Source organism: Quercus robur, chromosome 12 (assembly GCF_932294415.1).
Source record: "Quercus robur chromosome 12, dhQueRobu3.1, whole genome shotgun sequence".
NCBI classification, from domain to species: Eukaryota; Viridiplantae; Streptophyta; class Magnoliopsida; order Fagales; family Fagaceae; genus Quercus; species Quercus robur.
In genome coordinates this window covers 13,769,623-13,824,054 of record NC_065545.1, presented here as the reverse complement: position 1 = coordinate 13,824,054, position 54,432 = coordinate 13,769,623, and the positions used below count along the sequence as shown (strand labels likewise).

The following is a 54,432-nucleotide window of genomic DNA, read 5'->3' as shown; positions in this document are numbered from 1 at the left end:
ATGCCTCAGCAGATTCAGAAATCCTAACATGTGGGAACATAGGCAAAAGATCTAAGGGCTTCCTAGGTATATATCCATGCATATCCTCAAAAGGACTAGCGCTTATAGACTTATTGACAGAACTATTATATGCAAGTTGGGCTGTAGGAAAAATTGAATCCCAATTCCGATTGGCTTCACCCATTAGACACCGAAGGAGGTTGCCTAGACTACGATTAACCACCTCAGTTTGACCATCAGTTTGAGGATGAAATGCCATGGAAAATTTCAATTTGGTGCCTACTAAATGCAAAAAGTCTTCCAAAAATAACTCATGAAGCGAACATCCCTATCAGACACTATGGTTTTGGAAAGACCATAAAGTTTGACAATCTCATCAAAGTAAAGCTTTGCAATCTTAGAAGCATCAGAGGTCTTAGAACATGTTATGAAATGAGCCATCTTAGAGAAGCGATCAACAACTACTAGAATAGAATCATGCTTTCTAAAGGTGCGGGGCAAACCCAACACAAAGTCCATACTCACATCCTACCACAGGTGATCTAGCACAGGTAGAGGCATGTACAGGCTAGTGTTTTGCTTGCGATGTTTGGCTAGTTGACATGTATGACACTGACCAACTATCTTGGCAATACCCCTCTTAAGACTAGGCCAATAGAATTGATGTTCCACTTCCTTAATTGTTTTGTCTCAGCCAAAATGACCTGCAAGGCCTCACGCATGTATCTCCCGAACTAGGAAATCTCTCACTGAAAACTAAGGGATACATAACTTGTTGGCTTTGAACAAGTAACCATCTTGAAGGCTATAATCATCCCAGATTGGCCGTGGGGTATTACTTAGGCTAGTGTAGAGCTCCCCAAAATCTGGGCATGACTCATAGTCATCATTGAGTCATTCAAACCCAGTAACCTTAACGCTCATTATGGATAGCAAAGACACACTTCGACTTAGTGCATCAGCAACCTTATTCTCAACTCCCGCATTGTGTTTCACCACAAAGTAGTAGCATTGCAGAAATTCAACCCAACTACCGTGCCTAAAATTCAGCTTCTTTTGGGAATGGAGATAGCGCAAAGTTTTATGATCAGAGTAGATAACAAATTCTCGAGACAACAGGCAATGACGCCAATGCCAAAGAGCTCGAATAATGACATAAAATTCTTTGTCATATGTGGAGTACTTTTACTTAACATCATTCAATTTCTCACTAAAATAAGCAATTGGGTGGCGCTCTTGACTAAGTACTCTCCCTATACAAATACCTGAAGCATCACATTCCACTTCAAAAGGCTTGGTAAAATCAGGGAGATGCATGACAAGTGCCTCAATCATCTTTTGTTTTACCTCATTGAAAGCCTTAGCAACAGCTTTAGTCCAAACAAACTCCCATTGTTTCATGCAGTTAATGATGGGGGGACATAATTGTACTAAACCCCTTGATGAATCAGCGATAAAAGGAAGCGAGCCCATGAAAGCTTTGAATTTCATGGACATTTTTGGGCTCCAACCAATCCACAATCGCTTGAACCTTTTGGGGGTTGGCGGAAACTCCCTCAGAGGATACTATGAAACCTAGGAAGATGACTTTATCGGTGAAGAAAGAGCACTTCTTGAGGTTGCCATATAAACTCTAGTTCTTAAGGGTAGTACAAACTTGAGTTAGGTGGTCTAAGTGTTGCTCCCTAGACTTACTATAGATAAGGATGTCATCAAAGTACACAACCAAGAATTTCCCCATAAAAGGCTTGAGCACTTGAATCATCACTTTCATAAAGGTACTAGGAGCATTGGACAATCCAAAAGGCATGACCATCCACTCATATAAACCATCCTTCGTCTTGAAGGTAGTTTTCCACTCATCACTAGAACGAACTTTAATTTGATGATAGCCACTTTTCAAGTCTATCTTGGAGAAGATCATTGCTCCAGCCATCATATCCAACATGTCATCTAACCGAGGGATAGGAAAACGATATTTCATAGTGATCTTGTTGATGGCACGACTATCAACACACATCCTCCAAGTTCCATCTTTCTTTGGAGTTAAGAGTGTAGGGACTACACAAGGACTCATGCTTTCATGAACAAAACCCTTCCTAAGTAGTTCTTCTACTTGCCTTTGCAACTTGGCATAGTCTGCAGGGCTCAGCCTATAGTGAGGCAAGTTAGGTAGGGTCGTTCTGGGTACAAAATCTATGGCATGTTGTATGTCACGTATAGGCGGTAAATGATTGGGGAGTTCCTCAGGGAAAGCATCCTTAAATTTTAGGAGCATTGACTTCATTTCTTCAGGTTGCTCCTCATAGGTCTCTCCATGAAGTTCCCTGGCAACGAAGACAAACACAATGAATTCTTGAATAGCTACCCTTTCAAATGCCTTTGGGCTTATGATGTTCAAGCCTTTTGCATTTGGTGCTTCTTTCTTCTCACTCATGTTGATTGGCTTAGGTTTCAAAGGATTGAGCACAATCTTCTTTCCTTCAAACATAAATGAGCAAGAATTGGATTGCCTATAAAGGGTGACATCCAAATCATAAAGCCAAGGTCTACCTAAGATAATATGCCTTACATCCATGGGAATTACGTCACACCATATTTCAGCCTTGTAGGTGAGGAATTGAAGTAGGACAACACATCTTTCTTTTATGGCTATGGAGGAAGTATCCACCCATGAAGCTTTATATGGGTTAGGGTGTGGGGTCAATTTCAAGCTTAGGTAGGAAACAACGTTAGAGGACACTGCATTAATGCAACTCCCACTATTTATAATAACCTTGCAAGTTTTGTCTCCACACTTAGTGTAAGTTTGGAAGATGGCACTCCTTCGCCAATCATCAGTGTCTCTCTACTTTGCCAAAGCACACCTTACCACATTCATTCTAGGGACACCAAAGTCCTTGAAGTCATCAACCTGGGGAGAGATGGCTCTAATGCATGCGAGATAGCTAGGATCATCTTCCCATTTTGCATTAACATCTTGGGTTTCTTCAACATTTGGATCATACACCAGCTCTTCAACATCTTTTACCTTTTCATCATCCGCTTGAATGAAAAGGGTCCTAGAGGGACATCTAGCTGCGATATGTCCAACCCCATTGCATTTGAAGCATTGGAGGCGAGAGCCTAATCTTGAACGCTCATTGATCACACATTTTTCCCTTGTCCTCTTTTTATATTGGGATGCTATTGGGGTTGACCTTAAGGGGTAAGGCAAGTCTAGATTTGCTACCAAAAGGTTGAGGGTTGGTAGGAACACTCTAGAGCTTAGAACGTCGCCAAAAGATAGATTTGGATGCTAACTCACAATTCCTAGCAAGGTCATATGCTTCTCCTAAGGTAGTGACTCCTCGGGTGATAATCTCACTTAGTAGGTTAGCATTTAAACCTTTCTTGAACCTATTGAGTGTGACAACCTCTTCCTTGACTATTCAAATTCGCTTTTTGAATTTCTTGAATTTCTCTATATATTCAGCCACAGGAGCAGTGCCTTGTTTTAGGCAATCCCATTCCTTAAGGAGGGAGCTCCTATAAGCTGGAGGAAGATAATTCCTTGAGAGTGCATCCTTCATCTTAAGCCAATCAGTAATGGGGGGCTCATGTCGTCACCTAAAGGTATCCTCAGGTCCTCCCAAAAAAGGTCGGCTTTTCCAATTAACTTCATCCTAGCATACCTCACCTTCTTATTCTCAACCCAATGGTAATAGTCAAAGAATTTCTCCATTTGACGTAACCAATCAGTGAAAACCCATGGGTATAGGCAGCCATCAAAGGTGGGTGCTTCTATCATTTCCTGGGATATCCTATCATCATCAAACGGTTAATAGTCTCTCTTTGAGATGCTTCAACTCACTTTACCCTATCCAGTTAATTATGGACACTCTTTGCTAGGTCTTCTATGGTTTGCTTTAAGGAGGACTTAGGCTCGGAAGTGGATTGATGTTCAGGGTTTGACCTGATGTGACCACTACGTAGATGCATGCAACACTATATTTATGAATACAGTTGAGATTCCCACAAATGCAAGTAACCAATTCTCAATGTAAAATTAAGGTCAAGCAAGAGTGCATGCAGAGACTAGATCAATGAACCAAAGGAATAAATTGCAGTTAAGTAGTGACAATGTTCACAATATTGAGAGATAGCCCAAATAAAAGTCAAATTCCAATAAGCTCCACAATTAATAAAGAGAATCAAATATTTTAAAGAAATTGGGTTGTCCTTTTTTTTTTTTTTTTGGAATTTTAGAATGGGTATTGAAAGAAAGCACAAATAATAAAATAGCAAACTTGAGCACAAAATGGGTAGGCCAATGGGGTATGGTGGAATTTTTGGAATTTTATTTCTTTTCTTTCCTTTTGATTTTTTTTTTTTTTTTTGCAAAATAATAAAATACACTGCTGTGATGGACTTAAGAAACTACAAACTTTAAAATAAATTCAAATGACAGACTTTAAGAAACTCAAACTACACTTTAAAGAAAAAAAAAACCACAAAAACTAAAAGAGACAACGAAAGACAGTAGCGGCATGAAATGAAAAATTGCTCGGCGATGGACTTGTGGTGCTAGGGATCGACGACTGTGGCGGCGCGAAGACGAGGAAGACAGCAGTGGCATGAAACATGGAGGAGTGGCGGCTTCTTGTCTTAGGTCTTCGCATCAGTAGTAGTCAAGGGTGATAATAGGTTTCGGTGGTTGGTGGCTGATGCGTTTTGCGGCAGTGAGTGTTGATTTGTGGGTTTCGGTGACTGGTGGTTGGTGGGTCTTGCATGGGTAACTTTTTTTTTTTTTGGTTTGTGGGTTAAGGGTTTTGTGATCAGAGGCGGGCACGGATGGTGGTCACCGACTTGGGAGGCATCACCTGCTTCTCTGTTGGCTTAGGGATGAAAAACTCATGTGGGGCTTTGGGGTATATACAAATTACAGGGACTAGTTTGGGCTTGTTCAAGATCTCATGGGCAAAAACTTGAAAGGTATTGTCATATTTGGCTGGCTTTCTCTTTTGATGGTTTTGCTTTCAAGTGGTTGTCTACAGTTGTGTTGTATGGACCGAAAGTCTGCTCTGATACCAAAACTGATGTAGGACAACCACACAATTTAAATAGAACAATCAAACAACAATGGAATCAAGACTAAACCCTAGGAGTCAGTACCTAAGGGTTGCTTGGAGTTAACACCAAGCAAACTGGAGTTGGCACCAGTGTAAAAAGAAACACAATAATTTTATAATTCTCAAAATTGTCTTACAATAATAATAAAAAAGTGCTTAAATAGCTAACAATAAAATGCATAAAGAAACTTTGATTATTAAATGCTCGGGCTTGCTTAATCTCAAGCCCAATAACTAATAGGCTCCATCCATAAGGTCACAAGTTGGGCCGTCTTCTTTTTGCTTTTCCTCCATACATGCATATAATTGGGGCTTGTACCTTGTGTCCGCACCATATGTTCTATGTTGTATGTCCCTTGTAAATAAAAATTTTTTTGCGTTTGTATATATGATTAGCCATCTCTGTGAATGTACAAATTGCTAGCCTAATTGAACTAAACGACTTCTACTTTTAGCTGGTTAAATGACATGTAGCGTACTTCTAAACTAACTGTAGCATTAAAGAATTATTTGAAACACAGCAGTACTAAAATAAAGTGAACAAATTGAGACTCTAGTTGGAGCTAGAGAATGATTTTGCTGCTAAGAAGTGAAGCTTTGCCTTTAGTAAAGCATAAAGTGGGAAATGAGCAGACGTTTCTTTTTGCAGCATGATGATTGGTACCCAGATGGTCCTCTATTTTAGAAATATGGGGCTTTAGAGTAGCACATGATACTGCAACTGTTACTTCAGCAAAGTTGTTAAGTGCAATTTTAAATGGCCAATAAAATTGGCATCCTGCTAGGTTAGTGTCCTCTAGTTATGATTTAAGGAAAGCTAGCTGATGTTCTCATTATCATTAGTGGTGGTGAAGATCATGTGGAATGGAGGGCTGCTAGTAAAGCAATTTAATTGTGAGGACTTGGAGGATGATGAGGATATTAGGAGTTAATTGGTGTGTAAGCTTGTTTGGTTTCCTAAAGTAGTGCCTAAAAATGCTTTTGCGAGCTGGTTGGTAGTGAAGAAAAACAAGCTTACTACCAAAGATTGGCAAATTAAGGGTATGTAGGGTTATGTACCTCTGCGGGAATTGAATTAAGACTCGGGATCATTCATATTTTGAGTGTTCATTCTCTAACAGGATCTACAATCTACATTGTGATCCTCAGGAATGTTTGATCAATTGGTAAGTAGGAGATTGACACAAAAAGTTTGAATGACGAGTCAAAAAGGTGAAGGGGAAAGGATTTCAGCATGTCATGACTTATGACTCGTGTGAGGTAAGCAAGAGTAAATTATCATATTTGGATTGATTCAAATGTTAGAATTTATGATGGAAATATTTGAACTGAAGCTGAAGCTAAAGCTAAAATGATTCAAGTTATCGTGCAGATATAAACTGTTCAAAAACATAGGAAATTTTATTCAAAATAGCAATTTATGTAGCTTTGGTAAGACTCAATACTGTTTGTGATTGTTGATAAAGTGAGCTACTGTTTGCTGTTAGTTGCATTTTTGCTGCTTGTTTGTGTTGCAACTTTAGTTATTTTGTTGTATGCGGTTCTATTTTTGGTTTGGTGAATAAAGTTGCTCATTCCTAAATCAAGGGGGGGGGGGGGGGGGGGGGAGGAGGGGAAAGAAAGAAAGAGAGCAATTTAAATGTTCAAATAGTGTGTAAAACACCTTAAATGTTTAGACCCCCAAATTACAAATTACCAGTTCAAGCTTATTATCAAACAATGTATGTGCGGAATATGAAAATAAGCTAAACCAGAATTGAGAAAACAATCTAAACCAAATAAAATCACAACCACAGCAAAAATTAAATGGCAAAGATTAAGGGAAAAGAGATGCAAACACAAAAATAACACATCGATGTGTTATCGAAGAGGAAACCGAAGTCCTCGGCGTAAAACCTTTCTGCCACCCTCCAAGTGGTCAATAATCCACTAGAGAATGAAGTTGAGATACATGAACAGTAGAAGACCCTCCAAGCCTAATCTACCCAGTGTACCTAAACCCTCCAAGCTTCTTGTTCCAATGAGGTTACGCTAAACCTTTGTCTTCTCTAGCTTACCGGATTCCACTATAACCCATAACATCAACCAATATCAATTGGTCCCTTCCTAACTACTTCTCAAGCGTCAAAATAGCCTCCTCACATATATGGGTATGGTGAGAAAATGTTTTGGCTAAAGTAGCTCTCAAGGATGTAACAATGGAGAGGGTGAGAGTAGAGGAATTTGGAGAATCAAAGGAAGAAGATTGTGAATGAGTCAATCTTATTTTTCTCTAGGGTTTCTCTCTCAAAATTCTTTCTAGAAGCTCTCTACAACACGTGGGTATAAGGCCTATTTATACTGGTGTGCTTTTGGAATGCGAAAGGTTAGTTTTTCCCAAACAGAATGGTCTAGCGACTTGACCTTGCGACTTGACTGAGTCGCAAGTCTAAGTCGTGAGCTAACTGCCTAGCCAGACTGGAATTTTTATCCTGTAGTGCTCCAGTTGGCGTGACTCTTCAGCTCCTCTACATGCTTCACACGTGTGCCTCCTCTGGCAACTTGCCAGTCGCGAGCCAGTTGTGAGATCTAGTCACGAGGCCCTACTTGAATGCACACTCTTGAGCTTTTCTTCACGCTCTCTCACACACTACCCTTACATGATTCCCATCTAAATACAGGGTTTTTAAATGTTGAATTACAAGCAAATTTGGCACAGAATAAAGCTAACAAAATGGTTAATTAAATTCAACCTTACATAATTAAATAGGAACCAGCTTCATTCTTGCAAACTACACTTAACATGTATCTATGTCCCTTCACAATAGCCTCAAAGTTCATTCTTAACCATTGTGGGGGAAGTGACAACCTTTTTTTTTTATGTAGTCGGTTTCAGTTTCAGGTATTTCTCTAGCCATACTGCTTTACTTCTCTTTGCTTGCAATAGCTCTATGCTCCATCTTTATCAAAGCATATAACATCTTCTAGCCACAAGCAAGGCTCTAACACCCATTCTGTGTAAATTTTGTTGGGTCACCCTTGTGATGTCATAATTCATTGCGTGTTTAGCTGTTGTTCTGCTTATCTTCTTGGTGAATGAAAGAAACTTTGTCTTCTTTTGCTTTCAGGGAAATGAATTCAGGGAAAGTGAGAATATATGGGACAAGATTTTGAAGCAATATCATGGCGGATTACATTATTACTGTGGCATGATCTTAGTGCAAATCTTAGATGTTACATGAGAAATGTCTTCCAAAAGTTTGCCAATGAGAACTTTAAACTAAAGTACACCAGGTTAGGAAAGTTAGAGTCCTACTTACCAGAATTATTTATTCAATGAGAGATGTCTTCCAAAAGTTTATAGTAATCTAATGTGTTTGATTGGTTTTGCCCCTATAGTGCATTTCCTATGTACTTGGACTGTGTTTTTTTCTAATAAAATTTTTATGTTACCTATAAAAAAAATGTGTTTGACTAGGTTTTACAGATTTTTGTAGATTAGCTTTGATTTTGGGAACTTTTTTTTTTCTTTTTTCTTTTTCAAACCAATGCCATTTGGGTTCTAAAGATTGCTCCCTATATATCACTCTATTTTCTTAGAGGTAGTCACACTCAAAAGCTATTGATTAGAATGCAGGCTATTTAGAAGAGAATTTGTGATTTTGCTTATATGACAAAAAGCTTTCAATTCTGCTTTTGAATCTTTTATTGTTTTTTGCATGCAACTATTTAGAGTTATACGCATTGATTTTGTTTCTAATTTGTCATTTCATTGAAATAGTATCATCTCATGCTTATGTTGTTTGATGATGTGCAATTTTATAAGTTTTCAAAATCCAATCATCAATCTATATATTACTAAAAGCTGAAGCGTAGCATTTATTGTTGCTACGTTCCTGTTGAACTACATTAGCAACCACGTCATTCATTTATTTTTTATATTTTCTTTTCTCTATTTAAACTTTTCTTCCCCCTATTTTCAAAAAAAAAAAAATTCTTCTCCTTATTAGTTCACACACCTACTGTTACATTTCTTCCAACTTTTCCCTTTCTTTTTTGCCTCTTTATCTCCCCACTACTTTATTGTTATACTTCCTTATGCTTTTATATAATTTGCCTCTTCTTCTACTTTTACACCTACTGTTACACTTCTTCCAACCTTTCCCTTTCCTTTTTGCCATTTATCTCCCCACTACTTTACTATTATACTTCTTTCCTCTTTTTTATAATTTGCCTCTTCTTCTACCCATTTTATTTTGTATAAATTTGATATCATTTTCTAATTCAATCTATATTTTTCCCACACAAAACTGTGAGTCCTCTCTCTCTCTCTCTACTTTCTTTTGGTGAATTTTTATTCTTTCTTATAACTCTAATTAAGGTTGATGGTTTTTTTTATTTTTTATTTTAATATGTGTTTTGGTATTGAGTTTTTTTTAAATATCCCATCAGAAAGTCTTCTCTTTCCCTTTTATAGCTTTGGTTGAATTTTAGTTTGGGTTAATATTTAATTTTTTGGGAAACATGAATTTGAATATGCCTACCAATTGTTTGAGTAATAAATTATTATAAAGCCTATTATTTGTTCCTTTAGTTTCATTTTAATTTTGGTTAAGATAACATTGTAATTTTGTAATAATTTTTGATTATTATGATAATTTCCTTATTCCTTAAGAGATGAGAATATTGAATAATAAATTTGAAACTTATAAAGTTTAGTTGTATATTAAGCAAATATAATACACTACAATAGAAGTTAGAAGAATATGGTTCACCTTAAAAAATAATAATAATAAAATGATATATTTGTAGAGATAAAAAGATTAAAAAAAAAAAAAAATACTTGTAGAAATCTTTTTTCTCTTAATAGACAATGCTTGAAGTAATGGTTTTATATATATAAATATATATATATATATATATATATATATTACACCTCTTTACGTAATATTTATATTCCCACGCATCGCGTGGGTCTGCGGTTATTATATATATATATATATATATATATATAAAAGCAGAGACCTCAAGTGAGAGTGCATGAGATCCTATCACGTGGCGCTCTAATGTTGCATTTAGTCTTTTTTTACCTCTTTTCATTAAATTTTTTTTTTTTTTTTTTTTTTTAATTTTTTTATTGTTACCCTATAGATCATAGTAACTTATTTTTACTATTATATAAATTTAGCATTTTTTTACCTTTTTTTATTAATTTTTTTTTACTATTACCCAATAGATCATAATAATTTTTTTTTAATATTATATACAATATTAACTACTCTTGACAATTAGACCAAAAGTTATTTTCTACAAAATGGACAACCTTTTAAAATAGACCAACCCTTATGAAAAACCCTAGCCCAGTTATTACCTTACATATTATAAACCAAGTTTGATCCTTCCCATGTGTATATTAGAGCCAAAACTCTTATCCAGTTATGTTAGGTTCTAAAGACTTAGGTTTTTATGTATTTAGAACTCTAATATGTATTGTTGGCAAATCATGATAAAAAAAATGTGCTTAGAAGTGTTTTAATCTTGCTCAAAGTTGTATATTTTATGTAAAGTTGGAATCAAGCTAATGCAGAAAGTATTGTGCATTTGGGCCTGGCTCGATTGATCAAAACTTACGCTCGATCGATCGAATCTCGGGCAAAATGTATTTTTTTGCAGATTTCCAACTCAGCCCTAGTTATTTAAAACATTTAAGGTTTTCTAATTTGTCCCAAATATAAAAGGCAAACCCTAACTACGTTTTAGTGTTGCTCATATTGCTGTTTGTGTAAATCTCTTGTGAGATCTAGAGGAGTTTTCCTTTACACAAACTTAGGGTTTTCAAGGAGGAGATTTTATCTACACCTTGATGATCAATTTGGTTTCTGCCATTGAAGCTTAAAGAAAACACAAGCGGGTGTGCTTGTATCTGGTGGTGAATCCAAGAAAGAAGGAGTCCGTGGATTCAGAGCTTGCACGTGGTTGTGTCAGTAAGTTCTACTGGTTGGTAGCAATAAGAAGTCGAGTGTGGGGGCTTGTAAGTCTTATTGTATGAACTTCGATTCTTTCAAGATAGTGGATTCAAGTTTACCTTGAGGATAGTTAGGTCAAATCCTTCCCAGATTTTTACCGGTTTGGTTTTTTGGGTGATTATATCTTTGTGTTATTTATCTTTCCACTACTTTGCATGATATGATCTCTATGATTGTGATAACCTAGATTTGTTAAATTGGACTAAGTAACAACTTGGCTAATTACCTAGGTTAATTCAGTTGTGTTTTAAGGGGTCTAAAAACCATCAAGTTATAAACTCTTTTCTACCTCCCCCGCATATAGATGATACTTCTAGAAAATCTCATTCTCATGAAATCATGTCTTCATTTTTCCCCAATTTCAATTCAATGTTCTATGCAATTTATGCAGACAAATTCTCTTTGTCATCAGTGGAGATCTCATGTTAAAGAGTATGAGGTTGTGCCATGTGGCGCATTTATTGAAGTTCTCTTTATTTAGGATTCTAAATCAACAAAGTTTGCATTTATATCAAAGTATTAGTTCATTAAATTAGCTATTAAAGTAAATACTTTTATTAATTATCTATAGTTGTTTATTAATTATTTATATCAAATGAATTTATATGATTATTTTTATAAACCCTATATAAGAGATAATTTTTTTTCTTTTGAAAGCAAACTCAACTTCATTTGATTAAAAATAGATAGAGAATCCAAATACAAAGCCTCTAAGGCAGGTGGTGGTGAATCTTCTAATCAAACAATATCCTCATCTATATGCCTAGCATAGCAACCTAATGAGTGAGCAACTCTATTTGCACTTCATTGAATACTCTTTATTTCCACATGTCGTAGACCGCCAGCCATACATCGAATGTCATCAAACGAATTGCCCAGCAAAGACAAGTTAATCTGTGATGAGTTGATAATTTTTAGTTGGAATAATAATAATAAACTTATAATATGACATTCTTACTCATGTTTAATTGTTTTGATAGCAATTGACACAAAAGCCATAAAAAATTAAATATTTGTAAATTCACTAAAATAAATCTTAGTCCTTTAAATTTCCTAACTATTTTCAGTCACATGTAATAGAATAAATATATTTATTTTGTTATAGCATAATGAAATTCTAATATAATTTTTCTACGATTTATATGAGAAACAATAACTGAAGGATATACGCATTTTTTTAGTAGGCATGAAACATGCTTATCTGTAACCACTATATCATGCTATTTTCAATTTGTGAACACATATATAGTGTGATTTCTATTTTGTCTATAAAATAATAAAGATAACAATTTTTTACAAGGAATTTAAAAAAAAAAAAATTATACATCAATAGATGGGGATATGAATCATGAATGTCTCTATTGGAAATTGAGGTGCCAACAAATTAAGTTACAAGATTCTTGACAAAATTATTGAAATATTGGAGAAAACTAATAATAAATTGCACTGCATATCGTGTGGGAATTTAGCTAGGAGCATTAGCAATACTGGAGCTAAAAAGCTATATAACCATTTTAACTCCACTAAAACACAAAAAATGCTCTCACAGCAGTGGATGTAAAGCTAAAATTTTTTAGCTTCAAGCTTCTGTACGAAGCTATTTTTGGCTTCATACGGAAGGTGAAGCTAAAAGTAAGAAATATTATTTTAATTCCTACCTCTATTAAAATAATACTTTTTTATTCTTTTTCTTTTTGCTCATTCTACCTGTTGTGCTCTCCTCTCATTCTGACCCTCACTCCTCAGATCATCATACTCTTAAACTCTCTCAAACTCTCACCTCTCTGTCTCACCACCGCGGCCTAACTCGAGCATGTTAACCCAGATCCTTCGACCCAAATTGCCAAAACTCCTTCCCTTCTCGAACGACTTAAGTCTCTATCAGTTCTGTAACGGTCCAACTCGGTCACTCTAGAACCCGAAACTGACAAAAACGAATCGGAATACGAAATTTCGGATCCGGGTCATGACCATTTGGTGAAGAAGAGCAAGTCCGACAAGGTTGGTGGCATCGTGGTTTGTTGCCGATCTTCATCTTCACGCGGATCTTCATCTTCATCGCTGATCCGTTCTGGTTTTGGTGGTGGTTTGGTTTTTTTTTTTTCTTGCTGTGGGTTGTGGTTGTCACATAGAGGTTGTTGCCAGTGGAGTGGTGGTGGAGGTGGATGTGGATGTGGCTGGCAAAAAGGTTTTTATGGTGGTTGTTCTTGGTTGGTAATGGCTGTGGATGGTGCCATTGCTCGGTTTGTGGAGTTTTTTTTGTGGGATGTATTATTTTATTATAGCAGATATATTATTTTATTATGATATTTATATTATTTTATTGTGTTGAAAACTAAAATAGATCCACTGTTGCTGGATGTTTAGTAAAATGAGTAGGTAAAATAGATAAAGTAACTTTTTGTGGTGCCAAATAACTAAATTTTTAGCTCCACTACTGCTAATGCTCTAAAATCTAATGAGTAGGAGCTTTGTGCGTTGAGTAAGACCTTTTAATGAGCAAGCAGCTACAACTGTAAGATTATAAGATGTTATTATCTTAATAATAAGATGTAAGGCGAGTTAGGTTGCTTAGATATTTTATGTAAAATGTAATTTTTACTTGAAATCAGTTTTCACTTGTAGGTTTAAAGGAAATAGATGAGGTCAAGATTGTCATAGCATTGAGCAACCATGATAGCTAATTGCGGTTGCTATTGACTTATGCGTAAATTAAATGTCTAGAATAAAGATAAAAGTGGCAATACTGTTTATTGAAATTCTTGACACAATGAGTATTTTTAGGTGCATGATTTGCAAAATACATTAGAGTGAACATTGGATTTGGGTAGTGAGGTTGATTTTCAGTTAATATGAAGTTGTATGTTTTCATTGCATGTTGTAAAATTGAATTTTAATTTTGGCTTTGAGCCAAGTAAACATACAATAATTGCAATTCTTTGCAATTAGTTTTCATATTGTCTTTAATGTTGTTGTTGTTGTTGTTGTCCTTTTTTCTTTTTTCTTTTTCTTTTCCTTTCCTTTTAGCTTTTTCTTAATGGGGGAAAATCAACCTCTTATCGATTCAATAAGGTTTGAGAAAGTTTATTTAAAATTAAAAGAATAATTTCTAAATTTTATATTCTTTTTAATGATTCACAAAATGTTATTAGTAACTTTTGTTAAAAAATGAATATTTTCATCAATTTGCCTTTTGAATTTCTGAGAAAAATTATATTATTTTCTTTTGGTACAACAAAATTTATATTTATGATTTATAATTATTCTTATAATAAATAAAAATATGAATTTTCAAATTAATATTTATGATTTATGATTGTTTCTATATTACATTTATGATTATGAAATACATTACTCTTTATTAAATTAGTCCAAATTGTAACAAATAAATTTAATGAGACCACTCTAAAAAAGTTACCATTTCGCTAGTTTGTATTATAAATTCCAAAACACTCTAGTTAGGACTAAGTGTAGCGGAATCAGTGGACCTGTAGTTATCAGTTCCTCGAAAACAAATCGGTAAGGCCAACTCTAATAGATTCCTTTAGCGAAGTTATACACAGAGACTTCCATTAAACATTTCACAAACACTCTCTACATATATACTGGGCTTCCGAGGTTTTACACTTCGTATACTTGCCGAGCTTCTTGCCTTCAAAGAGGAATCACATGAGACTCGTCTTCTCCATTATATCAACTATAAGAATTTTCGAACTTGGAATGGGGTGAGACTCTCTTTTTCTAAACATGTCATAAACAATGGAATATTGAATAAAACAACCATTTATCACTTAGAGCTCAACTTTCTTTCTTTTCTTTTCTTTTTTCCTTCTACCAAATTATAGAAAACCAGTGCTTTTAAAAGAGGTAACCAGCATCACTAAATTGGTGTTCAAAGTTCTAGTTCTTCCGGTTCAGCAACCAAATAAAAAAAAAAAAAGGGCTCTAGTTCTGCCTCATTCTAGTTCCTGAAATTAGTCTCTTTATATTTTATAGTCAATTATTTCTTAGTGTGTTTATTCAGGAGTAGTAAATTTTGATTTTCAAAAAAATTTTGTTACACAAGTTCAAAGTGGATTAGTTAGATTAAACAGAGAAAACAAACTTCAAAATTTAACCATCTCAGATGACTTTACTACAATACCTTATTTCTCTTTCCAATAATACATACATAGTAATCAAATTTACAATCTGCCTCGCTTATTCGTATCAAACTCCTCAAGCAACCATGCTATAGTGATTACCACACCACAGTAGCACTAGGTAGCAGGGTTCTTATTAACAATCCAAAAAGCTGTCCATTCAAGACCAAAACAAAAATAAAGCAAACACATCTTACTTTACACCTTACTCTTACAACCAAGGATATATATGCTTAATTAGGCAGTGACTCTTAACAGGCACATTTAGCTTCACAATAGACATTAGGATTGGCCAAGAGGTATTCTTCCACAATCTTATACATTCCCATAGCCTTGTCCTTGCCATCCTTGATGTCCTCTTCCTTTAGCTCGAAGTCACCCTTTGTGTGATAATGGCTAGTCATCTTGCAGACGCTTCCTCCATCAGTGGACTCAAACTTAACCTCGTAAGAAATTGACTCAAGCTTGTCCCCCAACACATCTCCTTCAATCAAACTGTACTTGCAAGAGCAATTCTCAGCATCAAGCGCATCAATCTTGTGCTTCAAGTATTTGAAGTGACTCCCTACCAAAAAAAGAGTCCCTTTTTTTTTTTTTTATGTAATTCTAAAATGTAATGCAACTTTCTTATTAATGAGTGTGAAAACAAAGTTACTAACCCTCATGAAAAGTGGTCTTTTTGATGCTGCCAACGCCTCCATCTCCTTCAATGAACTCAATGCTTTTGATGGACTGAGGCATGAGCTTGGGCATGAGGTTGTGGGAGTCAAGGATAAAAGCCTTGAACATCCTAGCAGGAGCTACAGTGGTGGTGAATTCTTGGTTATAAGTAGTGACACCCATGCTTGAATGATATAACAAAGATTTTGATGTTAAGGAAAAGAATTAAGGCTAGCTGAGGATTTGGGGTTTTGGAAATTAGTAAGAACAAGCTTGATATTTATAGAATTGAATTTGTGGGTATGTCTGTTAGATTATTCTTTTTCATATTACGTTATGTCATATTCTTATATTGAATGATTATAATTATTGGTACGACTATGTCAATATCTAACAATTTTCCAACGCTCTATGATAGGAATGGCACCCTACAGTGTCTAGATAGACTCGTTGAAATTAGATGGGCCACTGGCCAGTACCCATTGCACACGTCAACTTTAATAGGAAAAATATCCAAAAAAAATTATCTTCCTACAAAATTAAAGCAGAAGACTTGGTTCTGTTTGTGATTTGTTTATTTTATTAAAATTAAAATTTTTTTTACTAAAAGTATTATAAAAGTAAAAGTTAGCTAAAATAATATAGTTGGACTCATAGATAATATAAAAAAGTGCAATAAGGTCCATAAATAATAGTAAAATTAAGTAAAATAAATTAACATTTTAATTTTTGCCAAACACACTATTTAAAAAAAAAAAAAAAAAAACTACTGAAGAATAAAGGATATCACAAGCTAAACAGTAGTTAAGTACTGATCCTCTTTCTCAAAAAAAAAAAAAAAAAAACTATTGAAGAATAAAGGAAATCACAAGCTAAACAGTAATTAAGTACTGATCCTCTTTCTTAAAAAAATAAAAACTATTGAAGAATAAAGGAAATCACAAGCTAAACAGTAGTTAAGTACTGATCATTTTTTCTAAAAAAAAAAAAAAAGAAAATAAAAAACAAGGTACTGATCCTCTGTAAAAACTCATTAAGAAATTACCACTCTTTAGCAATGTGTCCAGGTCCAATTTTTTCGGATCCAAGAAATTTGGGCACGCCTTACTTCATCCACTACTGATCCTGGGCTTTAATCGGATGGACCCGGCCCAATAGTGTCCTCTGGTGGGCATGTACCTCTCTTGTTTTGGATTTGACGGGAGATGTATGTCAAGTTTGTTTGGATTTATTTTTCACATTTTATCTTTGTGACAGAATACTCAAACGGTAGTATTTTGCACATACGTTCCCTCAACTAGCAAGCAATCAATCCACTTATCCAAGGTACATTTATGTGGATTGATGACTTTACCACAACCTTTACCACATTATTTTCATAACTATTTTACGTAATGTAGCTTACTATAATTGATACAATACAAAAGTCACAAGAAACAAAACACGTCTATTTCAAGAAGATAACTTTGAATTTACTAGAAATTTAAAAGAAAAATTTGTAATTTTATTGAACCAAAATTTGAATTTCCTTTAAGGTTACAATGCATTTAAATAGTTTTTTTTTTTTTTTTTTTTTTTTTTTAAAAAACACCTATGACAGCTAGGAAAACTCCCTAAAAACTTTAACTCGAACTAATCCCGTAATTAGGTGACAAAATTGAAAAATGCAAAATTGAGATAATTACAAAATCAAATTCAAATGTTTTTTGGAGACGTCCCAAAATAGATAGAACCTTATTTTGAATTTTAATTTAAAAGTTATAACAAAAATAAAAATTACTATAAATAGCCAAAACAAGAATTACATAGCCTAAACGAAGAAATTTGCCCCAAAAGTGGTGTCACTCATTGCCAAAACGGCAAGACTTTTGTTCCCAACATTGTTTCTCTCTATGTCACCAAATTTCATGCAATTTCATCATTGTCACTTTGATGATCCCTACCTTATGGATTTCTTACGAGTTGACTTTTGATGCTCCCTTTGATCTAGAGGACATGATATATTAGTTCTATGTCAGTGATTGGCTTCCTGTTAGTTTTATATAGATTTACCACTTTTTCTTTACCACTTACTGTATGTCATATCAAAACTGTGATAAAGTTGTGACACAAAAAATTGTGATCCTAGATTTTCTCTGCAAAAAATAAATAAATAAATAAAAAGATGTTTCGTTTCCCGTTAGAATTAACAAAATAAAAAACCATCAAGAGACTTGTAGTTTAACATAGGGTCCTACAAACAAGTGCTCACAATTGTTAATAAATTATTTTAGAAAAATTTTTATATCACTTTTATAAAAATTTTAAAAATTCGTCGAACACTTATAAAAAAAAATAATAAAAAAAAAAACTGCTACTTCAATTTTGAAAGCCAAAATTATACCACTTTGTTTGTACGAACATTTGTCACCGGCGCTTGGTAGAACTCAACCATGCACAGCAGGACAATGCCACGTACAAGGATAGACTGAGTAATAAACAAATATTCAGAAATTTTGCTCTCTCTGTGAGCAATAAAAACCAGGAAGAACGACTTTATATAATTTATATGATATGAGAGAAAGCTAATAGAGCAATAAGCTGAAAAGTGTTGAGGGCTTGAGGCTCTTGTTCTTGCAAATCTTTGTGCTTAATTTAGCAATGGGAGTCCCTAGCTCACGTGAGTTTAGCAGGGATGACTTTCCTCCTGACTTTGTTTTTGGTTCAGGAACCTCAGCTTATCGGGTTAGTTAATCCATGCTTTTTGCATGGCTTCTACTTTGTTTTTTAATTCTCAATCTTGTTGTTGGCTGTAAACTATGAAGGCTGATGTCCATTTTTTGAGCTAAAATAACAATGGTCCACAAGAAGAATTAGAAAAAGAGTATAACATAGACCCAATACCTTAGGTTCGGTGTAGTACATTAGGTTCCCAAATGAATTCAAACACTTGGTTCGTTTTGGCTTCAATTATTCTTGGGAAAAAAATTACACCATTCTTTTTTTATTGGCCAATGCAACCAAGTATTTGAATTTAATTGGAGAATGTAATGTTGGCATCTAAGGTAATGTATTTAAGGTATTGTACCATTAGATAGTTTTTAAAATCTTAATCATTCATGGATAAATGAGAGGTTAAGATTTTTTTTTTTCCATGTTATCAACCTTTAAGCATTGACTAATGACTAGTACTATTTTAGTATCAATTTAGGATATTTATAAGATGTCAAGATATGAATAATTTATTTAATCATGAATGATTTAAAAGTTACCTTAGTGTGGGAAACTTTTTTTTAAAAAGAATAAAAATGATGCCTTAAGGCTTGTTTCTTATCTCTTCTAAACTTAAATGGGATTGTTTGTATACTCCTGTGTATGCCCTAATTATGCTTTGTTCTGTTTGTTTTTGTTTGTTTGTTTGTTTTTTTTTTTTTTTTTTTTTTCTTCTGATAATTACTTACTTATCCATTTAAGAAAAAGGTGGAGGAAGCAGCAAACGAAGATGGGAGGACTCCTAGCATTTGAGATACATTTGCTCATGCCGGTCAGTTTAGTTTGTTTTACATTATTTATCAATATTATGTTGCTGATTTAGTTGGATGCTTCTTTTATTTTAGCCATTAGAGCGCCCTTTTTTTTTCCATTATTGACAATTTAGAATGCATATACTTGAATTTACTTATTCGATTTTGTATTTCAAAAGTCATTTAGATGTCAGATAGTATTTTAGTACATGTTCTTGATTGCCATTGCTCTTTTACCTATTTCAAATATATTTAGAACAGTTAACTTTCCTTAATCTTCAAATCTTTGCCACACTTCAACATCTGTGAATTATAACTGTTAGGTTCTAAATGTTTAGAACAATTGGCAAATCGTGAACACAAACTTGTCTAGATATAGATCTTAGAGTCTATAGGTTTTATTAGACAATGTTCAATGTGATTCAAGTCAAGATTCAAGAACATACAAGCTGCAGGAAGAAGATTTCATAATCTGTCTGGTTCGATCGATCGAAAGACAAGCTCGATCGATCGAAAGTCGTATCTGCAGAATTTTTAATTAAACCCAAACAGTAGTTCAAGCCCATTAAGGATTAGGGTTTCTAATCTACTTCTCCCAGTATATAAAGGAAACCCTAAGCACGTTTTTATGTGGCTATTCAAAGAGAAAAGAGTGTGCCTCTTTTGTATTTTAGGGTTTTGTTCCTAAAAAGCTCTCTTATGTCTTCTACCAATGCTATTCCTTGAAGAATCTCAAGATCCGGTATTGTAGAAATTGCTACCTTCTCTTGTCATCAAAGGTGTAGATGATCTAAACCTTCAAGGGTGGTCTTGGAGTCACAAACAGGAGAATTTGTGTTGCTAAACCTTTGAGTGGGATCTCAAAGTCACAAACGGGGGTGTTTGTGTTTTGCAAAGGCCAAAGAAAGAAGAAGTCCATGGATTCGGAGCTTGCATGTGGTCGTATCAGTAAGTTCTATTGGTGGGTAGCAATAAGAAGTCGAGCGTGGGGGCTTGTAAGTCTTATTGTATAAACTTCGATTCTTTCTAGTGGATTTTCTTTTTTTCGTTGAGGACAGCTAGGTTAAATCCTCTCCAGTTTTTTTACCAGTTTAGTTTTCCTAGGTGATCATATCATTGTCTTATTTATTTTTCACTGCTATGCATGATATGATTGTTTGATTGTGATAACCTAGACTTGGAATTTGGACTAAGTAACAACTTGGCTAATTAACTAGGCTAATCCAATTGTGTTTTAAGGGGTCTAAAAACTAACAATAACAATGTGTATTTTTATGGTTTGAAAACCAAAGAAAAGTGCATTGATTTTATTTATATGATAGATCAAGTTGCATATCTAATTATCTATAGATGAACTATATTTTAGTATTCCATTAACCCCTGCTCCTTATCATAGGGTGGTCATTGGTCTTTTCACTCGTTAAAGTTTAAGGATGAATTAACATAACTTTTTAGTGTCTGCACTGCAGGCACCGAGAAAAAGAACAAAATCAAGGTGCCAAAATTCCAAAGAAAATTTGTGCCCTTGGGTCAAAATCCGCACTTGGTGGTTTGATAAACATCATCAATTTAGCAGACTGGTGATTGTGAAGATATAGTTATATGAAAAATGGCATAATCTTAAAATTTTCCTTCTCAAATTTCAGGGAAAGCACATGGAGCAACTGGAGATGTAGCATGTGATGGGTACCATAAATACAAGGTTCTGATGCCTTGAAAAACAATCCTTTAGCATGAATGATTCATGATTTGAGGTCAATTAATCCTCTCGTTGTCATAAAAGAAAAAAATTATTCCTTTCATGATATAAGATCCAATGATTATACAAATGGGGCTGAACCAACAAATACCATATTCATTTTGTTTGAATTACATCTCTCTAAATTTTCCTGGAGTCTAGCCCACATATCTCCGAGTTCCTGTATCTCTTGCAAGAAGATGTGCAACTCATGGTGGACATAGGCCCCGATGCCTATAGATTTTCTATTTCATGGTCAAGACTTATCCCAAGTTTGATGACCCAACTATGATCTACTAATTAAATAAATATCATTTAAATTTTAGTAATTGTGTGCACATGTATTGTCTAACAGATGGGAGAGGGCCTATCAATCCAAAGGGTTTACAATATTACACCAATCTCATCAATGAACTTGTCAGCCATGGTTAAAGCCAAACTTCCATATCATAATCTATAAATAATCTAGTTTGCTTAGCATTCCCAAATTGCTAAGCTAACCACACCTTGGAACTTTTGTTTCTAAATATTGCTTGGTCTATTGATTTTGCAGGAAGCCAACCACATGTTACATTACACAATTATGATCTTCCTCAGGCACTTGAAGATAAGTATGGAGGATGGGTTAGTCGAAAGATAGTGTATAGTTCTTAACACTTGTTAGTTAAAATTTGTCTTTTCTGCTTAGGATAAAAATTTTCATGCCAAGGACAGCATAGGATGATCAATGCAATCAAACTATTTATATCTGGATGTAGGAGACTTCACAGAATATGCAGAGGTCTGCTTCAGAGAATTTGGAGATAGGGTTTCATTATGGACTACTATTAATGAGCCCAATGCATTCATGTATGGAGGCTATGACTTGGGATTTCTGCCACCTCAGCGATGTCTCCTCCATATGGATACTGCTCTAGGGGCAACTCTTCATCTGAGCCGTACATAGCAGCTCATAATATCTTGTTGGCACATGCTTCAGCTGCAAGATTGTACCAGAAAAATATCAGGTATCATCTGAAATTTTCCATATTAAGCATTTTAACTGGTATATCAATCAGTCAATATTGTCAATATATGTTACAGTAGTGAAATTAAGACACAGAATTATGCTCCAGAACCCTAATAGACTTTCTTCTAGTTAGTAATTATTTGATAAAATATTTGACTTTCCATTCTAATGCAGTAATGCTGAATCTACAAAGGAATTTATTTGTGAAGGAAATGTTAGTGGATTTTAGAGCACATGTTATGATGTAGGACAAACAACATGGATTGATAGGGCTCAGCATAAATATGCTAGGATTTGTTCCTCTAACAAACAGAAAAGAAGATGCAATCGCAACTCAAAGGGCCTATGCATTCAATTATGGCTAGTGAATAATAAATCCTAGAATTGATACCATTTTTTTTCCTAAAATTTTCTTGTTTGGATCATGGTGTCACTACATGTTGAACTTCATTTCAAATCATTCTAATTTTGCTTATGGTAATGTCAATCCTGTGTGGGCCAAAATAGCGGTAATAATTGGGAGGAAGATGAGAATTCCTCTAGTCAAGTTTATGTTGAATTTGAGACTTGATTATTCAATGCCTCTGACTATAGTACACCTGCACTGTATTGCAGATTTCTCAATCCCTTGGTGTTTGGAGACTATCCCAATATAATGAAGCAAAATGCAGGGGCTAGAATGCCAGTCTTCACAAATCATGAATCCAAACTGGTAAAGGGTTCATTTGACTTCATAGGGGTAATACATTACATCAGTATGTATGTCAAAGACATCTCCAACGGTCTGAAGATGGTATATAGAGACGTCTTCATGGATGCAGAAATAGAGCTAACCGGTAAGTCTTTATCTATTATTATTACAAAGTGAGAACTATTTTAAATCAATGATCCTGTCAGGTTTCACTAAGTCAATTTTGCCCCTTTGATTTAATTTCTATCTCGTTTCACATACCCGACCTTTAAAAATTGTGTGTATTACACTGCCTTTCATACATGTCTTTTAACTCAATGAAAATTTAGACTAGGCCAATATACTCCACCAAGTGAGTCTTTCAGTTCGAATAAACCTCTACTAGTCTTTGTAATTTATGAAAGATGAACAGAAGTAACTCTGTGATTTTCTGGTCGTGGCAGTAATTCAGGATAGCTCATCAGAATTTGAGGTGAGACTTCAAAAATAAACTGTGGCTTAGGCAATTTTTTCTACCTAAACATAAGATTCAGTTTGTTTATATCATTCACCCTTCACTAACCAGCCTTATTTTACTCAGTTTCCTATTATGCCCTGGTGTCTGCAAGCAGTGCTGGAATATGTCGAGCAAGATTTTGGCAACCCTCCTATTTACATTTATGAAAATGGTCTCTGTCTCTTTCTCACACACTCACTCTTGAGTAGTTGCTCCTTTATCATTTTATTTCTCTGTTTTTCTTCCTTTTCTTTCCCTGGACTTTTCTTTTGGAAGTGGACTCTTGGAGGAAACCCTATGGGACAGCAAGAAAACTTTGCAAGTTAATTGACCATATACAAATCTGTTTTTCTCCCCCAAATGAAGTCTAAATAGATTAATTGTGTCGAACAAGCAAGTAGCTGAATTTTTGAATCATTCCAATCCTGAATTTTTTTGGTCTTGTAAATCCATTAGATGGTTGGCTATCTTGCGTTAAGTATGAGACAGAGCATATAATGATTGATCACTGTGGCTGCATGTTCCCTACCTTCGGGATGGCTGTGGCATTGTTGGAAATAATCAAGAATCTTTCCACCATCTTATTATAAGTACTTTCATGGTGAACCAGTGGAACCTGCATATAGTATGATTTGTCATGTTGGCATTTGATGGGTTAGGCAAGGTTGGGTTGGGTTGGGTTGTAATGCTCATCATGCAATGTCTTTTCATCATGTTTTATATCTAATTGATCAAACTTGTCATGGGATGTCTTGTTAGGTCAGCAGATGCAAAGAAATTCAACATTGGATGACATTGCAAGGGTGAAATATATGCGTGGATACATTGAAGGTGTGCTTGATGCATTGAGGTATGCATACTTCATTCAAACCTTTCCTAGTGAAGTGCCATTAATTATATTCTAAAATTCCTTCTATGACCATTGTGGGGGCTAAGCAGGTCATTCTTTCAATAAAAACATGTGATCAGATGTTCAACTTTTATATTCAACACAAAGTAGATTAATAGATTTCTCCACCCAACCCCCTCTTTTGCCAATGTTTCCTAATTATATATTTTCTATGGGCCCATATTGCTATCTCAACCCCACTCATTTCCAAGAGGGAATATAATGATTTTTAAGATGCAAAGCACCATTGGAAATGGTAGTCCTAAATAAAATCAAGATGTTTCATTATTGGCAAGACCAATTAAACTCTCCCACCCCCCCTCCTTTGTCTTTCTCAATGGATACACATGGAATTGCAACACACAGAATGAAGAAAAAGTGCTAGACTATATGAGTGTGTGTTGCAAAGGTGTACACTGAGTCCCACATCACTCAATTACTATGTCAATCTGTGCTATATAAGCAATTACAATGAGTCTTAATTGTAACTTAACTAATCGTTTTAGGGTGTAGTATAGATGTAGCAAGCGCTTAATTTGTGACATTTGATCCTCACCATGAGTTGATATGAAAGCTTCCTAATGTAGTGGTCCTTTTTATAATGGTCACATGGTGGATGACAGCATTGTAAGTTTTCTATGGATAATGGTGCCAGTCAAATTGTAGAACTATTTAAAAGGTTTAGCAACAAAAAAAATTAGGTCGACTTGAGTCGAATATGGTCTTCTAATAGACTATTAACACACTTATGGAGAACTTTTACTTCCAATCTAAGCATGTGACCATTATGGAAAACGTCTCTAATGGATTTAAGTCATTGTAGACTCGTTTAGCATTAGTAGAACTCCAATGTGCATTATCATAATTTACGGTAAGAGACTATGAATATAGACTACACCTTTATTCAATTTTGTTTATTTGATATACCAAGAGCCTTGTAGCTCATTAGCACCTCTTGGAATTTACAATGGAGACACCCAAGTTCAATTCCCCACCCTCAACAATCGATAAATAAATAAATAAAATGTATTTGATATGATAGATGTGTGTAGCTTTTTTTTTTTTTTTTAACAAAGAGAAAATTCTAAATTGATTGCATTTCCTTTTCCTTGCCACCATTTAATTTTTATTTTTTTTTCGTTGAAGGAATGGATCAAACACAAGAGGTTATTTGACATGGGCTATCTTGGTTATATTTGAGTTAATTGGTGGCTATGGATATAGCTACGGCATAAACTATGTGGATTTGGATGACCCGGATTTGAAAAGATATCCCAAGCTCTCTGCAAAATGGTACTCCAATTTTTTGAAGGGAAGAAGCATCAACTTGGATGGAGTTATTGAACTTGAGAAGAATCCATTCTCTCTCTCTCTCTCTCATTCTCACTTTCAGTGGGCTCTGTTCATATTATGGGACAAGTGTAGTGGTGTTATGTTGCTTATGAGAACCAAAATGTACAAAGTAACATTATTGATCAATAATTTGTAACAGGGTTCTTATGTCTTCTATTTCAGTGCATTAACGTTTGCATGTTAAGAGAGCGAGAATTCTTTCCCTCCACAGCTTGATTTGAGAAATTACCCCACAAGTTTACTTTTGATAAGGGAAATAACTCTTACACACACATTAACACACAAGCATCAGTACACGCATGCTTGTTTTTAACTAAAATTGTGACTTCAAAGTGAAAATTTTAGTTAAAACAAACATGTGTACAAATGTGTGTAATAACCATTGTTTTTTTAATAAAGGATAATGCTACCAATGCTGAAAATATGCATCGAAATTTTCACTAAAACAAACATTTAACTTAGGTATGAATAATTCAGTGCATAATTTCGGTCAGTATACTATATTTATACCTATCTCATATAAATGTACTTCTTAGGTATGAGACTTAAAAATAGAGTTCGCTTCTACATAAGAAAGGTGTAATACATCGGGTATACTGAATGATTTTACCTTACTTTTTAGGAACAATTATCTCTCACGACTGTGGCTTAAAATGGTTTTGTAGAGTTGCATTTCCAACTCGTGTAGACGAAGTAAGTCGTTTTAATATATTCTGTTGGTAACAATCTGCATGTTTCCAGTAAGTGTATATAAGCGACAACTTGTGAAGGTAATACAAGTCGACCCAGAAACCGTATATACACCACATATTAAGGTAACTTTTTGTTTACCAATTTCTACATCAGGCCCTGTACTTCCCTGGAAATTCAATAAAGCTAGTGCCAAATTGCAATGCAAGCATCCATGGGAAGTTTAAGCAAAACATTCAGTAAAAAGAAACAAATGTTATGGCACCACTAGATTGTCAAAGATTTACAAGTTCAAGAGGTTACATGACAAAATAAGTTTTTTTTTTTTTTAATTTACAAAAATGGACAAATGTTTATGAATACCCACAATTGAGTTTGTTATCCATCATAATTTAGATGCGATTCGTTTAAAAGTATCCAGTGGATAAATTGATTGATAAACATTTGCAACCACAGTAGGGGAGCGGGTCCTCTAGGACCAGTGCCTATGCCATAAGCCACCAGACCTGTTGACAGAATCAGAGTCACCAGCAGCATGATGATATTGCCCCCATGCTGAGTCCATGTCAGATAATACAGGAGGGAAACGAGAGAAGTGCTCTCTTTCCCACGCGTGAAATTGATTTGGCAAAGGATTTTCAGCTTCATGTAGGTTCGGGACTGAAGGAGTTTGAGGAGGATAGATATGAAAACCACCATTGCCATCAGGTTGTAGAGATGCTGGCACTACTGGAGGCAAACCCCCAGGACTATCGATTCTCCTGACAGCAGGAATGATAGGTGAGGGCATGCCTAGTGAATTGCTAGGTCGTTGCTGAAGATGAAACGCATGAGAAACCTGTATCATTTCATGGGTATGAACATTGGACCCTGGATAACGAGGAACAGCTGAGGAGACAAATGAGCTCCCAGCTCTAGGACCAGACCTACAAAGAGTAGGGGCAAAGACTATTTAGTACACAGCTCATATAAAGAACAATCTGGGTATTTCACTAATATAATTATCATAATCGAACACTCCTTTAAGTAAACTGTTGAATTTGCAATCAAAGATGTGAGAATGACAGAAAGACGTGCACAGTCCATGTGTGTCAACTACCCCTGGCTATGTCAGCAAAGAGAACACACGTTTCTCACAACTATTAGAACTAAAAGAGTAAGTATCTAAGCAGATATTAAAAGAAATTACTTAAGAGGTTCATGCCTCAACTACTGTTAATGAACTGCAAAACCATAGTGCCACTAAAACCAATATTCCATTCAAGACCATAAGGTGATTAAAAGTAATTTATACTATATTGAATACCCTTAGCTTTGTTAGCAAAGAGCACACATGTTTCTTACAACTGTTCGTGTTAGAAATACATGTCTATCAGTCTAAGTAGAACTTAGCAGAACTCTTTTTGATAAGCAGTCTAAGTAGAACTTTTAAAGAACTCAGGTAGAGGTTTATGCAATAACCAGAGTCATTGCCTTGCAAAGCAATAGTGCCACCATAAACAATTTTCCATTTGACAGTTGGCAAATGAGGAGATTTTTTTTTTTTTTTTGGTTGATAATAACGTAAGAACTTTTATTTTAAAAAATAGCCAAAATAGCCAAACCAAGTACACTAGAAATGCACTACAGTGGCAGAATTTAAGAACCCAAATTACAATGATCAAGAAGGACAGGGAGGGATAAACAAGAACATGAAGGCAAAACTAAGATCCATTTGAGGAGAGTACGGAAGGAAAAATACTTTATATCAAGGATAAACCGTTCACAATCCTCAAAGCATCTAGCATTCCGTTCCCTCCATAAGCACCAAAACAAACAATGTGGCACAATCCTCCAAAAATCTATATTTCTATGTCTTTTGAACTTGCCCAATCTAGCACTGCAATATGCCAAAGAATATCTGTAGTTAAAATCTTACCTAAAGTGGCAGTGCAAGAAAAGAATGCTACTCTAGAAGGAACTTTCTATTGTCACACCATTTTTCAAGGAAAAGAAATGACAGAAGAAGGGGGGATAGAGAGTGATAAAAACCTCCAACCTCAAAACCTATTCTCATTGCTAGCTTCCAACAAGCTTCATCAGCACCATAGCCCGGTACATCCGTGGAATAAAGCATATCCAAAAAAAGATCCAAAGCGTCTAACTCCCAATCCTATACTGGACAACGAAATTGGATGTCCCAATGAAGCCTCCCATTAGAGGAATGCATAATCTCCGACACAAAAGACTCCCTTGCCCGATTAATACCATACAACTTTAGAAAAGCTTCTTTAAGAGAACAATCCTCACACCACACATCCTCCTAGAACTTCACCCTAGTACCATCACCAACATCATACCAAAAAAACTTAGAAAAAGCCAGCCAACCACTTCTAATGGTTTTCCACACACTAACACCATAGGTTCCTGACATGAGTTTTGTACGCCAACCACCACAGTCATCCCCATATTTCGCCTCAGTGACCCTCCTCCAAAGGGCATCTCTCTCCATTCCATACCCTATAACCATTTGCCTAGCAAGGCAGTATTAAATATTCTCAAACACCTGATGCCTAACCCACCATTCTGCACCGGCTCACAAACCTTAGACCCTTTCACCAGAGGTACCTTAGGAGCATCAATAACACTCCAAGGAAAATCTCTCTATAATTTCTTCATATGATTAGCCACCTTCACCTGGATAGGAGGTAGAGAGATAAAATAAGTTGGCAAGTTGGAAAGGGTACAATTAATAAGAGTTACCTTACCCCTTAGATAAATACAACCTCTTCCATCTAGCTAAACACCACTCCATCTTCTACAAAACAGGATTCTAAATTGTCTCCTCTTTATAGGTAGTACCCAACAAAAAGCCCAAATATTTCAGAGGAAGTTGGCAAATGAGGAGATTAGAAAGCAATCTCCATGCTAGTGTTGGTAAAAGTGCCCTTAAGCACAAAGCATGAAGCACCAATGCTCCAATGCTTTTTGCCTCTAAAGTGAGGCGCATTCAAAGAAGCGTGTTTTAGGAATGCTTTCTTTGCACTTTAAGCGCCCTTTTTTTTGCACTATTTTATATTTTTCAAAAAAAAATAAAAAAACAAGACTGAGTTGTAGTTATAGGATCTTAACATTATTGATATAAACCATTGATTTGGCATATTTTTTTGTGTAACTTGTCTTGAAACCCACAACCCCCAGTGCTTCTCTATTTTAATTTTAATTTTTTCTTGGTTTTTTCTCCCTGCCCATCTTGTTCTTCTTTATATTTTATTTTTTCCCTTTGAATAACTGCTTGGAAACCAATGACCATATTTTTGGTAATTGCTTAGTTACTTCGGTAGTTGATGTTAAGCATAGCACTTAAGACTTAATTGATTAATTCTTATAGACTTATAGTCATTAAGTGATTAAATTATTAACTAATATTAGTGATTAGTCATAGAGCATTATGCCTACCAGATATTTAAGAAGGATATTGCATGGAAGTACTCCTATTTAGATGATCTAAAAAATAAAATGACTTGACTTGCAATTTTTGTGTTAGAATTGCAAAAGTAGGGGCTAATATAAATGTTATATGTATTATACAAAACATTTTATTTCAATTTATATGATTATTTGATCATTTGATTGTTGTATTGCTTATTAATAATTATCTTCAATTTTTTTTTTTTTAAATGTACGCTTCACTTCAATCAGGCATGCGCTTGTGCTTTGCGTCTAGGCTCCAAGAGACCTTTGCACTAGTGCACCCCGCACTTTTACCAGCAGCGCCTAACCAAAACTGTGATTTTTTTCCTCAGAAAAAAAAGGGAACCTTGGCCTAGAAAGCTTACCCATGAGCAAAGACAAGTGGATATGGGAAAGATCTGGACCTTGTTGTAGCATCGGAATCACTGTGAGTAGATCCCTGTGTTGCAGGTTGAATAGAAGCTGGATCAGCACCATTGATATGGCTACCAAATTGGGAGAAGGGAGGGGAATGGCGACCCAAAGTATGGTATTGGATGCTAATGGCAGGAAAACTATGGGGATTAAATATATCATTGTGTCCAGATAGACCATTCCATGGATAATTGAAGTTAGGATCATCAATGCTATCACTAGATCTTGAGGATGCATGTGGAATCGGTCCAAAGTATGCAACATATGAATGAGGCAGAGATGATGGAGCAGTGTGTTCAGAAGGCATGCCATGGTGTTCCCGCATGTCATGATCTACGCGGAGAAGAAATTACGTTGTTGTGTTATATATTAATGGTGGCAACTAAAAAATTTTAACTCTTGATATAAATAACTCAACACTTACAAGTGGTTGATGGAGATTCCACTTCCCTGAAAGACAGAATCAATGTGTCAGAGACAACAATGGATGATAGTGTTAGGAAAGGGGCTGACCAAGTTCTTAAGCAGAATATAGATGGTGAAGTTCTTCAGAATAGTAAACGCTACTCAAGTTCACCTAAATATCTCACCAAAGAATGCCTGAGCTTAAAGTCTATGAGCAAATGCTCAATAAAAATTGATGATTAAACTAAAAATCAACATAACAGTAAGGGAGAATTTTAATGAATAGTCTCACAGGGATCTAACATGAATTTTGAAATGATCTACTCCGTATAAAGTGAGAGAACCAGGTATCCTGAATCCTACTCCCCCCACCCACCCCCCTTTCTCCCACCAAAAAAAATCATTGCACTTATTGTACTAAATTTATCCTCCAAATCAAAATCCCAGGCCTCAATGATAAGAAGCAGTGTAATGTACACTAGTACAAGCACATAAGCTCCTGGCAGGAGTGATTCACACAAATAAGTATTTGTAACCAAGCACAAACCACATGAGGAATTAAAGAAAACGAATTGAATGTAAACCACAAAACAAAGATCTTGCTTACTCAAAAGATGTAGGAATTCGAGCCAATTCACCAAATGGACACCAGTGAACTCTAAATGGCTGCAAAAGACATTATCAAAATTATAAATGCAGTAAGGTAACACGGACCATGCAGGCCATAGGCAGATATGCAAAAAAATGAGTAGTTCAATAATAACACATTTTCAAATGTTTTGGAGAGAGAATTTCCTTTTTATCTTGGAAAAGGAGAGAAGGATATCCTCAATAGTCTGGCATTAGCGGTTTTTGGTATTAAGGGATTTCAACTCTTCAAAAAATAAATTGCCAAAAAGAATATGTTTAAAAGATCTCTATCTGTTTTAGGGATTTCCATAGCCTGTAATAGAGCTTATTGTTAATGACCCATGCACAGAGAGAGAGAAAATTATAAAAGCCCGAAATTTATGTAAACACAAAGACACTGATGTGAAGAAAATGTTGTTTCAGAGTCATTGGATGCCTGTTCAGAACTTGGCAGGTTGAGAAATATCTGTTTTACAATATTGAGTTATATACTATTAAAAGATAAAGTAGTAATGTTTTACCATTTCAGGGTAATTTAGGTCATAGGGATCCTCATCAGGATTCCAGTCATCCATACTAGACTCAGGAAATGAACGAGCAGAGCCATTGGCGTATAACCATTGGCCTTTCTCAACCTTTCGGCAGTTTGGGCACTGCATTGCTCCCTTCATGTTAAATGCCGAGCCAATGCAGTCTGCAAAACAAGTAAATACATGCAGAAGAAGAGAGCATCGTCAAGGGTCTTACTTTCCTAGTCATGACATAAAATTAACATTTGAAGGGAGAAGATACCATAAGAAGTATTAGAAATTGGTACTGCCATATGTATCTATGTGTGTGGTGCATATGCATGCACACATTATATGAGGGAAATTCAAAGTCAACCCATAGTCCAAACCATATAATAATGGGATTCATATCTTTCCACAAAAATTAATGATATGCGATATGTATTCATATTTTTCCCAAAGCACATATTCAGCAGACATCATTTGAGATACAACCAATGAGACCTATGCAGTTAGTGATATCATCACATTTACATTTTGACAAGTTTGTAATTCTCATCATAATCGTATCTGCAGAAGTAAGGAAGGTTATTGGATGCTCAGATACAGATTACTACTTATATTGTGTATGTCTCTATGAATTGAATCTGAACTCCAAGAAAATTGAACAATTCTAGTGTGCCCTTTAGGTTTTAGAATACAAGGGTGTTCAACAATTTCAAACATGATCCCCCTCACTCAAGTCATGCGAAGCTCTCCATTTACAGAACCAAAACCTAAATCAGCACAGCATAATTGCAAACTCATTTAAAATACAACAACAGAACAGAGAGCTACTGTGCTAGTCCCAAAAGTTCGAGGTTCCTCAATAGACTAATCAAAGCCAGTCACAGAAATTCTTCTTTGCCATTCTATCTTGTCCAAAATCGTACTCCCTATCACCTCCTTATTGACATTTACTTTTTTATAACTTTTACTATTGTTATTTTAGGTCTCACTCACCTCCTTTCATTCTCTCAACTTGAATCAAAGTGCATTAATCACTCTCCATTACACATTACAAACCATCTTAAGAAACATTCCCTCATTTTTCTTTTCTTTTTTGATCTACAGGAGTTACCTATATCTTTAAACAAATTTCTTCATTTTGTACCATATATTTCTTTGTATTTCCACTTATCCATTACAATTCTCATTTCAACTACACTAATTTTATGAATATGCCACCTCTTAAAAGTTCAACATTTGATACTATACAGCATAACTGGTCTTATAGAAGCATTGTAAAACTTTCCTTTTAACTTAATGGGTATTTTACAATTACACAATACTTTTAATCTGCTTCTCCTTATTGGTCACACACTGACTACCACCAACCAGAGCCGACCTTGTTGAGCCAAGCTGACTGGCAACAGTGGCTTCCAACAAGGTCAACAGAGGTGGGAGACAGAAAATATTTCAAAACGAACAAGGTCAATGTAGTGGTCTTCAGTGATAGGGTTTGAAAGTTGCCTAAAAATCAACTTCCTGAACGCCACACACCCCCCCCCCCCCCAACTCCAACCCTCCAACGAAAATGAGATCCCCAAAAAAAAAAAAAAAAAAAAAAAAAAGATCTTTCATTCCCAAAAATAATTGCCACACCTGTGTCACATTCTCCCCCACCAACCCCCCCCCCCCCCCCACCAAAAAAAAAAAAAAAGATCAATCACTCCAGATTTGATTGTGTATGGGTGTTTTGGCAAACAAGAGTAGGTGTCATCAGAAGATTCAAAATAGAACATCTTAGTCACAGTTGTTATTGGCTTAGATACACCCCCATTTGGCTCTCTCTCCAGCTTGTTTAAAATAGTTTTTTTTCACCTCAGTAATTGACCACCGCATCAACCAAAATCGCCTCCCAATGCTTGACTTTCTGACCCAGTGCAGTGGCAATTTGTAATTTGAGAAAACCAACTAGGTCGGTCTAGGTCGGTGCAGACAAAAAAACTCCCCCAAAACCGGCTGCACTAACCAATGAACACCCTAGCTTCTACACTTCATCCATTATGCTCTTATTATATGATTTACATCCCTTTTCACCTTTCCATCCTTATAAATTATTGATCCAAGATATAGTTAAACACTTACTCTTTGGTATCTCTTGGCCATTAGGTTTTACAACTGTTTTATCTTAGATTCTAACTTTAGCTAAACACACATTAATTTTTTTTTGATAGGTAATAAGAGTATTATTAATCAAGATGTAAAAAAGAAGAAAGTAAATACAAGGTGTTCATGATGGTGAACACAAGCAAAAGCAACAAATAAGAAGGAAAAAAACTCAAGATGCAATACTAAGAGAAGAATGAAACTCAATGATAAAGAACAATTCAAGGAGCCCCAACACCTAGACCAATCAAACAAAGTCTTCTGGCCTAGAGCATGTAACTGAGCCAATGATTTCTCAGTATCCTCAAAAGAGCGTCGATTTCTTTCCGTCCAAACAATCCACATCAAACAGCTAAGAACCAAATTCCAAATGTCTAAATTAATTTTCCCAACCAATAACTCCAACACACCAAGCTTTCCACAAAGCCTGGCAAGACCCATTGGATCCCAAAAAACTGAAGCATATGCACTCACAGCAAGTGAGCTAGAAGACAATGGAGGAGGAGATGATCCACAGTTTCTTCATTACAACAGCACATACAACACTGATTCACCAAAGTGCACCCCCTAAGCATAAGATTATCCAAGGTAAGAATCTGCCCATGAACTGCTGTCCACAAAAAGAATGCCACCTTCTTAGGAATCTTAACTTTCCAAACACCGTTCCAAGAAAAATTGGAGATAGAACCACCCCAAATCTTATTGTAATAGGACCGAATGTCAAACTTGCCATTCCCATTGAGATGCCAATAGGAAATATCACTCCCAACACCCCTAGGAATCCGAGATTAAATGAACTCAAGGAAAGAGAAGGCAGCCTCTAATTCCCTTTCATGAAAATCCCTATAAAATCTCAAATTCCACATCCTATCATTTCCATCCTCCTGATAGCATAGGACATCAAAAATGCAAGCTTCCTTGTCATTTGAACACGCATACAACTGAGGATAGAGCATTTTAAGTGAGTTATTTACAACCCACTTATCATGCCAAAAAAAAATACGAGAGCCATCACCCTCCATTAGGGCCACATGTTTGGAGAAACTCTCCCATCCATTGTGTATACCACGCCACAGACCACATCCGTGGGCCCTTCTAAATACTTTAGTATTTCCCCCCCCCCCCCCCCCCCTTGACCTTCTCCATATTTAGTTGCAATAACCCTCCACTAGAGATGGGTGCTTTCTCGTCCAAACCTCCATAACCATTTCCCTCATAGGGCTTGATTAAAATGCACTAACTTCTTGATCCCCAAACCACCCATCTCTAATGGCGAGCACACCTTCTCCCAAGCCACCAAAGGATATTTGAAACACTCCTCTAAAGACCCCCATAAAAAATTTCTCTGAACACGCACCAACCTATCAGCCATAGCTACAAGGATGGTAAATAGGGATAGATAGTACGTAGGAAGGCTAAAAAGAGTACTCTTTAACAGAGTAAGTCTACCACCCTTTGATAAAAAAAGACGCTTCCAACCTAAGAGTTTCTTCTCCATCCTCTCCAAAATAAGATTCCAAAGAGATGTTTTATATTGAGTACCCAATGGCATTCCCAAGTATTTCATAGGCAGACTACCCACCCTACATCGAAGTATGGTAGCCAAAGCACCTATATTTCCAACCTCCCCAACCGGCACAATCTCACTCTTCCCCACATTTACTTTCAAACCAGTAAACGCTTGAAAGCAGGTCAAAGCCAGCCTAATGGACAACAACTGATCTCTAGAAACATCACAAAACAAGATGGTATCATCTGCAAACAGCAAGTGTGAAATGTGTACCCCAATATACATTAAATTTTACAACTACTTCATGTTTGTTTCTAACTTTACTAAATTTACATTCCATGAGCTCTGTTTTAGACCTACTTAACCTAATCTATATATATATATAAAACCGAAGCCTTTGCTGGCACCACAATTTTCCACGTCAGCATAAAAAATAAAAAATAAATAAAAATTATAACTCCTCAAAACCCTAGCAACCTTACCCCTCTCTCAAGTTAAGAAATATAAAGCCACAGTTTCTGCAAACTTTCTCTTTCTCCAGACGTAGGAAGCCCTAAAGCATTCAAGATCTACAAAACCCTAGCAACCTTACCCCTCTTTCAAGTTAAGAAATATAAAGCCACGGTTTCTGCAAACTCTCTCTCTCCAGACGTAGGAAGCCCTAAAGCATTCAAGATCTACAATGCACGGTATAGATTTTAGCTTATAAAGTTCAGTTTTTGTAAGGTTAGTTTGTTTATATATTTAGTCCTTATGTTTAGGTTTAGGTTTTAAGAGATTTATATATTACTACTATGTGGCTGAATTTCCTGTAACATCAGTTTTATATTTTTCTTTTTTAATTTGTTTTATGCAAGATTAGTTTGTTTACATTAGTTCTTTATCTCAAAGATAAGACTTTTATTTCTACCGCAAAAACTATTTAGGTATGTATCCCTTGCAAGCACACATGAACTTAAATTGTCTTTTAATATATGCATATTTTTAAATTGTCTATTTAGGTATGTATCCCTTGAAAACATATTTTTAAATATTTCTTCACATATAAGTGATGCTATCTTAATTTCTTTTTATTACATTTTTGTTTATAGTTTGTGAAAGATCTAATGTTATAGGATTTGAAATAATATTTTAAATTATCATAAATAAATATGCAATATAAACAAAATTTATAAAATTATTCTTTTTAAAATATTATTTTCAATAGCTTTCCCGTGCATCGCACGGGTTAGCGACTAGTGTCGTTAAATTCTAAAGCATTCATTCAGATTTCCAACTTGGCGTTACTCCATTTCTAGTGTCATCCACTAAAACTCTCTTGTCTGCAAAAGGCATGCACCAAGGAATAGTGCAAGCATTGAGCTCTATTTAAAATGAAGTTCACAATTTGAACTTCAGCAAAATAGTTTCCCACCAAATGAACTCAATCCCCTTAGACCTCTCTTTCCCCTTCAGAACAGTGCTACATTCTCTTTTAGTGCTTTCCCTAAACTAACTATAAAGACCGATGCATTGGACCTTATGATATAAGGTAAAAGAAGCATAAAAGGACCTTCTGGAGTATGAGAATCTGAGTGGAAAAGATTGCTTCAGGTCATTCACGTGGAAAGAAATTGACAAATCTATGTAAATGTAGCAGCTCAAATTTTCTTAATAATAATATCAAAACGATCATCATCGAAATCATATTTCTAGTTGAAACTAATCCAAACTTAAACATTAAAAATATTTGGTAGTATAGTATTTTACGTAAAAGTTTTTGGCTGAAACAAGTTTTTTGCTGGATTTTTCAACATCTGTATCATGCAAAAAGCATTGTTTCATATCTCCTTGAAACAAATACAACCATCAATCTACACCCAAAAAAGAAAACGAAATATAAATTAATCAAATTACTATGCCTTGGGACAGGTATCAGTTCCTGCAAAACAAAGCCTTTGTAATTTTTGACAGCCAATAATTACTCCGACAATCAAAGTGTGAAATCCATCTCTTTTTAATATATCCATTCATGGTCTACACTTTTTTCTTCTAGTAAATTCAATTGATAACATATATTCATAACCAAGAATTGACAAAATTTTGAGATCTAAACTCATATCAACACCAAATGGGCAACAGCATCACTATTCAATTATGATCACACTTCTCTCTCCTTTATTTTCACTATTACCAATACCTAATTGTTCTTTACAAGATTTCTCCAGCAAGCTCAATTCTCTGTGAAATTCAACCAAGGGTTTACATGCATTAAAATTTGAAACCGTGAAGATACCCTTAAAAAAAACATATCTATACCGTAAAAGATTTTATTACAAGCACTTAAAATTCTACAACCACAAAATTATCAAGTATTACCACATAAAAAAGCAAACAATCACACATCAAATAGCAAAAGAAAAATCTTAGCTCACAATGACACAACACAATACTCTTTCAGAAATTCAACTTTATTCTACATAACCCCCAATATTTTTGCCTTACTGCTTCTGTTTTAAGACAAACCCAGGTGCCAAAGTTCCGCATAATTCAACAATTTCAATCAAGAACCAAATTTTCTTCACAACCCACTAAAAAAAACTGCCACAAAAACAAGAAAAACAAAATCAGGCTTACCCAGATGGAACTCATGGCCACATTGCAGTTTAGCCCTGGATCTTCCCCCAGTAATATTCAAGACCAAATCCAAGCAAATCGAGCATGAAACTCCAGAAGAAGAAGGTTGAGGTTCCAAAACCGCAACCCCCTCACCATTACCATCCATTTTAGAACTAGAACTAAAACTAGAAGACGATGGTGAATGATCACTTTGTCTCCTTCTCTGATGAGCCCACCTTCCCTTGTCCTCCACCAATCAAAACCCACAACTTTTTTTTATTTCGTTTCACCAAAAAGTCTGAATCTCTCTCTCTCTCTCTCTCTCTCTCTCTCTCTTCTCTGTACCTGTGTCTGTGTCTCAGTGTGTGTGTCTACCTTTTCTTCTCTCTCCGACCTGTCAGATTACGTGGTTCGGAGTTCGGACCTTACATGGACTGTCTTTGGAATCTACGATAATATACTATGGAAAATGCTTTACGGTGTAACGCACACACCAGAAAAACTGGTCTGGGTCTCTCACAGATTTCAACTTTCATTTGAGGAACCACGTCGTTTTAAGTTTTTTTTTTTTTTTTTTTCATTAATAGTATGCATGCACGAATTAATTAAAATTAAATGTTAAAAAAATATTAATTATATATAAATATTTTACTTAATGAGTCACATCAAAATTTAATATAATTTCAATAAAAATAAATTAATAAATTATCTTAATAATTAATAAATCATGATGTGCAATGTGTAACCTTTAGTCTACTACTCTACTATATATATATATATATATATATATATTTTTTATACAAGATAGAATTCTACTCTAGCCTAATCTAAGTGTATATGTGTGTGAAGCTCCCTCCTGGAGACTTGAACCCCGGCCCTTACCCCCCACACTCCACAAGCACTTATACTTATGGAGTGACCATCGCACCAAGGGAGTGCGGTGGTTACTACTCTACTATATTAAAACACAAATTATGGTATATAATTAAATTAATTACATGAAATATTAATTTCATCTTAAATTACTTGAAACTTTTCATAATATAATTTTTGTGGGGGTCATTTAATTGGGAGATACTGTTAAGACTGTACTAATTGGGTCTATGGCCCAATTCAAGGACATTGGACCATCCGAGGATGTTCAGATGAAATTATAAAGGGAACGGAGTAAAGAGAAGAGTAGAGATAATGAGAAATAAGTCCAACGAATGTCCAAGGAAAAAAGTCATCCCGATAACAAGTGTCCGAGGTCAGTAAGAGTACCATATCATCATGAACCTTGTTCGAAATTACATCACAACTAAATGTTGGACATTGGACAAGGTGTAAGAAGAGAAAAGGGCAAACAAATATCTTTAAAAGCTGCTACCTCCGCATTAAATACCTCTCAACCAACTCTCTGGCCGTATTAATGTGAAAGTGATGCTTGAACAGTGATTGAGCAGCCTTACAGCTACTGGTTGATGGTTCTAAGAGGTGTTGGATAGGACAGGAAGGAGTTCCCCGAATCTAACCTACACGTGTATGGTAAGGATGATACCAAGATTGTGGTATATAACATGGGAAGATGTACCAAAAAGGGGATTAGAAAAAATCAAGTAATTTGGGAACAAGGCTGCGAACTCTTGTATAATTTTATTGTTCAACAAGACAATATAATATAAACTCCTCAAGTTACTCCGAGGACAGATTTTCTCATCCTACTTGTGTCTAACAGTCTTAAATTACCAAATTTTATCGTTCTTCTTCTAGAATAGATCTAGTTCTTTCATCCACGCTCTACAAATTTATTGTTTGGGCCGCTTGGGCTAGAACCCAATCCTATTTTGGGTCCAATCCAATTTCAGTCCTTATAATTGGCACCGTCTATAAGAATGAGCTTGATCTAGTCTGAAGGAGATTCGATTGCAACATTTACGATGGAGGAGGCAGGACCACACCAGGTAGATGTTAATCTACATCAAGCAGAATCAAGGGGTTCTTAGTATAGCAATCCGTGTAAGAGCCTTGAACGGAAAGGAGGCCGTGAGGGAAGTATGCACACAACTCATACCAGTAAAGGTCATTCTCGGGAGAAGAGTCATATTTTCCATGCAAAGAATGACAGAGACATACAACGTGAAATCAATGAGTTGAAGAGGGAGTTGCGTCATGCTCAGCGAAGACATTCACTACCCAGCTCCGAATCGTCCTCTGAAGAGACGGATGGTGCTAGTTATAGACGGAGATCCAGAACTTCGCCCAGCGAAACCTTTTCCTATGAAGAGAAGCACCACCACAGACATAGGCACAAAAGCCTGCCTTGCAAAGGCTTGGGCAATGATGCCATGAACAAGGCGCTGAGTCAAGTTTCTAAATCACCCTTCACACGGAACATTGAAGATGCGAGCCTTCCTCGGCGATTTCATCAACCCACATTCACCATTTATAATGGTCGGACAGATCCAGTAGAATACGTTAGCCATTTCAATCAAGGATGGTTGTTCACTCCAAAGATGAGGCCTTGATGTGTAAGGTCTTTCCATTTAGCTTGGGCCTGGTGGCAATGAGGTGGTTCAACGGTTTTAGGGCGAATTCTATCGACTCCTTCAAGAAACTCACCCGGGCTTTTAGTGCTCGCTTTATTACTTGCAGCAGGGTTCCTCAGCCTTTGGGATCCTTATTGTCTATGTCCATGCAGGAGAGTGAGACTTTAAAGGCTTATTCGGATAGATATTGGGAGATGTTTAATGAAATAGAAAGAGAGCATGATGATGTGGCCATTAGCACTTTCAAGGCAGGTCTTCCAGCCGAGTATGATTTGAGGAAATCTCTAACTGGTAAACCTATTACTAGTGTACGTCAATTGATGGATTGGATTGACAAGTACAGAAGAGTAGAAGAAGACCAATTGCAAGGGAAAGGAAAGGCTAAGGTGATCCCTTAAGAGAGGAGGGATTTCAGGTTGGACTGTTACAATAATAACCGACCTCAGAAAGACTTTGTTGGGCAGTCAGGATCTGTCAACACCCAAGCGGTTAACGCTGTGTTTCGAGAGCTAGTGCAACAAGTACTAGAGAAGATTAAGAATGAGTCGTTCTTCAAATGGCCAAACAAGATGGCAAGAGATCCTATGAGACACAACCAGAACATTTATTGTCACTATCATCAGGATCATGGACACATAACTGAAGATTGCAGAAATTTATGGGACCATTTGGACCAGTTAGTCTGAGAAGGGAAGTTGAAGCAACTCTTGCATCATTCCAATGGTCGGTTGAGCTAAGCGAGCTTAGAGTTTCGAGGAGATGCTTCTTCAAGACTCCCCCTCGGCACAATAAACGTTATTTTAATGCCCCGGGGAGGACCGAATCTTGTCCTTCCAGGGTAATGTCGGTATCCCGTTCTCCAGCCGATGAGTCTAGCTCAATGCCTAAGAGAGCAAAGATGGGCATCCCGTTAGTGTTGGGTTTTTCAGATGAGGACAAAGTTTGAACCATACAGCCCCATGATGACGCTTTTGTGGTTATGCTAAGAATTGGTGGGTACGATGTGAAAAGGGTGATGATTGACCAGGGCAGTGTTGCTGACATAATGTACCCTAACTTGTATAGGGGGCTAAATTTAAAACCTGAGAACTTGACGGCCTACAATTCTCCTCTGGTGAGTTTTGAGGGAAAAATGGTCATCCTAAAAGGTCAGATCAAATTACCTGTGCAGATCGGTACGGATGTGGTGGAGGTGGACTTCATCGTCGTAGATGTTTTCTTTCCCTACACGACTATTATGGGCAGACCTTGACTTCATACCCTAGGGGCCGTCTTTTCTGCTCTACACCAGAAGATGAAGTACCCATTCGGGGACCAAGTTTTGGAGATAGTAGGAAGTCAAATTGCAGCTCGACAATGCCTAGTAGCGGCTGTCCAACATCGGCCTGAGGTGGAGACCTTAGCCACCGCTGATAATGGTTTATAGCAATTAGAAACCCCGGCGTTACCCTTTAACAGACCAACCGACGAGGCGAAATGAGAAGATTTGGAAAGGGTAATCGTTGGCGATGATCCAGAGAAGTTCTTTCAGATTGGAGCTAAACTGCCTCTACATGAGAGAGAGCAATTGGTTGAATTGCTCAGAGAAAATGCTGATGTGTTTGCGTGGAGCGCGTATGAAGCCTCGGGTATAGACCCAAGTTTCACTTGCCATCATCTAAATGTTAATCCTTCCATCATCCCAAAGAGACAGCCACTTCGGCGTCCGTAAAAAAAGCACGCTAAGGCTGTCAGAAATGAAGTGGCCAAGCTCAAGCAGGCAGGGGCTATCAAGGAAGTTTTTTATCCTTAATGGTTAGCCAACATAGTGGTGGTGAAAAAGAAGACTGGGAAATGGTGGGTGTGCATAGACTTCATGGACCTCAATAAGGCCTGTCCCAAGGACCCTTTCCCTATGCCTAGGATAGACCAATTGGTGGATGCAATAGTAGGTCATCCTCAGATGAGTTTTTTGGATGTCTTCCAAAGATATCACCAAATACCGTTAGCATTGGATGATAAAAAAAAGACAGCTTTTGTTACTCTCATTGGAAACTATCATTACAAAGTGATGCCCTTTGGTTTGAAAAACGCAGGGTCTACTTATCAACGGATGATGACTAAGATGTTCGAATCATAATTGGGCAGGAACATTGAAGTATATATCAATGATATGGTTGTAAAGAGCAAAGTGGTATTTGAGCATGTGAGAGATCTTACGAACATTTTTGGAATTCTAAGAAAGCACAAGTTATGTCTAAATGCTTCAAAGTGTTCATTTGGTGTAGGCTTTGGAAAGTTCTTAGACTACATGGTGACTCACAAGGGAATTGAGGTGAATATAGAACAGATTAAGGCCATTAATGGCTTACAAGCACCTCGGAATCCTAAGGAGGTGCAGAAACTAACAGGGATGACTGCTAATTGGAACCAATTTATATCTAGGTCGGCTGATAGGTGCAGACCCTTTTTTCCTTTTACTGCATAAGTGGAAAGGGTTTGAGTGGACTGAGGAATGTGCTATAGCATTTTAGCAGCTGAAAGAGTACTTATCTCGACCACCTATCATGTCCAGTCCTGAGGTGGATGAGGTCCTATTTGCCTACTTGGCGGTGGCCTCTCACGTCGTAAGTTTTGTTTTGATATGTGAAGGCAGTGGCATCCAAAGACCAGTCTATTAGGTAAGTAAGTCACTTTATGAAGCCAAGGTACGGTACTTATCACTGGAAAAGGCTATCTTGGCAGTAATGCATGCTATACGAAAACTCTCCCATTATTTTCAAGTGCACACCGTGGTGGTTCTAACTCAATTACTGCTCAAGTCCATACTTCGAAGTGCAGATTATACTGGGAGGATTGCTAAATGGGGCATGATTCTGGGGGCTTTCGACATCAAATATATGCTTCGTACCTCTGTGAAATGCCAAGTCCTTGCCGATCTAGTAGCTGAGTTTGTTGAACTTCCAGAAGAAGCAGAAGTAAAGCAACATGGCATGGATGAAAAATCGGTTGGCCTAATTTCCACACAGGACACCTCATCCTGGAAAGTATATGTGGACGGAGCAGCAAACCAACGGGGAGCAGGAGTAGGGCTAGTTCTGGTATCCCTTGAAAAGGTCACCATTGAAAAGTCCTTGAGGTTGGGATTCTCGGCTACAAACAATGAAGCGAAATATGAAGCTTTGCTAATGAGAATGACTATGGTCCAGAAAATGGGTGGAAAGGCAGTGGAAATGTTCTCAGATTCAAGACTGATCGTGGGCCAGGTAAAAGGGGAACTGGAAGCCCGAGGTATAAGAATGTAGGAATATTTGGGTCAAGTTAGGCGTGTACAAACGAAATTTGAATCTTTTGATTTGTCACATATCCCCAGAGGTGAAAATACCCACGCAGATTCCTTGGCTACCCTTGCCACCTCCTCGGCACAGAATTTGCCCAGGTGATAATTGTCGAGGATTTATGCATCCTCGCCCCAACAAGGAAGGATTTGCTCCAAATCCATCAAGTCAACTTGGGGCCGAGTTGGATGGACCCCATACTGCTATTCCTCAAAAGCTATATACTACCTGAGGAGAAACCAGAAGCTGAGAAAATACGAAGGAAAGCTCCTCGGTTTTGGTTGTCCGAGGACAAAAAGTTGTATAAACATTCTTTTTCTTGGCCATATTTGCTTTGTGTACATCCCGAGATATCAGAATCACTCCTAGAGGAACTGCATAAAGGAATTTGCGGAAGTCACACGGGAGAAAGATCCCTATCTCACCGGGCCATTACTCAAGGATACTGGTGGCCAAATATATAGAAAGAATCACAAGAATATGTTAGAAAATGTGACCAGTGTCAGAGATTCGCTCTAAACATCCACCAGCCAGGAGGAGTTCTTAATCCTCTTTCCAGCCCTTGGCCTTTTGCTCAATAGGGCTTAGATATTGTAGGTCTTTTCCCTAAAGTACTAGGAAACAAAAAGTATATGCCGGTTGACACATATTATTTTACTAAGTGGGTCGAAGCTGAACCTTTGGCTAATATCAGAGATGTGGATGTGAAAAGATTTATTTGGAAGAATATCGTTACTCAATTTGGGGTTCCTCATACCCTTATCTCGAATAATGGCCTTCAGTTTGATAACAAAGCCTTCAGGCAATACTGTTCTGACCTGGGGATAAAGAATAAATATTCCACTCTGGCCTATCCTCAGGGAAATGGGCAAGCTGAAGCTGTCAACAAGGTTATAGTAAATGGACTCAAAAAGAGGTTGGATGAGGCAAAGGGAAAATGGGTGGAGGAGTTACCACATGTCCTTTGGACGTATCGAATAACACATTGACGATCAATAGGAGAGACCCCTTTCTCAATGACATATGGAGCCGAGGCCATAATCCCTCTGGAAATAGGTTTCCCAACGTCGAGAACTAGTGCATTTACCCCGGGCGGTAATGATGGGCTGCTAGAAAAGAGTCTGGATTTGATCGAAGAGCGAAAGGAGAATGCAATGGTCCAATTGGCTTACTACCAGCATAAGCTCAAGCAAGGTTACGATACTAATGTAAAGTTGAGGTCGTTGGCTATAGGAGATCTGGTACTGAGAAAAGTTTTGGAGACCACCAAGAATCCAACCTGGGAAAATTAGGGCCTAATTGGGAAGGACCATATCGGATCACTTCGGTAGCAGGAATAGGTGCCTACTATTTGGCAGTGTTGGTTTTTAGACCCTTTAAAAACAAAATTGGATTAACCTAGGTAATTAGTTAAGTTGTTACTTAGTCCAAATTCCAAATCTAGGTTATCACAATTAAACAATCATATCATGCAAAGCAGTGGAAAGATAAATAACACAATGATATGATCACCCAGGAAATCAAACCGGTAAAAACCTGGGGAGAATTTAACCGAGCTATCCTCAAGATAACTTGAATCCACTATCTTGAAAGAATCAAAGTTCATACAATAAGACTTACAAGCCCCCATGCTCGACTTCTTATTGCTACCCACCAGTAGAACTTACTGACACGATCATGTGCAAACTCCAAATCCACGGACTCTTTCTTTCTTGGATTCACCACCAGATACAAGCACACCCGCTTGTGTTTCTTTAAGCTTTAATGGCAGCAACTAAGTTAATCATCAAGGTGTATATAAAATCTCCTCCTTGAAAACCCTAAGTTTGTGTAAAGGAAAGCTCCTCTAGATCTCACAAGAGATTTGCATAAATAGCAATATGAGCAACACTAAAACGTGGCTAGGGTTTGCCTTTTATACTTAGGACAAATTAGAAAACCCTAAACGTTTTAAACAAACTAGGGCTGAGTTGGAAATCTGCATAAAAACACATTCTGCCCGAGATTCAATCGATCGAGCCAAAGCTTCGATCGATCGAGCCAGGCCAAAATGCACAATAACTTCTGCATCAGCTCGATTCCAACTTTATATAAAAGATACAACTTTAAGCAACTTTAAAACACTACTAAACACATTGTTTTGATCATGGTTTGCCAACAATACACATTAGAGTTCTAAATACATAAAAACCTAAGTCTTTAGAACCTAACAAACTCCCCCTTTGGCAATCCGTGACAAAACACAACTAGAAGCTCAAAGTTTACAAAGAAAAGCCCTTTACAAAACAAATGCTCATAAAATAAACCCAATCCTAACTACTATCCATCAGTTGCAAGTGTAGACAACAGCTCAATTGAATTATCCTGTATATTTCCTGAAACACTAAACAAAATGCATAACCGCATGTATGGAAAAATACAAGTAAACAAAATAAATTCTTAATTTCAAACAACACACAATAAAGACATATATCAATGAAAAACTTATAAATATAAATCAATAAACAGTTGAAAACAAGAAACATATAAAGCAATAAAAGTAACTCCCCCTAACATAAATATCCCAACAAAAATATGGCAAGAGCTAAAAAGATAAAATACAATGTGAAGTACCTAGATACAATCTAAACTCCACAAGCTCCAACCAACACAAAAAAAAAAAAAAAAAAAAAAAAAAAAAAAAAAAAACCTCTCCCCCTGAAAACAAAACTCTACAAGAGCTCAAAACTAATCAAATATGTACTCCCCTTTTTGTGACGGAATGCCAAAGGGCAATCAAAATCCATCATCAAAAGGGAGGTGGCGGTGAAGATCGTCTAAACTATGCCAACTCTGCGTGCAAAGCACGGATCTCATCGAGCACGTCCACCAAAATCTGTCCATGAGCTGCCTGAACGGTTAAGACATGATCCAACGTACGTCGAATGTCTGAATCATCTGAAGTAGTTGGTGGAGGAACATCAGCATCAGCAGCAGCAGCACCAGACGTCTCAGCAGCATCAACACCTGTAGAAGAGGGAGGAGGGGGAACAGTACCAAATGATGCACCTCTAGGACACGAAGGAGCAACTCTCAAGTGAGCAGCCCTCTGCCTAAGAAAGGTGGCACCTATGGGAGCAACAACATGAACAGGCTCACCAGAAGGAAAACTATCTAGACCAAGAAACAACAAAATCCTATGAATGAAAATAGGATGGATAAGCGCATGCCCTACGGTAGAACTCTTATGAACCTCGTTCAAAGAACGAAGGAACAGATAAGGGAAACTAATAGACGCACCAGAAACAAATGCACACAAAAACACACATCACTCTAGAGGGATGGTGTGGAGATGAGAGATAGGCCACAAAGAATGACACGCTATCTTAAAGAAAAGATAGGCAGTCTCGGTAAGCTCAGCGGACGTGATCTGAGGATCAGAACCCCACTAGATAGAAGCCCAGTGATATATGACATGACAACATCCAAGGGTGGAGACTCATCATAGGGATAGCCAGGCTCCTAAACAACCGGAACCCCAAGAGTTTCAGCCACTACCCGAGGAGTAATGGTGAACTCAACACCTCGTATCCAACTCCTAACAAGAGTGTTGGAATCATAGACGTGGCAAGAGAGATTCGAGAAGAATTCTCTAATCAGGGTGGTCGAGGGTGGATGATCTATCTCTAAGAGGGACAACCAACCTCTAGACTCAAAGTTAGCCCTAATGGCCGGATCAATCTCATCTAAAATCACAGCACGCTCAGCCTAAATCTTACGCTTACTGTTCAGATTCTCAAAGGCCTCTCTGCTTCCTAAACACCTCACTCCTAGAGGGAGACTCAGAGGAAGTGGAGTGGGTCTTATGGGCTCTAGTTTTCCTAGGCATAGTGCTAGGATAAGGACCAAGACACAAAGCAAAACAAAAAAAAAAAACAAGGGTAGATTGCAAGTTAGTACAAAAAAATATAGAGCAAAAATCTATATGATGTATGAACAAATTAAATGTAGTGATGCATGACCTAATACAGTGCAATTCAGTTCAAAATTAGTTCAAGTTCACAAATTTGGCTTGAGCATAGAGTTTCTAACAAAAACCCCAAAATTTTGAAAAACCACTTGATCAATTTGTAATAAATTGAAAAATTGATCATCATACAAGATAGATTTCAGAAAATAAGGACTAATCACAACAACACAACAAGTCAATTTCATCAATTGAACCAATTTGAACAAAAAGCCCCAATTCGAATTCAAAACAAACCCTAGAATTTTTGATTTTTCATAAAAGCCCAAATTGATCAAATTAACCAACATATATCATGAATATATCAATATAGGAACAAAACCCAATGATCAATTTCAGAAAAAGAGGATTGATTCAACAAAAATCCCAATTTTGAAAAGTTTCGAAAATCCCACAAAAATGCATGAGTTTATGCATGAAAACATGAAAATAAATGCAAAAGGAAGGGCAAAATAGACATACCGGCTTAGGGAGAGAGAATCCTTGCAAGAAAAATGGAGGAAAACGACAAAAAATCTTAGTGGAGCCTTGCCTAGTCGGAGAGAGAGAAAAAAGTTTGAAAAAGTGATTTGAACAAGTCAAATCTGAGTTTTAAAAAAAAAAAACTGATTCACGAGTTTCGATTGATCGAAAAACAGTTTCAATCGATCGAAACAGACAGAGGCTCATTAAATTTTTTTTTTAAAATTTCAATTGATTGAAAAATAGATTGGATCAATCAAAATTGGTAGAGGCTCACTAAATTTGAGGAAAAAACACAGTTTTTGAAAAGACATTTAGGAACAACTCAAAACATTGACATTGAGGAACAAAATGCATGAGTATGTGATGATATGATTTTCAAAAACAAGAATTTAAGCCCAAATTTCCCAAAATTAAAATTTCTTGCATTCTCCATAAATTTTCAAGCATCAAATCAATTTTGCACAGAATTCAAAATAATTGCAAACTTGGTTGGTCAGACCATAAACACACACAATAACATGTACAATGTTTAGCAAAGAGTAACTCGTGTAGTGTGTGCAACTAGCAAAAACTTGAGATATATGTGAGGTGATATGTAAATAGCAATCAATCACAAAGTCTACAAAATTCATCACATAAAATTTAAAAGAGACTATCACCTAAAGAGTTACATCATATAACTCCCATATCTCCTAGATTATAAGCTTGCAATCATGTAAGTTTCTTGAATTTTGCCTCATAAGATATATACCAATTTTAATTTATTCAGAAACTTATGAAAAAGCCAGGATAATGTACACACCAATTTTAAGTATTAAGCAATTAAACCGAGGCTACACCTTATGTTCTTTTTGTGCATGTGCTACACTTTCTCGAGCACAAAATCTTACGATATGCACTAAGGTGTTCATGATTGGCTAGTGAACAGTGGTAAGATGGTTATTTATGCCTTTTTCTAAAAGTTCAAGTCCGACAGTCAAAAAACATGTGACTTCAAGATCAAGACAAAGTAATCAAAGCCATAAACATCTTTCCCACACAACATGCACTACAAAGTTTCAACTAGTAATGTGCAATAAGTAAGCTCATCAAGGCTAAACAAGGTATAAAAGACATGTTATGTGAAAATAAATTGACCAACCTTGTTTTCAAAAACCAAGAAACTAGTGCAAAAACACAATTTGCTTCCTTTTTCTTCCCTTTTCCCTTTTTTTTTTTTTTTTTTTTTATTATTTAAAAAAAAAAACACCTAGAATGAAATGTATGAATGTTATGCAATGCAAATCCTAGAAACAACAAACAAACAAAAAACAAAACCAAAGAACAATAGTTACAAAGGGTAAAGTAATGAAACACAAGGATCATGTCAGAAAGACTCAATTAGTTCGAGTCTTTTGCATCCAAAACCTTTTAGATGCACCATGAGCATTGGAGTTTTTATTCACATGGGAATGATTACCAACTCCAGGATTGGAATAAAGGTTTAAAGCCTTTACCAATTCACCAATGAGTACCATAGGATCTTGTGCTTGAGGCATAGGTACCTTTGGTTTGTTTGCTCTCTTTGCAACTTGCAGCTTGTAACAGTTTGGACGAATGTGTCTAGACTTTCCACAAAAATTACAAACCCATGCAGGTTTATCAGGTGTCTTGTCCTTAGACAGGGTAGGCTTCTTAGGTTTAGACTCTTTTAGATCAACCATAATCTTCCTAGATGGTGAAACTTCTATGGGTTTGACAACCTCACTCACAAGAGGTTTGACAGTTTCACTCACAATCTCACTCACAGAAGGTTCAAAAGAAGATGAAGGGACAAAGTTTGTGGAATAGGGAGCAGACACAGAGATGCTTTCAACATAACCTAATTCAGATTTGTCAGAAGGAGACTTTTGAACACTCAGCATTTGATTAAGTTTAGAACTAACAGATCTAGCAACAAATAAATCAAGTTCCAAAGATTTGACTTTATCAAGCAATAGTATATTCTCAGTTTTCACATTGTTCAAAAGTTCATTAGCATCAAACAGTTTTACAACAATTTCTTCTTATCAAGCTCAAGAGATTCAATTTTCTTCAGGCCAAGTTCAACATTCATAGCATCCTTTGCAGCAGCTTTGCAAAGTTTATTATAGGCCTCTTGAAGATTTGCATCTTCAGAGAGTTACTCATCAGAAGGGTTCTTTTCAGCAAATATGCTCTCATTGACTACAGCAGTAGCAGTGAAAGTAATGAAGTTTCCATCCTCATCACAATCAGACTCATCATCAGAAACTTCACCATTACTAAGGGTTACAGCCATAGCCTTACCCTTAGAGTTCAAATAGGTAAGACATTTAGATTTCATGTGACGATACCTTTGACATCCAAAACACTGAGGACCCATAGAATTATTAGAAGATTGACCTACTTTTTCTCTAGGTTTATTATTATTGTTAACCATAGTAGGATCATTCTTCCTAAAGTTTCTAGGTTCAACAGTGTTCGTGCCTCTTGCCTTTCTGTTACTATTCTTGAGAAAGTTTCTAAAGTTCTTGGCAAGGTAAGCAATCTCTGTAGCAGAGAGCTCATCATTAAATCCACCAACCTCAACATCATCAACTGATTTAAGAGCCATTGATTTGGATTTATTAGTTTTGGGTAGGTCCAACTTATAAGATTGAAGAGATCCTACAAGTTCATCAACAGGGATGGAGTCCATATCCTTACTTTCAGTAATGGCAGTCACTTTGGGTCTAAAGTCTTCAATTAAAGATTTAAGAATCTTTCTAACAATTTTAGGTTGATCATAGATTTCACCCAAGTTAAAAGCAGAATTAACAATATCATTCAATTTAGCATAGAATTCATCAAAAGATTCATCATCAGACATCCTAATGCTTTCAAATTTTGAAGTCAATTGCTGCAATTTATTGATTTTGATAGCCTTTGTGCTTTCATGCACAGTTTGGAGGATATTCCAAGCAGTATGAGCAACCTCAACATTAGAGATTCTCTTAAATTCCTCCATGGAAATAACATTAAAGGTAGCATTCATAGCCTTGCTATTGAACGCAGCTGCTTCTTTTTGAGAAGTTTGCCACTCACTAACAGGAGTAATGGGATTCTCCCATCCGTATTCAATGGAGTTCCAGACTCTTTCATCAATTGATTTTAGGAATGCTTTCATCCCTACTTTCCAATAAGCACAATTATTCCCATCAAAGTGAGGAGATATAACAAGAGAGTGTCCGTGTTCCATGACAACAGGGGTCAAGGATCAACTCAGTGATCAAAAGATCAACAAAAAGAGAGCAACCTGCTCTGATACCACTTGATGGTTTTTTAGACCCCTTAAAAACACAATTGGATTAACTTAGGTAATAAGCCAAGTTGTTACTTAGTCCAAATTCCAAATCTAGGTTATCACAATTAAACAATCATATCATGCAAAGTAGCGGAAAGATAAATAACACAATGATATGATCACCCAGGAAACCAAACCGGTAAAAACCTGGGGAGGATTTAACCGAGCTATCTTTAAGGTAACTTGAATCCACTATCTTAAAAGAATCAAAGTTCATACAATAAGACTTACAAGCCCCCACGCTCGACTTCTTATTACTATCCACCAGTAGAACTTACTAACACGACCACGTGCAAGTTTTGAATCCACGGACTCCTTCTTTCTTGGATTCACAACCAAATACAAGCATACCCACTTGTGTTTCTTTAAACTTCAATGGCAGCAACTGAGTTGATCATCAAGGTGTAGATAAAATCTCCTCCTTAAAAACGCTAAGTTTGTGTAAAGGAAAGCTCCTTTAGATCTCACAAGAAATTTATACAAATAGCAATATGAGCAACACTAAAACGTGGCTAGGGTTTGCCTTTTATACTTAGGACAAATTAGAAAATCCTAAACGTTTTAAACAAACTAGGGCTGAGTTGGAAATCTGCAGAAAAACTCATTCTGCCCGAGATTAAATTGATTGAGCCTAAGCTTCGATTGATCGAGCTAGGCCGAAATGCATAATAATTTTTGCATCAGCTCGATTCCAACTTTACATAAAAGATACAACTTTGAGCAAGTCTAAAACACTACTAAACACATTATTTTGATCATGGTTTGCTAACAATACACAATAGAGTTCTAAATACATAAAAACCTAAGTCTTTAGAACCTAACGGGAAGATCTAGATGAAAAAACTGTACTCCACCTTTGGAATGTAAACAATTTAAAGAGGTATTACTATTAATAAAAATAGTCCTATTTAGCTTCCCTTTAATTTATTTCGATCATATGTCATGTGTTTCCTCATCTATTGAAGTATTAAATAGAAACTAAGTTATGTCAAGTTCCTCGGACCAGAAACTTAGTGGAAATTAATATCCCATGACATCTACTGAAGTATTAAATAGAAACTAAGTTATGTCAGGTTCCTCGGACCACAAACTTAGTGAAAATAAATACCCCATGACATCTATTGAAGTATTAAACAGAAACTAAGTTATGTTAGGTTCCTCAGACCACAAACTTAGTGGAAATTAATACCCTATAATATCTATTGAAGTATTAAACAGAAACTAAGTTATGTCAAGTTCCTCGGACCATAAAATTAGTGGAAATCAATACCCTATGACATCTATTAAAATATTAAACAGAAACTAAGTTATGTCAGGTTCCTCAGACCACAAATTTAGTGGAAATTAATACCCCACGACATCTATTGAAGTATTAAACAGAAACTAAGTTATGTCAGGTTTCTCGAACCACAAACTTAGTGGAAATTAGTATCCTATGACATCTATTGAAGTATTAAACAGAAATTAAGTTATGTCAAGTCCCTCGGACCACAAACTTAGTGGAAATTAATACCCAATGACATCTATTAAAGTATTAAACAGAAACTAAGTTATGTCAAGTTCCTCAGACCACAAACTTAGTGGAAATTAATATCCTATGACATCTATTGAAACACTAGACAAGTTCATTAGAAATTAATACACCTTCGCACTATTAAAATGCTAGCTCAACATGAGCTTGAGCATTTAAAGGGAGTAAACCCTTAATTCCCATTCTCAGATCACAGGGTTTGTGATCACCTAGTAAAGACATAAACCTCAATAAGCCTATGAGTATCATTTAAAACATACTGAGGTGCCTTGGACTTGACTTTATTTAATCAAACGTTTGGATGTTTTCTTGAGGTTAAACTTGTTAGAGTAGATATATATGTATTCAAAATATGTCTCTATAATGTTACGGGTTCAATGGTTATCGTCCATTTTAAGTACCAATTAAAAGCATGTGTAAACTTTGTTTTTTCTCTTGTACAAACAAAGGGCAGACAAGATGAAAACTACTCAAAACCAAAGTAACAAAACAGATAAAATAAAAATAAAATAAATAATAACTCAAGCGAATTTAAGAGAGTAAAATGCATACTTCATTAAAATATGTCTAAAAAAAAAGGGGACAAAGTCCTTTACAAAAGTCATAATTATATTACAAAGGAAAGCTCATTTTTTCAACTTGATCTGAAGCTTGGAGGTTTTGTTGGCTGGGTTATCTACCTCTGAGGTAGTTGGTCCTTCTTTATCTTTGGAGGCTTCCTCAGCAGGCATGACAGTTGAAGCCAAGTCTTGCTGAAAGCCCTGGGAAGCTGCTCCTACCTCCGGGACAATTGCAGCCTTGTCCGAGGGTACTTCTTGGGAAGCACCGGTTTCTTTTGTTGGCCCTTGCTAGCTGGGAAGAGGAGGATCCTGAGGCTATACTTCTTTATTTGGATCAGCAACTATGGAGGCCACTTCGTCTTGAGCAAGAGGAAGGTTCGAGGCTCGTATTGCAGAAGGGTAAAATACATTTTCAGGTTTCCTTAACTCAGAAGAAGCCTCAACCCCAGCTTGGTTAAGGGCGTCATCCCAAGTCTGGGCGCAGTAATATGACACACAGCTGGAACCTTTGCCCTAAGGGTTTTCTCGGTCTCAACTACTCCAAGGTCGTAACCCTTCTGCTCAGCCTCATCCCTAGCCTTCTTGGCCTCAATCCTTGCCTTATCAGCTTCAGCCTTGGATTTTTCAACCAGATCCTTCTACCTTTGGGCTTCTTCTAGTTGTTTTTTGAGTGCTGCCATCTACTTCCTGGCAACAGTCAGTTGATCAGTTGTCTCGCGCAGACG

At 36.3% G+C, this 54,432-nt stretch overlaps 2 protein-coding genes and 1 pseudogene across 4 annotated transcripts; 1 reads left to right on the top strand and 2 right to left on the bottom strand.

The window, feature by feature from the left end:
- Positions 1 to 15,221: 15,221 nt before the first annotated feature.
- LOC126709414 (major strawberry allergen Fra a 1.04-like) lies at positions 15,222 to 16,249 on the bottom strand. 2 transcript variants are annotated; one of them, XM_050409640.1, is made up of 2 exons: positions 15,918 to 16,249; positions 15,222 to 15,841 (listed from the first exon to the last, which is right to left on the bottom strand). In XM_050409640.1, exons 1-2 carry the CDS (start codon positions 16,099 to 16,101, stop codon positions 15,510 to 15,512), a joined length of 516 nt encoding a protein of 171 aa, XP_050265597.1. In that variant the 5' UTR covers positions 16,102 to 16,249; the 3' UTR covers positions 15,222 to 15,509. The 2 variants fall into 2 exon arrangements, with proteins under 2 accessions (XP_050265597.1, XP_050265598.1); XM_050409641.1 differs by having other exon boundaries at positions 15,222 to 15,823; positions 15,918 to 16,245.
- Positions 16,250 to 21,355: 5,106 nt separating this feature from the next.
- Positions 21,356 to 25,765, top strand: LOC126708993 (beta-glucosidase 11-like; annotated as a pseudogene).
- Positions 25,766 to 26,527: 762 nt separating this feature from the next.
- Positions 26,528 to 38,464, bottom strand: LOC126710595 (E3 ubiquitin-protein ligase RFI2-like). 2 transcript variants are annotated; one of them, XM_050411135.1, is made up of 6 exons: positions 37,976 to 38,464; positions 31,711 to 31,883; positions 31,167 to 31,225; positions 30,579 to 30,604; positions 30,145 to 30,487; positions 26,528 to 27,213 (listed from the first exon to the last, which is right to left on the bottom strand). In XM_050411135.1, the coding sequence occupies exons 1-6, from the start codon at positions 38,121 to 38,123 to the stop codon at positions 26,760 to 26,762; spliced, it is 1,203 nt and encodes a 400-aa protein (XP_050267092.1). In that variant the 5' UTR covers positions 38,124 to 38,464; the 3' UTR covers positions 26,528 to 26,759. The 2 variants fall into 2 exon arrangements, with proteins under 2 accessions (XP_050267092.1, XP_050267091.1); XM_050411134.1 differs by having other exon boundaries at positions 30,106 to 30,487; positions 37,976 to 38,459.
- Between the last annotated feature and the right edge of the window lie 15,968 nt (positions 38,465 to 54,432).

Coding starts and splice junctions, on each gene's coding strand:
- LOC126709414 (XM_050409640.1), bottom strand. CDS start 16,101: ATGGGTGTCACTACTTATAACCAAGAATTCACCACCACTGTAGCTCCT. Junction 15,842..15,917: donor AAAGACCACTTTTCATGAGG/GTTAGTAACTTT, acceptor AAAAAAAAAAAG/GGACTCTTTTTTTGGTAGGG.
- LOC126710595 (XM_050411134.1), bottom strand. CDS start 38,123: ATGGATGGTAATGGTGAGGGGGTTGCGGTTTTGGAACCTCAACCTTCT. Junction 31,884..37,975: donor TGGCCATGAGTTCCATCTGG/GTAAGCCTGATT, acceptor CTTGTTTTGCAG/ACTGCATTGGCTCGGCATTT. Junction 30,605..31,166: donor CGAATTCCTACATCTTTTGA/GTAAGCAAGATC, acceptor TCTGTCTTTCAG/GGAAGTGGAATCTCCATCAA.